At 39.8% G+C, this 72,089-nt stretch overlaps 3 protein-coding genes across 3 annotated transcripts in view; all 3 read left to right on the top strand.

Annotated features, from left to right (window-relative positions):
• The first annotated feature begins 20,632 nt into the window (after positions 1-20,632).
• Positions 20,633-36,437, top strand: dldh (dihydrolipoamide dehydrogenase). The gene is made up of 14 exons (XM_023268700.3): positions 20,633-20,778; positions 22,135-22,210; positions 23,176-23,255; positions 23,337-23,405; positions 24,465-24,534; positions 25,463-25,563; positions 25,662-25,805; positions 27,037-27,138; positions 27,341-27,531; positions 27,665-27,835; positions 28,569-28,758; positions 30,789-30,926; positions 32,213-32,302; positions 36,181-36,437. The coding sequence occupies exons 1-14, from the start codon at positions 20,740-20,742 to the stop codon at positions 36,244-36,246; spliced, it is 1,527 nt and encodes a 508-aa protein (XP_023124468.1). The 5' UTR covers positions 20,633-20,739; the 3' UTR covers positions 36,247-36,437.
• A 5,744-nt stretch (positions 36,438-42,181) lies between these two features.
• syt8 (synaptotagmin VIII) lies at positions 42,182-61,591 on the top strand. Its single transcript, XM_023268707.3, has 9 exons — positions 42,182-42,331; positions 51,290-51,498; positions 52,689-52,861; positions 54,759-54,854; positions 55,997-56,164; positions 56,568-56,735; positions 57,971-58,088; positions 58,715-58,848; positions 61,001-61,591. The coding sequence occupies exons 2-9, from the start codon at positions 51,303-51,305 to the stop codon at positions 61,256-61,258; spliced, it is 1,311 nt and encodes a 436-aa protein (XP_023124475.2). The 5' UTR covers positions 42,182-42,331; positions 51,290-51,302; the 3' UTR covers positions 61,259-61,591.
• Positions 61,592-67,435: 5,844 nt separating this feature from the next.
• LOC111567528 (uncharacterized) overlaps positions 67,436-72,089 on the top strand; it is a 7,703-nt gene continuing 3,049 nt past the window's right edge. Inside the window, exons 1-4 of the mRNA XM_023268708.3 lie at positions 67,436-68,281; positions 68,383-68,463; positions 69,690-69,874; positions 70,328-72,089. The exon at positions 70,328-72,089 is cut by the window's right edge and continues 3,049 nt beyond it. Coding sequence (XP_023124476.1) covers positions 68,194-68,281; positions 68,383-68,463; positions 69,690-69,874; positions 70,328-71,209 — 1,236 coding nt within the window. The 5' untranslated portion in view covers positions 67,436-68,193 and the 3' untranslated portion in view covers positions 71,210-72,089. The remainder of the gene's footprint in view (positions 68,282-68,382; positions 68,464-69,689; positions 69,875-70,327) is intronic.

The raw sequence follows: 72,089 nt of genomic DNA, 5'->3' as shown, positions 1-72,089 counted from the left end.
TGGAGTTCACCTTTAATGTCTTTAGAGGTTGTTTTGGGCTCTTTTGTTATCATTCATATTATCCGTCTCTTCCATTTGTCATCAGTTTTCCTCCTGCGGCCACGAAAGAAAGAAAGGAGGGCTGAGGAAGGTAAGGGGCATTCAGGTGGGGGCAGATGCCGACACCAAGGAGGGGGCCCTAACAGAGAAGATGCTGGAGCCGCTGTGGAACTACAGAGGGAGAACAAGCTGGCACCAAAGTGGAGAAAAACCCCATGGTTCATGTGATTGTCAGCAGGCATCTGATGTAGTGTTCATTTGTAGTCATAGTTACAGTGAGGCCATGACACTATCTCACAATGAGATAGAAATCTTCAACAAATCTGTTGATCCAGACTATAAGCTGCACCACTGCTAAAATCTAATCACTTGGTCCTTGTGTCATTTCTGACCTTCTCTGAAAATTTCATCCAAATCCATTAGTCCATTTTTGAGTAATGTTGCTAACAGACAGACAGACAGACAAGCCAACGCTGATTGTCACATAACTCCGCCGCATTCCTTGGTGGAATAAGAAATGCTTAAGAAATGCACTACTGCCTCATGTTCGATTTATGAAACTACATTTCCCAAAAGTATTAGGAAATTAGCAAGCGTTGAGGAAAAATTTAAATTTATAGTTGCAAGGCATTGTTAACATTTATGTTTTCAGTAACAACCAATAAGCTTGAGACCCACAGCCAAGCTAGAGAAGAACTTTAAGGTTATAGTAAATCTCTAAAACATGCTACAGTGAAATGGTCCACAAAACTGACACAAATGTGAATTAAAACTTGTTGACCAAAAAATGTGTTTATTCCAATAAAATCTAATAGAGCTAAGTACTAACGAAACATAAACTATAAAAGCTGATAGATGCTTAATTAAGGAAGTGTCTGGGTGACAAATTTAGAGTTTAAATAAGCTATCTGTGACATCCATATGGATATGCTCTCTCTTTTAATTCTGCATGTTTACTCTCTGCCAGTCCTTGTTGATTTAGGTGATGGGAACCGGCCGCTTTGCTTTCCCTCCATCTTTGATGTTTCGTCACCATTGTTGCAATGGCTCTGAATTCAACTGGCTGGGTGGGTCGGCTGGTTGGTTGGCAGCCGTTGAACCTTTTCGAAGATTAACTGTTATTACCGCCGTCTTTGTGCATCCAGGCTGCTCTCTGCATACCAGCGGCAAAACAAAAGGCTTCTCTCCAGCCTCTCCAGTGGAGGAGGCTTCAGAAAACAGGTCTGATTCGCTTTTATCTGCAGACTGACAAGAGTATAAGAGCACTAAATGGTCTCTCAACTGACAACAAGTTCCTTTTTCGGAAAGAAGAGGTCCGATATGCTCTGTATTAGCCTGGACCACCACACACACACACAGACAATGGAAAAACTTTCTATTTTGGGACAGACAAGGTCACAGATCACCTCAATAAAGAGGCAAGAATGTGTTGAGGCACTTCTGTGTTCACTCCGACTACACGATCTCTAACTCCTCTTGTACAGTCTCCAGCAGCACTAATGAGCTTTGCATTCAGCCGTTCATTCATGCAATCCAGCTTGCATTTGAAACACATGGGGAGTTACATGCTGCCAACACACATCACCTCTGACCCCTGCTGCACTCCACAACGCATTGTCATGAATGTTGGGTTTAATCTGTTTGTGCTGGAGGAGAAAAAACTGCAGCAGCTTGAAGTTATGTGAAAAAGTTGTTCTTACTCTGCCAAGTAATGCAGTTATGTGACAAGCAGCGTGCGTTTGTCCGTCTGTCTGTCTGTCTGTTAGCAACATTACTCAAAAATGGACTAACGGACTTGGATGAAATTTTCAGAGAAGGTCAGAAATGACACAAGGACCAAGTGATTAGATTTTAGCAGTGGTGCAGCTTATAGTCAGGATCGACAGATTTGTTGAAGATTTCTATCTCATTGTGAGATAGTGTCATGGCCTCACTGTAACTATGACTACAAATGAACACTACATCAGATGCCTGCTGACAATCACATGAACCATGGGGTTTTTCTCCACTTTGGTGCCAGCTTGTTCTCCCTCTGTAGTTCCACAGCGGCTCCAGCATCTTCTCTGTTAGGGCCCCCTCCTTGGTCTCGGCATCTGCCCCCACCTGAACGCCCCTTACCTTCCTCTTCCCTCCTTTCTTTCTTTCTCCCTCTTTTCTCACTATTATCTTCTTCCCTGTCTCGCTCCTCACCACTCTGCTCGGCCATTCGCCGACCCTAAACTTAACCCTGGACCCTCCTCCCAGGAAAGCCTGGACCTCGGTCGCTCAGTCTGACCCGGACCACTGGTATTCCTCCCTCATGAAGAGGACATGCTTCTCCCCTCTGGCTCTCCCCTCTGGCAGCCGCCGCTCTCTGCCGCTTCGCCAGCTGCACCAGACATGCGTCGTTCACCGGTCCCTCGAAGCCTGCCTCCCCCCTCCCTCCTCGTAGTGAGTTCAGCCTTCGATTAGTTTTAGTTTCAGTTTCCTAATTTCCCTAGCCTGGCTTTAATTATCCTTTATTGGCTTAAGTGTTTATACATAGTTTATTTAGTTCTAGATTTTCCACACCTGCTTTATTTGCATTTAGTATTTTGTTTTAATAAAACTTGTTTCAATCGTGAGCAGACTCAACCTGCTCTGAGTGTTCTCCTTTGGGTTCACAACCGGCATCCTTGACATTCTCCAGTGGATCAGCTGAGTATCTCTGCCTCAAGTGCTTTTGTGATTCCTACTTGCCTGACATCTCTGCTCTCCTGTGAAGATCCTCTTGTGTGCCTCGCTGCCGTACCTTCTATAAATCTCACCTGTGCTCCAGCATTACACATGCACAGCCTTCACCTTTTCCTTGGTCACTCCTCAATGTCCTCCAGCCGTCCACCTGAAAGTCAGCCAGCCTGCAGCTCAGACACTTTTTGTTATAATAAACAACAGTTTTCTCACCACACTCCTTAATGTCTGCATCTGGGTCCAAACACCAAAAACTAAACCTTACAAAAATAAGGCTAGATTAGGTGGAACAGCCTATGTCTATTTTGAAGCCAGTGCCTAACTAAACTGCTAATGGACTGAGGCCCATGGATCTCTTCTTTGGATGAGCAAGATGAGTTGCGGCTGCACAGTGGCGTGGTCAGCCCTTTTGCCTTGCAGTTAGAAGATCTCCGGTTCGCGTCCCGGCCTTCCCGGGATCTTTCTGCATGGAGTTTGCATGTTATCCCTGTGCATGTGTGGCTTTTCTCTGGGTAGCTAGGTTTTCCCACAGTCCAAAAATATGCTGAGGTTAACTGATTATTCTAAGTTGCCCATAGGTGTGAATGTGAGCGGGATTGTTTGTCAGTATATGTAGCCGTGCAACAGACTGGCGACCTGTCCAGAGTATCCCCTGCCTTCGCTCCAAGTCAGCTGGGATAGGATCCAGCCCCCCCTGTGACCCTAATGAGGATCAAACGGTGTATAGATAATGGATGGAAGATGAATCGCCAACTCATTGAACTCAGCAATTTATCCTATGAACCAAGTGCAAAACATGTTACTGGGATGGTACTGCATTTTTGCTATGCTTTGTAGCATGTCTTTCTGTTGTAGGTAACTGCTGCCACTTTAGATTACTGTTTTTAATGAGTGTTGCTTTTTCCTGTGAACTCTGCTGTGGTTTTCTTATCCAATTCAAGCCATCCTTTCAACCAGTCAGTACTTGATGTGCACATAGCATCACCCAGCGGCAGCATGCTGTTGAAGAACTCCACATAAGCGCATCTCTATAGCCTCTGAACTGTTTGAATTCCCATAAACCTTCCTCCATTCAGCACAGGCAGAGAGCTATAGCCATCCACCAACACGAGTCCTCACTCCACTACCTTCTCTAGTCTAGTGTCTACCACTCCTAAGCTAGTCTCTTGCTCCCTCTATGCCAGTGACTAGTTTTTCTAGCCCAATAAGTAGAGAATTGGAGGGCATTGCACTTACACTACTGTTCAAAAGTTTGGGGTCACTTAGAAATGTCCTTATTTTTGAAAGAAAAGCAGTTTTTTTCAATGAAGATAACATTAAATTCATCAGAAATGCAGTCTAGACATTGTTAATGTAGTAAATGACTATTCTAGCTGGAAACGGCAGATTTTTAATGGAATATCTCCATAGGGGTACAGAGGAACATTTCCAGCAACCATCACTCCTGTGTTCTAATGCTACTTTGTGTTAGCTAATGGTGTTGAAAGGCTAATTGATGATTAGAAAAACCTTGTGCATTTATGTTAGCACATGAATAAAATTGTACACTTTGGGCACTCAGATAGCTCAGCTGGTTGAGTAGGCGACCCATCAACAGGGCTTACAGTCCCTGACGCAGTGCCTTGGGTGTGACTCCCACTCCCAGCCCTTTGCTGTAGGTCTTTCTCCATTCTTCTACCTTTCTTTCCTGTCTGCCTCTCAACTTAAACTGTCAAATAAAGCAAAAAAATAGCTTTAAAAAAACTATGAGTTTTCATGCAGAACTTGAAATTGTCTGGGGGATCTCAAACTTTTGAACAGTGGTGTATATAGAGATGTTTTTTTTTTTACTATTGAGTCTAACCTTGTGGATATAAATATGATGAATTTCTGAAATTCTTTTCAAAAGCATGGTGGCAACATAATCCTCTGTGCTGCAATAAGCAATCTTGGAGAAATTCACTGTCATGCAGTTCTGGTACCATACAACACCCAGCATTTGTTGACTTTCCTAGATGGACTTGGTGAGGGTCTACTGACGCAGGTGCAGCAAGGCATTTGGCAAGAATACACGGTTTTTGTTGTTGTCTGGGACAATGTTAGTTTTCATAGAGGACTATTGATTTGGGAATGGTTCAATATGAACCCTCAAGTTATTGTGTTTTTTCTGCCACCATATTCTCCCTTTCTGAATCCTATAGAAGAATTCTTCTCTACATGGAGGTGGAAGGTATATGAGTGGCAGCCATACTATGGGAAAATCTCTTGCAGTCAATGGTTTTGGCATGTGATGACGTTTCTGTTGATGCATGTCAGGGCTGGATCAGACACAGGAGGTCTTTCTTTCCACGGTGCCTGGCCAGAGAAAACATAGCTTGTGATGTTGATGAGGTCCTGTGGTCTGACCAGGCTGAAAGAATTGATGCAGACATGGTGTAAATATCTGCATACTGTACTGTGTACAATACAGTGCTGTATTTTTTGTCGAGCATTATTTTTATTTTGAAATGTACAGTCATCAGGCACTGCAATGGCCCCCTCTGATTCATTTATAGGATGCATTTGCGTTTAAGTTGTCATTTTTGAGGACTATCATTTTTTATACTTCTTGTGAAAACACAGTGAGAGAAGAGTGTTTGTATTTTGCAGTGCAGTGTCCTACCTTTGCTTCATGTGTCTTAATTTTGAAAACAAAGTTAAAATTTTGACAATAAAGTGCGCCTTTGACAGAAGTGTGCAGTGCTTTGGGAATTGTGTTCAAATAACGAAAAAAGTGTGCAGTGTGTTGGGAAATGTGTGCTATTTTTCAGGAATAGTGTCTTATCAATTGAGAAAAACTGTAATAAATAATGTAATCACAGTTTTTAAGTACTTTACAATTGCCAGTAACTTGTAATTGGACACGTGCAGTTTTCCTCTTGACCAGCAGGAGGTGACTCTGCGATTCCTCAGAGTGACAGATTCCCCTGCAAACAAGGCAAAACAGAATGATATTTCAAAGCAGTTGTTGGCTTTTTCTGAATAAGTCTTCCCACTGGTACGAAAGTAGCCGTTTGCAGCCACGTCTGAGCACAACAGAGCCACCTGACAGAGCAGCCAGCCAACAGAAATTCAACTCAATGCCTTCAGAAAGCTGCTTTATGTGTGTTCTGCCTGCAACCGAGAGGAGAGAGGAGAAAGGCCCTAAAGAAAAAGAGTCTGCAAAGTGCAACTCCGAGCCACAACTCTGAGTTTCCTAGCAACATGCTCTGCAAGATGAAACGGAAAGTTTCACCAAACTCCCTCAATCTGCTTTTTTCATTTTTTTTTTAAATCACTGCTGTTTTATTGTCTTTTTTCCTGAATTCTGAGTGTTTTTATTGTTGCACAGATTCCTGTTTGTCCATAATCCCTTGAAACTTACATCTAACCAAATTTTCCCCTCAATGAATTTTCAGCAGCAGCATTTGGAGTAGAATTTGCATGTGTTGCTGCCTGAGACCTGTTGAATGTTAAACATCACAGCTCCCCCATTCTCCCCTCCAAAGAAAAAAATCCAAGACAAAAGCATGAATGCATAATTAATATAGTGAAGCTGCATTTTTAATTGTTTCTGGTCTTCAAAGTTGCTCAGCTGCATTGTCTCTTGGTTCGGGCCGGCTGCTTCCGATGGCAGAGCTTCATTCAGGTCTTTTTAGGGCCCGAGGACTGCAGAAGCACCGGCAGACAACGGCTCCAAGCTCGCCTCTTTTCTCAGGGTGTCTGCCCGCACAATGGACTTCCTTAGCCTGCACACAAAAGAGGCTGGCGCTTGAAAAAACACCCAAATTCAATGGCATTCCTCTCTACAATGCACTCTGAGAATATGTGTCTCTCCCTCTTTCCCTCTCTCTCTTTTCTTTCAGCAGTAGGTGATGTATTAGTATGATGTGTGAGGATCAGGAAATTATTTATTCTTGCATCAAACTAAAGCGAGAAACACGAGAATAGACACAATTAAACATCAACAAGTCTGACACTGTGCAACCATACTTCTAATGCTACATCTCTGTATACAGACACACAACTTCACAGCTGTTAATTCATCAGCTTTTAAACGTCTTCAGTGATTCTAGCTTTGTCAAATGGCAATTTTCGCTAATTAGTACTGAACACAAAGTATAGCTGAGTTGTGCAGGTTTGGTCATACAAGAAAGATCAAGTGATTCTGTTCACTCAATAGTTTTGAGATATTTTAATGAAAACTACAAATGTCGGCTACGATGTGTGAGGAAAAAGCACAAGATCGCTAACATCGTAACACTTGTTATCTGAGAATGATGAATGTCTGTGCAAAATGTTTTGACAGTCCAGCTGTTGTGACATTTCCAAACAAAAGTGGTGGACATGACAGACCGACTGACTGATCGATTGATATACATTACCAGTCAACAGTTAGGACACACTTTTTCATTTAATGGTTTTTTATTTATTTTCATGACTATTTACATTGTAGATTCTCACTAAAGGCATAAAAACTATGTATGAACACATATGAATTATGTAGTCAACAAGAAAAGTGTGAAATAAATCAAAATTTGTTTTATATTTTAGATTCTTCAAAATAGCCACTCTTTGCTTTGATTACCGCTTTGCACACTCGTAGCATTCCCTGGATGAGCTTCATGAGGTAGCAACCTGAAATGCTTTTCACTTCACAGGTGTGCCTTGTCAAGGCTAATTTGTGGAAGTTTTTGCCTTCTTAATGGGGTTGGGACCATCAGTTGTGCAGAAGTCTGGTAGGTACACAGTTGACAGCCCTATTTGACAATTGTTAGAATCCATATTATGGCAAGAATCGATCAGCTAAGTAAAGAGAAAGGACAGTCCATCATTACTTTAAACTCCACACAGAGTTCTAGTAACAGACACATCTCTACATCAACTGTTCAGAAGAGACTGCGTCAATCAGACCTTTATGATCAAATAGCTGCTAAGAAACTGCTGCTAAGGGCACACTGTGAAAAGTGCACTTTTCACAGTTTGGCTGGTGTGTTACTCAGGTATGCAAGCTTTGTTTGTATAGTTCAAAATCTACATCAGTCCACTGCACAGTGAAGTTGGTCAGACACACTGGATTGACATATGGGTCTTAATATGAGTGGTCACGCTAAAGACCAAAATGCTCTGCAACAGACTGTTAAGGTACATCATACCTTCAGTAAGGCAATTTCTTTGATGTGCTGACACCTAGGATTCGCATACACTGGCTACAGTACAGTTAAATGTTGATGATTCTCCTTTGCAGACTTGAGCGCAGACAAATATATAAAATGCAAAAATAAGTCATTGAAAAGTATTCTCCTCTTTAGAGTTATCTGTTTCAATACAGGTGCCTCCAGCTAGTTCTAGACGTCAAGTGAAATGGAAAAATCATCTGAGTGTAGTGAATGTGTCTCAGTTAATGGGAATTGGTGTTTTTTTTAAAGGACATATTATGAGTAAAAATAAACAATCACTGCCATTTATTTGTGTTTCCACCTTGAAACTACAGTCTACCAATGACAGTCCAAAAAGCGCAAATTCAGACTTACAGGATTTATTCTGTAACAGGGAGGGTACAGGGTGGAGCTTTCTATACAATTATTCTACTTTAGAATGGGTTACTATTGTGTAGTGTAGAGTAGTTTGACAGTATGTGAGCAGTGTCATAGATAAGCTGGTGTGCTCGAACTGCAGTGAGTGGAGAGGACTGGGAGGAGAGAGAGGCAGCAAGTAACTAGAGGAAGCAATGATGTTGAGCTAGATCAAACCATTTTTGGGAAGGAAGGACTTATGTTCATGGAAAACCAATTCTAAATATGCAACTCTGATACATACACCAAGATGAATGACTAGGGCTTAAATCAATTACTGGAGAGGGACTGAAAAGTGGAGATTTGAAGGTTTATAGGATGCTTTGATTCCTGTGTGTGGATGATGATTGACTGCTGTGAGTTGGATTTTAGGTGCTCCTTAAAAAAGAAGCAGCTCAAATTAGCCCGTGTGAAAACCAGGCAATGGTTCTAGTGAGCTAGCAGAAGGGCAACACTCTGCACTTTTACTTGGACCATTTGGGCTCCAAACAGAAAAGGGTCATTCCAGAATTGGAGGACATTTTACGACAATGTTATAAAACCTTCAACGCACACTCGCCGTGATGATTGTCAGATGACATCTCAGTGACTAAAATATCTTATCTGCTGTGCGCAGAGAAGCAGTGGATTAAGAGCCACAGGTTAGCGGGGTTCGCTTAGCCATTGTTGGGGTGCACATTGAGCCCTGCTGGCACTCTGGCTGCCAGCTTACCACCCCGAGGCTGCTGGGAGCCACAAAGGGCCACAACCGATGGCGAGTTGAGCCGAGTGATCGTCACCAATACCCACAGCCTAATCCTTCTGCTGCATGCATCTGTGCCGGTCCTGTTTCAAAAGCCAGACCCCCCCTTTTCCCCCTAAAATCCCCCTTCCTCCCCATCATACGCCACTTCTTTCTTTTTCTCTGTGTTATTCTGCAGCAGGAGAAAGGACAGCCTTTTGTAGTGTCCCATAGTGTCACAGAGACACAAGACCTGAGGCTGCCAGTCATCAAATAGAAGCTCTCTCTGGGCCTTTCATAGTGCTCACTTTACTCATGTCGACTCAGGGAAAGAGGGGGAAACTCTTATTTTAGCACGAGAAAAGGCTCCAGACGGGACACGAGGGCCGGCTCTTCACATCAGACACAATTGACTTTGAAAGCCAACGTTTTCTCTGAGAGTAGTAGGGAGTGTTTGCTGGGATGTTGGCATTGTGTTTTAATTGAATTTGACTGTCAGCAGGTCTTAAAGGAGGCCAAACAAGCTGTGTTTCAACACATCTTAGATCCTGCTGAAGTACACCAGGGACAAACATGAAAAAGGTCAAATGGCTTTTCCATGCTGCTGCAGTTAAATATCAAACATAGATTATACAGGAAAGCAAATCAATTATTTTAACAGCAATAAAAAAAGTAAGTATATTTTTTATCATTATAGACAAATTCCATGAAAATATCTTCACCAAAATCCATCTTGAAGAAACAAACAAATAAAGTTACATATATGCAGTCCCTCCAGAATTTCGCAGGCATTTTTCAAGATTGTTGTGGCCAAAAATGTCTGAATTTGTGGCAGCTTTTCTAAAAAATTGTGATGTAAGTTGCAATGTTTTAAGCTAATTTGTTGCGATGAAATTGCGGGAGACAGTGACAGTTGCTAAAAAGTTGCATTTTTTCAGCTTTTAGAACATGTTACGACATTGTAATTGACAATATTTATTCCGAAATTAATTCTTTAATGCTCCAATCCATTTACACAAAGATTGGCATATCATCGTGGGAAATTAGCAGCAGCCAGATACTGGTTTAACATGAAGCGCTTGGTAGATTTAAGGCACAAAATGATAATTTACTATGGAATGAATCACATTTGGACATATCTGTCAGTGGCTTAGAAATTTAATTTCACTTCCTGGCACACGTATTCACACGCTCATGGCTTGTCATGTCAGTTAACAAGAAAAGCTCTCAGAGACCGCAGGACTCCGCCAAGACTGTTCATTACCTGACCCTGCGCTGAACACAGGCGTGTATTATGGATGTGTACATACCGAATCGCGTGACGTAAATATGTAGCGGGCGGTAGGAATTGATGGAACTCACAAACACTCCCACAATTTAATCAGTTGTTCCTTGTATCATTTCCGATACATCCACAGCTGTGGATTTGTAGTAGGATTGCAATGATGTGATCGTCAGCAGGCCGCTGAGGTAGCGTTCACATGTTGCCATGGTTACCGTGCTGCTATCAGACGCAGTGCCGCTATCTCAATGGGAAATCCTTAGCAAATCTGTGGATCCAGACTATAAGCCGCATCACTGCCAAAATCTAATCACTTGGTCCTTGTGTCATTTCTGACCTTCCCTGAAAATTTCATCCAAATCCCTTAGTCCGTTGTTGAGTAATGTTGCTAACAGAGGAATGATTCATGCCGATTGTCACATAACTCCACCGTGTTTCTTGGCGGAGAAATTAATCTAACTTCCCTTCATTCTTTCAGTGCTCCAACAGATCTGGATGCAACAGTTTCCATCATGGTGATTTGTCTGGTCTGTGGTCCGCTCATTTCAGCTGTTCTCCTGATATGTTTCATGGTAGAAAAGTGTTTATAAAGCGATGATTTTTTTTTTGTGTTCCACCACAATATTGCATCGGTGTAAAACAGTTTACTTCCACTTTGGTGAAAAACATCAGGGAATTAATTGTTTTTCACGATCTGTAGCAGTAATTTTTTTTGGGATGACTGCTATGATTGGTGGAACTCATGGGAGGCTGGCCAAAATTGCAGAAAGTTGCGGTGATTGGACAAAATAGCAAGGTCGCGCAGAATTCGTGGAGATTGGTTGAATTCACGTGAATTTGTGCGATCGCAACGTCGCAAATTCCTGGAGGGACTGTATATGGTTACTGAACACATTTATGTCTTATCGGATACAAAGCCAATCTAAACTAGAGAAAACACAGATTTATAAAACTGAATTTAGCCTGCTCTTAAGAAAAATAAAGATTTTAAGTATGTGTAAACATGTCAGATAATAATAATAACAAAAACAATAATAATAATAACAAGTATAGTATAGCATAGCATAGCATAGCATAGCATAGCATAGCATAGCATAGCATAGTATAGTATAGTATACTATATTATAGTATAGTATTCACTACTGTTTGAAAGTTTGACCTTTGAGTATTCATGTTCACCAATTAGGCCTGTCACAGTTACTATGTAAATACCCAAATGCAATTATTTGAGGGGACTGCAATAATGTTTCATAAAACAAGCAATTTATTATAGTAGTTAAGACATACATTATCATACACTACCATTCAAAAGTTTGGGGTCACCCAGACAATTTCATGTTTTCCATGAAAACTCACACTTTTATTCATGTGCTAACATAATTGCACAAGGGTTTTCTAATCATCAATTAGCCTTTGAACACCATTAGCTAACACAATGTACCATTAGAACACAGGAGTGATGGTTGCTGGAAATGTTCCTCTGTACCCCTATGGAGATATTCCATTAAAAATCAGCCGTTTCTAGCTAGAATAGTCATTTACTACATTAACAATGTCTACACTGTATTTCTGACTAATTTAATGTCATTTTCATTGAAAAAAAACAGCTTTTCTTTCAAAAATAAGGACATTTCTAAGTGACCCCAAACTTTTGAATAGTAGTGCATATAATAGTCAGAACAAGACTAAATAAGAAAAGACAAGGCAAGATTAGTTAAAACTAAATCACGCTAAAATGGAATTTTAGAGAATTTGTGGCAGCTGATAATGTCCTCTGGTGGAATTTATCACAAACTGCAGCCATGTGAAGACATATCCCATGAAGTATCTGTCTTTACATCCATCCATCCATTATCTATACACCGCTTAATCCTCACTAGGGTCGCGGGGGGGCTGGAGTCTATCCCAGCTGACTCGGGCGAAGGCAGGGGACACCCTAGACAGGTCACCAGTCTGTCGCAGGGCTACATATATAGACAAACAAGCACTCTCACATTCACACCTACGGGCAATTTAGAGTAATCAATTAACCTCAGCATATTTTTGGACTGTGGGAGGAAGCCGGAGTACCCGGAGAAAACCCACGCATGCACAGGGAGAACATGCAAACTCCATGCAGAAAGATCCCTGGAAAGCCGGGACGCGAACCAGGGACCTTCTTGCTGCAAGGCAAAAGTGCTAACCACTAGGCCACTGTGCAGCCCTCTGTCTTTACAATTTTTACAAATTCATGTTGAAGTTATTCCCAATGGATGAATGTATTTTGAGGACAGGTCCCGAGTGAGTGTATTTTTTCTGCGCTATCTTTAAACAGCAGTAGCTCATGTTCATTTTCATTAACTAAATATGTGTGCACTCAAATTTTTATGCAAATCTGCATATAATTACAGAAGTTGGGGGTGGGGGGGTGGGGGCAAAGTTGATAAGTAAATTTTACAGATACTTTGTAATTGTGTTCAGGTGTATGCCAAACACCCCGGAACCTATCTGATCCAACCAATTTAATTTGGTGCTAAATACATAAATATAGCAAGTTTTACATGGCACTGCACAGTGCCTTGGTGGTTAGCACTTTCGCCTTGCAGTTGAAAGATCCCCGGTTCGCATCCCAACTTTCCCAGGATTGTTCTGCATGGAGTTTGCATGTTCTCCTTGTGTATGTGTGTCCTTTCTCCAGGTACTCTGGTTTCCTCCCAGAGTCCAAAAACATGCTGAGGTTAATTGATAACTCTAAACTGTCTTTAGGTGTGAGTGTGATTGTTTGTCTCTATGTGTAGCCCTGTGATAGACTGGTGACCTGTCCAGGGTGTCCCCTGCTTTCACCCTGAGTCAGCTGGGATAGACTCCAGCCCCCCACGACCCTAATAAAGATTAAGCGGTGTATACGTAATGGATGGATATTCCTCAGGATTCTCTTCTCATGCTTTTCATAATGTAGTTTTTTGCCATTTTGTTAGCAGTGGTTTTCATCTTGGAAACTGTCTGTAGAGACTGACTTCATGCAGTTTTCTTCATCAGTTTCCACAAATAGACTTGTGCTATGACAGAAGCACCTAATTTCTCTCTCCCAAAAACGAACTCTGTCCCCAACCTCAGCTTACTTTTAACTACTTTGTGGTACTCTCTCTCTCTCTCAGTGGCAGCGGTTTCTGTAAATATTGTGTGTTTCTCATTAGTGTGATTAGCGCTTGCTCAAAGATAAATAGCTACATTCAGATGCAGGATTATGACAATTTTTGTTGTGATTTTTTTAAAAATTATATTTATTGTCTAGGCAGCCAAAGTAAATGTTTGGAATGAAGGTCACCATGTGTGAATCTATACCAGTTTGAAGTCAGGAGGTAATTCTTAATCTAAGCTTGATTTTATTCAACAAATAACCAAAGGTATATAATTACAGTTTAGATTTTTTCATAGTGTTGTCCCCAGAATGGAGGTATGTCTGCTGCCAGCTGTTGGCTGACAGTTTGTGTGCTAGATCTGTCTGCATGTGTTCACTGATCCAGTCAGTACACTGTGTGGACACAACTTCTGTAAGAGCTGCATCAGTAAAGACTGGGGAAATAATGTTCCCTATCAGTGTCCCATGTGCATAAAAGTTACATGCGTCAGACCTGAGCTGCAGGTCAACATTTTTATACCTGATGTGTCTGCTCAGTTCAGATTGTTAGCTCAACAGAAAGTCAGCAACAGATCAGAAAGGAGCGGTTTCCAAATCAGAAGATGTTCCCTGTGACGTCTGCAATGAAACTGAAGGCCCTAAAGTCCTGCCTGCTGTGTCTGGTTTCATACTGCGTGACTCACAGTGCAAAAACTGCAGAGAACATTATATACACAAGATGAATTTTTCAAGAATACTATATACAAGAGGAGGAGGTTGTAACAGTTATTGCACATAAGTCAGTGGAATGTGTATGTAAAAAAAAGTGCATTATCCTGTTTTCCCAACCCCAGCCCCAGCCCCTCATCCCCACTCTCACCCCACCCATTGAGGCAGATGGCAGATTTACCTGAGCCTGATTCTGTCTGATGTTTTTTTTTCCAGGTCTTTACCTCACTATGTGCAGTGCTATGGGATACTATATATTGGTAAGTGGCACTATAGAAATAAAATTGAATTATATTGATTTATAAAGCCTCATCTGACAATGTAAGGCCTGAAGAGACAACCTGGAAAACAGCATGTGTAGAAAAACTGCAAAGCTATTCTGTAATGCTGACCAGTTGTAAGTCTGCATTATCTGCTTTATTTCAGACCACAAGACTCCCAATGTTGTTGCTCTGAAAGATGATTATGAGAAATCGAAGGGTGAGGTGGACCAGAACAAAGACTGAATTTCAGCCCCCAAATCCTTTCATCCAACCGTCCATTATCTATACACCGCTTAATCCTCATTAAGGTCGTGGGGGGGCTGGAGCCTATCCCAGCTGATCAAGGTGGAGGCAGGGGACACCCTGGACAGGTCACCAGTCTATCACAGTGCTACATATACAAATAAACAATCACACTCACATTCACACCTACAGACAATGTAGAATCACCAGTTAACCTCAGCATGTTTTTGGACAGTGGGAGGAAGCCAGAGAACCTGGAGAAAACCCATGCATGCACAGGGAGAACATGCAAACTTCATGCAGGAAGATCCCAGGCCCAGGCCAGGACATGAACCAGGGATCTTCTAGCCTCAAGGCAACAGTGCTAACCACCAAGCCACTGTGCAGCCCCCCAAATCCTTTCAATTCAAATTTATATATATAGCACCAAATTCTCAACATATGCCATCAAAGCATTTCATGTCGTAAGGAGAAAATCTGACAAAATATACACAGAGAAACCCCAAAAAAGCCAAAGATTCTTTTGGATTCACTTTAAGCAAACACTTGGCAGAAAAACAAATCCCATTTAACAGGAAAAACACAAAATAAATCAAAGAAAGAACCAGGCTAAGGGAGGGCCACCATCTGCCTTGACCAGTTGGGGTGAGAGCAAAGAGGAGAGAAAAGGATAGCAGAGAGAAAACAATGTACAAGAAAACAATAAACACTTTGGAGGGCCTTACATATCAAACCCATCCAGTCTAAAGAGAAAAAACAGGTTAATGAAGAGAACAATTGTAGATGTGTCTTATCAAAGCTGGATTGCTCATCAGGAAGATTTAACTTTCAGATTTGGCTTACATGGTGATTTACACATGTGGATAAAATTGTTGGTACCCCTCGGTTAATGAAAGAAAAACCCACAATGGTCACAGAAATAATTTGAATCTGACAAAAATAATAATAAATAAAAATTCTATGAAAATTAACCAATGAAAATCAGACATTGCTGCTGAACCGTGGTTCAACAGAATTATTTTAAAAAATAAACTCATGAAACAGGCCTGGACTAAAATAATGGTACCCCTAGAAAAGACTGAAAATAATGTGACCATAGGGACATGTTCAATCAAGGTGTGTCCTCTAATTAGCATCACAGGTGTCTACAAACTTGTAATCGGTCAGTCGGCCTATTTATAGGGTTACAAGTAGTCACTGTGCTGTTTGGTGACATGGTGTGTACCACAGTAGACATGGACCAGAGGAAGCGAAGGAGAGAGTTGTCTCAGGAGATAAGAAATAAAATTATAGACCAGCATGTTAAAGGTAAAGACTATAAGACCATCTCCAAGCAGCTTGAAGTTCCTGTGACTACAGTTGCACATATTATTCAGAAATTTAAGATCCATAGGACTGTAGCCAACCTCCCTGGACGTGGCCACAGGAGGAAAATTGATGACAAATGGAAGAGACGGATAATACAAATGGTAACAAAAGAGCCCAAAACAACCTCTAAAGACATTAAAGGTGAACTCCAAGGTCAAGGTACATCAGTGTCAGATCGCACCATCCGTCGTTGTTTGAGCCAAAGTGGACTTCATGGGACACGACCAAGGAGGACACCATTGTTGAAAACTAATCATAAAAAAGCCAGACTGGAATTTGCCAAACTGCATGTTGACAAGCCACAAAGCTTCTGGGAGAATGTCTTATGGACAGATGAGACAAAACTGGAACTTTTTGGCACATCAGCTCTATGTTCACAGACACAAAAATGAAGCATATCAAGAAAAGAACACTGTCCCTGCTGTGAAACATGGAGGAGGTTCTGTTATGTTCTGGGGCTGCTTTGCTGCATCTGGCACAGGGTGTCTTGAATCTGTGCAGGGTACAATGAAATCTCATGACTATCAAGGTATTCTAGAGAGAAATGTGCTGCCCAGTGTCAGAAAGCTTGATCTCAGTCACAGGTCATGGGTCTTGCAACAGGATAATGACCCAAAACACACACAGCTAAAAACAGCCAAGAATGGCTAAGAGGAAAACATTGGACTATTCTGAAGTGGCCTTCTATGAGCCCTGATCTAAATCCTATTGAACATCTGTGGAAGGAGCTGAAACATGCCATCTGTAGAAGGCACCGTTCAAACCTGAGACAACTGGAGCAGTCTGCTCATGAGGAGTGGAAACAAATACCTGCTGAGAGGTGTAGAAGTCTCATTGACAGTTACAGAAATGGTTTGATTGCAGTGATTGCCTCAAAAGGTTGTGCAACAAAAAATTAAGTTAAGCGTACGATCATTTTTGTCCAGGCCTGTTTCATGAGTTTATTTTTTAAAATAATTCTGTTAAATCATGGTTCAAAAGCAATGTCTGATTTTCATTGGTTAATTTTCATAGAATTTTTTATTTATAATTACTTTTGTCAGATTCAAATTATTTCTGTGACCATTGTGGGTTTTTCTTTCATTAATCGAGGGGTACCAACAGTTTTGTCCACGTGTGTACATGGGCTTTATAGATGACAACAAGGTCCACTCTGAAATTAGACTGAACCAAAACAGTGGTCATTAAACTGTGTGTCTGAAGTGTCAATGTAGGTATATTATTTCTGCTGACCCATCACTGTCTGTCTCCGAAGTCAAAGCCTGAGAAGGTGGGGCTGTAAGTAGATTTATAATGTTCAAGTCTAATCTCCAACTTTGCTGACTGACCCTTGACTCAGAACCTCTACCAGTTCCTCAGTCCCTGTTTGAATAATGGTGCTCATACCCACACCCTTGATTTGATCACAAGTAGCAGCATCATTATGATGAAAAGAAATGGCAGTGGCATATAATGTGGTATTACAGAATACATTTTTTTCTAATGTTTAATTCTTGATCTGATCTAATCTAGTATATTTTATTTTAAGAAATACAACTTCTGACTACAACACCAATATTGCAAACTGTGGTAACAAGGAGAGACTTCTGAAAATCATTTTATGAATCCAACAGCAATTTGATATATGTTATTAAGTTTCTTGAAAAGCAAATGGAACAATTATGGATGGTTTCACCTCAGTTTTAGTGTGTGTTGGAGTTACTAGTTGTTGTAGTTATGTAGATGTTTAGAAATATGGTTTGTGTGAACTTCTTAACTTACTTGCATGCTCTATTGATGTAGTTACCTTACTCTGTGCGCAGGTCATATCTCCCTGTTGAACTACTCTCATACCTGCTTTTTGGTGTGTCCTTTTCAGTAAACATTCAACCGCATCCCCTAAAGCTAAGTCTGCTTAGCTTTAGATGAGGTTTTTAATTTACTTTTGTTTCAAAGTGCGTTTGAAACTAATAAGCAAAATGTAATTATGCCATCTGGTGGAGTTTATCACAAACTGCAGAACATGTTCTGCATAAATAACTGTCAAATGCAGTTAAAACTTTAAAAATAATGTGGAACAAGAAAAGCACTCACAGAGCGCAGTACTCTGCCAAGACTGTTCACTCCTTGACCTTGTGCTGAACACGGGCGTGTGTTATGCATGTGTACATTTATGTACCAATACCAAATTGCCTGACCTAAATATGTAGGGGGTGGCGGGAATTGATGGGACTGGGAAACACCACCACAATTGAATTAATTGTACTTTATATAATTTCCGATAAGTCGGCAGCAGTGGATTTGTAGTAGGATTGCAATCATGTGATCGTCAGCAGGCAGCTGAGGTTGCGGTCAAGGCCCTAGTTTCAACTGTAACTATGTTGTCATGGTTACAGTGACAAATCCTTAACAAATCCTTGGATTCACAAGACGCATCACTGCCAAAGTCTAATGAGGTGGTCCTTGTGTCATTTCTGACCTTCCCTGAAAATTTCATCCTAATCCATTGGTCCGTTTTTGGGTAATGTAAGTAACAGACGGATTCATGTACATCAATCGTCACATAACTCCACCGCATTCCTTGGTGGAATAATTATGTAGTAAACAAAGAAAGTGTGAAATAAGTCAAAACATGTTTTATATTTTAGATTCTTCAAAATAGACACTCTTTGCTTTGATTACTGCTTTGCACACTCTTGGTCTTCTCTCTGTGAGCTTCATGAGGTAGTCACCTGAAATGGTTTTCACTTCACAGATGTGCCTTGTCAAAGTTCATTTGTGGACTTTTTTGTCTTCTTAATGAGTTTGGGATCATCAGTTGTGTTGTGCAGAAATCAGGTTGGTACATAGCTGATAGCCCTATTGGACAACTGTTAGAATCCATATTATGGCAAGAACCAATCAGCTAAGTCAAGAAAACTACAGTCCATTATTGCTTTAAGAACTGAAGGTCAGTCAGTCCTGAAACTTGCAAAAATTTGGGATGTAACCCCAAGTGCAGTTGCAAAAACCATCAAGCAGTACAGCGAAACTGACTCACATGAGGACCGCCCCAGGAAAGGAAGACCAAGAGTCACCTCTGCTGCTGAGGATAAGTTCATCCTAGTCACCAGCCTCAGAAATTGCAAGTTAACAGCATCTCAGATTAGAGCCCAGATAAATACCACACAGACTTCTAGTAGCAGTCACATCTCTACATCAACTGTTCAGAGGAGACTGTGCCAATCAGGCCTTTATGGTCAAATAGTTGCTAAGAAACCACTAATAAAATAAGATCAACTCTTTTCATCCTGAAGGAAATTGTTTTGAGTACAATACAATAAACAAATACAGCAAAACAAAGGTTAGTGGAATATATACAATTACACAGGGGTTAGTGGTAAAATAGAAATAACAAAGAATACAAAGTACAAAATTCAAAGTGTCTAAGAGTGTTTGTGTGAAGTGTCTTAAGTGTGTAAAATGTCTAGAAAAAAGTAAAAATAAAAGATAAAAATATATTTTAAAAAAATCTGATAACAAGTACAAAATGTAGACTAATAACAATAAACAGATTAACAGAAAATGATCTGAAAGTAAGAGTAAACAGATGTATTGCACTAGAATATTGCACTTGAACAATGATAATATAGATTGTGAGTCTACTGGGAAAGAATCCGATGACATTGCACATAGCAATAAGTCTGTTGATTATGTGTCCAACAATGTATCCAACAAGGTATCCTAAGGAAAAGCAACAAGCAGAAGAGATTTGTTTGGGCCAAGAAACACAAGGAATGGACATTAGATCAGTGGAAATCTGTGCTTTGGTCTGATGAGTCCAAATTTGAGATCTTTGCTTCCACCCACCGTGTCTTTTGCAACGCAGAAAAGGTGAACGGATGGTCTCTACATGCATGGTTCTCACCGTGAAGCATGGAGGAGGAGGTCTGATGGTGTGGGAGTGCTTTGCTGGTGACACTGTTGGGGATTTATTCAAAATTGAAGGCACACTGAACCAGGATGTCTACCACAGCATCATGCCGTGACATGCCATGCCATGCCATCCAGTTTGTGTTTAGTTGAACCATCATTTATTTTTCAATGGGACAATGACCCCAGACACACATCCAGGCTGTACAAGGACTATTTGACCAAGAGGGAGAGTGATTGAGTACTGCGTCAGATGACCTGGCCTCCACAGTCACCTGACCTAAACCCAATCCATATGGCTTGGCATGAGATGGACTGCAGACTGAAGGCAAAAGAGCCAACAAATGCTCAGCATCTCTGGGAACTCCTTCAACACTGCTCGAAAACCACTACAGGTGACTATGAAGCTCATTGACAAAATGCCAATATTGTGCAAAGCAGCAATCATAGCAAATGGTGGCTATTTTGAAGAATCTAAAATATAAAACATGTTTTGACTTATTTCACACTTTCTTGTTGACTACATAATTTCATGTGTTCATTCATAATTTGGATGCCTTCAATGAGAATCTACAATGTAAATAGTCATGAAAATAAAGAAAAAACATTAAATAATAAGGTGTGTCCAAATTTTTGACTGGTAGCGTGTATTTGGTTGGTTATGATGTCAATGCTGTGCTTGCTGACAGCTTTCAACGTCATATAGAAGCGACGTCCAGGCGTTGTTTTCGAAATTGGTACTGCGCCTGCGCAACGATAGGAGTCCTTGGCTGGTCGGCCTGCTGTAGGTTACAGAACCTGTGTGAGGGGACACAGACAAAATGCAGAGCTGGACACAGTTATACCGCTCTCTGGCCACGGTAAGGATTGTTGTTATTAACCCACTACGCTGCATGTGTTGTCGTGACCGGTTTCACACTGGTCGTACTCACTGTTGATACTGCACATAACAACTACTTCCGACCAGCGGTAAGGGCCTGGTTAGCAAGTTAGCTAACAGCTCCAGCCCACTGGAGTCGTATGGAAAGACTGTAACTCCAGCCTACTTTGGAAAAGCTAGTTGTCCAGAGTCGTTGTGGTTATTATCAACAAAGTACGTCGCTTAATGTCTATTTAATATGTTTGCAAGCTACATACGTTTCTGTTGTTAATTCGGCATTTGGATTTTTACGAAAATGGTCCACGTTTTAAATATGAGAACTTGTTCTGTTGCGGTGTTTTCAAGGGAAACACATTATGGAAGAGACATCGCCAGCTAATTCGCACTCCAAACAAATTCTTAAATGTTTGGGGATATGTGATATTTGTATTCTGCTAAGGTGAAAGGGGTGTAAATAACTAATGCAAAATGGAAAATACATTTATTTGACTCTAAAGTTGACTGGTCTTCTTCTACATGTCTTGTTAGCACGCTAAGCTAGGTTGCAGCGGTTACCCAACTTTTAAGATAGTTAATGTCAGAAGCGCAGCAATTAATGGCTTGTCTCATAGTTCAATCAGCTGAACAGCCTAAGTGTTACCCGCTTCCGATAAGATACATGTTTCGTTGCTTAAACTCATTTATTCGCTAACTGATCAACTGTCGTGTCAAGGTTTAACAAGAAGTGCACCATCCGTGCGATGCAAATCATTTTTCGGCAGATTATTATTTTTTTTGCACGACACTGGAAAGGTTACAGACCTGGTGGTTTGATGTCCATTACTGACTGATAAGTTGGTCCCAGCTGACATCTGCTCACAAAACCCCAACATGTCCAAGAGGCTGTGACCCTTTCAAAGAAATGTTTTTGTGCATGTACAAATCAGACAGGAAAGGGGAAAATACTCATTTCAGTTGGCACTGTAAATATTGTTTCATTATACAGATCTGACATTTTCCTGACATGCTGACTGTGTTATAGCAAAACCTTTCACTGTGGTTTTTACCCCATGTTTTGATGAGAAGCTGTACAAGGAAACTGCAGCAAAGAAAATGCTCAAATCAAATAGCAAGGTTTACCAGGGAAACACAGTAAACAGATACTTATGACAGTAGGAGAGGAGTTGATTTAATTTCTTTGACTTCTTATGTTTAATGTTTTTGTTTGAATTGATTGCATCATGCAAAATTTCACCCCACCCCTTCCTTGAAGGGTGTTGTGACTCTGTGTTGGCTCATTTTGTATTGAACTGCCTAGTTGTTTTATATGTTTTATTCTGTGTGGTTTACTTCACAGCGGAGCCACCATCTCCCCTGCAAACTGCATGGAGCCACAGCTCTGTCTGTCAGAACCTACGCTGATAAAGCCGCAAGTAAGATAACTATGTCTTATCAGTCTTCATTATTAACATGTTCTCTTATGCCCTTTAGCCATATGTTGGAACTCTTTGTTCCGATTTGTGGTTGTAACCAATTCCACATCATGTATAGCTTTTTATTAGGTACAAACAATGGTCAGTTGTTTTACAGTGTATCATATATAGATGGTCTGCCTTTCTATACTAAAGGAAACACTTCTTTTCTTATATCATATTATTTACAGGAGTTATAGAAAATTTAATTCTTTAATCTAAATCAATGAGTCCAATCTAAATGTATTGCTGAAATCATCTAAACGAAAAGATAGCAACAACAACAACGGGCAACTTCATGTTTTCCATGGAAACTCACACTTTTATTCATGTGATAACATAATTGCACAAGGGTTTTCTAATCATCAATTAGGCTTTCAACACCATTAGCTAACACAATGTAGCATTAGAACACAGGAGTGATGGTTGCTGGAAATGTTCCTCTGTACCCCTATGGAGATATTCCATTAAAAATCAGCTGTTTCCAGCTAGAATAGTCATTTACCAGATTAACAGTGTCTAGACTGTATTTCTGATTCATGTAATGTTATCTTCACTGGAAAAAATGTCTTTTCTTTCAAAAATAAGGACATTTCTAAGTAACTCCAAACTTTTGAACGTTAGTGTAACTTTTTTCCCCCAAGGTTAAACTATTTCTAACACTACGGAATAGTCAGTGAAAAAAGTTGAATAGCTAAGTGTAGTCTTGGACCATTAAATGTATCATTAATAGCTGCTCCCAGTGACTGTTTCTTCACAGTAAAAGCTATATTTACACAATAGGCCTTTATTTAACACGTTGTCCACTGAGTTCAACAGACTTCTGATTCAAAACTTAAACAGACTCTTAATGTGTAATTAAACTTACCTTGTATCTGTGCTCTGTCATGAAGCTGTGGTAAAAGTTGCTGTGTTCCTCTCTGCAGTTGATGCAGATGTCACAGTGGTGGGCTCCGGTCCAGGCGGCTACGTTGCTGCCATCAAAGCTGCACAGCTCGGCTTCAAGGTAAGTCGCTTTCCTTGCACCAATGTAGATGTTACTTTCATTTAATTACATTTTATTTGATACACACATTTCCTTTGACAGACGGTGTGTGTGGAGAAAAATGCCACACTGGGTGGGACTTGTCTCAATGTTGGCTGCATCCCCTCAAAGGTAACAAACTAGTTTTGGGCCTGATCAGAATGTTTTCTTGTAGTTGGATCAATGCAGTTACAAGCGCTGTGAACTCACCACTGGTACGCTGATTACTTTGGGGAAGCTCATGCTATAACAACACCCCCTTACAATTGTTTCTTAGTTAGTTCTCATTGTTCCAGACAGTTTGTTAAACAAAGAAAAATCACAGTAATATGAAGAATCTATCATAAACTTGGAAATTCATTTGAAAAAAACAAAGCAAAAAGTAAAAAGATGTGAATATACTTCCACAAATCTGCTTACAAATAGAGAAAAGGGAACTTGGAAACTGAGCCAGCTTAGAATCAAGACATTGTTGAGTTGTGTGCCACAGTGATTTAGTGATAGTTGTTTGCACATGCATGGGTACATCACAAGCTAGAGAGCTAATGGCTAAATCTACATACTGTTAGTTTCATCACTTTGACAAATTGTAAATGAATCCAGACTAAAAATGTGGCTAAGGAAAAAACAGTTGTACTTACCTGTATCTGACATACAGTATTGCTCTGGCAATGATAATTTCTTTCACTCATCTTATAGGTTTCCATTTATGCCCCTTTGTATGCATCATTTGGCAAAAACATTTTCGACTTCTCCAGGATTGCATTAAATTCATCTGATGAAATACTGTAGAGAACATTATTTAGCAACCAGCCAACCAATATAATGCACACTGTGTGTGTGTGTGTGTGCGTGTGTATATAAATATGTATATATATATATATATATATATATATATATATATATATATATATATATATATATATATATATATATATATATATATATATATATATAAATATAAAAATCTTACATATAAGGGTATATATAAGGATTTTTTTTTATATATATATATATATATATATATATATATGTATGTATGTATGTATGTATGTATGTATGTATGTATGTATGTATGTATGTATGTATGTATGTATGTATGTATGTATGTATGTAAATAAAAGAAAACCTTGTTGTACTTGTGTCAGAATAGCTCTCCCAGCTGAGTTAATGGATGTTTTGTGTCTGCAGGCTCTGCTGAACAACTCCTACTTGTACCACATGGCTCATGGCAAAGACTTTGAAAGCAGAGGCATCGAAAGTAAGCGGCTCGGCTGAATTTTAAAGGGACATTTTAAGGATTTTATGCAGCTCATTGAGTTGGTTCAGATTGAGAGTTGAAGAGGAATGTGTGTGGCTCAGTTCAGTGTCTTTACATCATCTATTAAATGGCAGGAAAGGGTAAAAAGTCACAGTTCTGGGGTGCCCAGGTAGCTGAACTGGTTGAGTGGGCGACCCATAAACAGGGCCTGTAGTCCCTGACACAGTGGCCTGGGTTTGATTCAAGCTCACGGCCCTTTGCTGCAGGCCCTTTTGTCTAGAAAGTGATAAGTGCACAATGAGCCTCCACAACAGTCAAAGACGATCCCAATTGCAGTGGTGGACTATGTGAAGTTCAAGTGCTGAGCGCTCACATTTAGGCCACTCACATCACCAGTGCAAAATGGCAGCGCCCTTTTCCACTATATTTTGGCTTCGCTTTGGTATAGTGGAGAGAGTGATGACATGTGGGCCATCTTTATAGACAGTCTATGCTTTCTATTCTCCTGTTTATATCTGCATAAGTATCCCTTACAACAGTGGAAGTAAGTAGGTGTTAATTTGCAATTTCTCTTGATGACATTCTCAAAACTTGGTGAAAAAGTGCACTGCATTCGGATAGGAACTAAGCTGTGTATGCTCTTAAAAAAACTCAACAACAAAAAGAGCTGTTTTACACACAGAGATTGTTTATTAACGTTTAAGAGTGGAAGTGCATTGTACTGAGCATGAATTTGTTTCATTAGTGACCTGTCCTTGGTTTTTGCCCACAGTCGTGCCTTTTTCACTGACTTTACAAACATAGCTTGGCTTGGTATGTGGAAGAGACAACACTGAACTTTAGTATCTGAGTAGTTGTGTTTACAGCATTTCAACAAACGCAGGTGCCCTTCAGGATAAAGATGCTGATGGAAGTGTGTCTCTGTCAGTTTCAGGCCTCTCGTTGAACCTGGAAAAGATGATGGCTCAGAAGAGTGGGGCAGTCAAAGCTCTGACCGGAGGAATCGCACATCTATTTAAACAGAACAAAGTCAGGCTCCTTTCTCTTTCTTAATGTCTGTTTACACATGTTACTGACAATCAAAAGCACGGGCAGGTGGTTTTACAGTGTGACATCACTCCCCTCAGGTGACCCATGTCAACGGTTTTGGGAGGGTGACTGGTAAGAACCAGGTGACTGCTACAACAACCGATGGTGGTGAACAGGTCATCAACACAAAGAACATCCTCATCGCCACTGGCTCCGAGGTCACACCCTTTCCTGGTATTCAGGTACAACTCCATTTGTGTCCAGTCACTACTTTCATTTCACAGATTTTTTGTTTGCAAAAAATATGGAGGTCTTTAACATAATAGAAAACAAATATAAATACTAAAATAAACAGGTGATTGATCTATTCATTGCTGTTTATTGCTGCTAATGCTTTGCTCCTTAGACAAAACAGTGACTAACACTCTGTAGTAGTGTTTCATCCGAGGAAGCAGGATTCCTGGGGATCCACTTTGAACCTGCTTCCTGGGAAATGTAATATCAAGAAACCAGGAAAGAGTACTTGAGAAAACTAAATGAGCTGATCCCAAATTGTTTGCTTTAATGCTTTTGTTTTTGTACAGTGAAAAATTGTCAGATACTGGTTTCACAAGGGGCTGCACAGTGGCGTAGTGGTTAGCACTTTCGCCTTGCAGCGAGAAGATCCCTGGTTCGCGTCCCGGCTTTCCCGGGATCTTTCTGCATGGAGTTTGCATGTTCTCCCTGTGCATGCGTGGGTTCTCTCCGGGTACTCCGGCTTCCTCCCACAGTCCAAAAATATGCTGAGGTTAATTGATTATTCTAAATTGCCCGTAGGTGTGAATGTGTGAGTGATTGTTTGTCTATATATGTAGCCCTGCGACAGACTGGCGACCTGTCTAGGGTGTCCCCTGCCTTCGCCCGAGTCAGCTGGGATAGGCTCCAGCACCCCCCCGCGACCCTAGTGAGGATTAAGCGGTGTATAGATAATGGATGGATGGATGGTTTCACAAGGCTTTTCTCAGCAGACATATCATAGGCGATAAACTTGACAATTTGTATTCTTGCTCACAGCTAGAGCAAAGTTCAGGCTGCAAGCAGAATTTATGTTCATTTATGTTCCTTAGTAATTATTTATCCACCAAATAATACACTAAATCAGCCAGGTTGGGAAGTGTAGGCTTATTCGTATTTGTTCATGTTGCTCTTACCAATACCTAAAACCTTGAAAAATAAACCAATTTCACAGGATGTCTGGCACAGAGCACTTCTGGTCTTTGGACAATTCTCTACTCTGCACAGCAGAGAGCTGCTTTGAAGTCAAACGTTAATTTTGGTTCCATCAATACAAACTGCTCCTTTCACACTTAAACCTGTTCATGTAAAAATATTGATTAGTGCAAAATCTATAAATATCCAATTTTGAACAGGCTGCTCCAACATGTTAGTCTGAATATTTTGTGTGTTGATTTTTTTGTTTGTTTGTTTCATTAGATCGATGAGGAGACAGTTGTGTCATCGACAGGAGCTCTTTCCCTGAAGAAAGTACCAGAGGAGTTGATTGTGATTGGAGCTGGAGTCATTGGAGTGGAGCTAGTAAGCATCACTTTATCACTTTAGTCTGAATCACGCAGAAACACATTAAAATGCTGGTTATTTTCTAACTGTGTGGTCGGGACTGATAAGCCATGAGTCCCCCCGATCATCAGAGCACCAACATTTCCTGCCTCTCCTTATCTCTGGGAAAGTCAGATTGCATTTGTCATTTGTGATTTGTGTTTGTCCTCCTGTCCTGCAGGGCTCAGTGTGGCAGCGTCTGGGCTCCAAGGTCACAGCGGTGGAGTTCCTCGGTCATGTGGGTGGCATGGGCATTGACATGGAGGTCTCCAAGAACTTCCAGCGCATTCTGCAGAAACAGGGCCTCAAGTTCAAGCTCAGTACGAAAGTCATGGGAGCCACAAAGAGGCCTGATGGCAAGATTGATGTGGCGTGAGTAAAGCAACCCTAGAGCATCAGGTTGTTCTATGTAGATACTAGAATCTGAAGCAAGTCTAGAATATTAAAATGCGAGTGAAGTGTGTGCCCTGTTTGGTAAACAGCCAAGTTGTGTTTTGTGGTTCAGAGTGGAGGCAGCAGCTGGAGGGAAGAATGAGACTCTGACATGTGACGTGCTGCTGGTCTGCATTGGCAGACGACCTTTCACCCAGAACCTCGGCCTCGAATCTGTTGGCATTGAGCTGGACAACAGGGGTCGCATCCCTGTCAACAACCGCTTCCAGACCAAAGTGCCGAGGTACCATCTAGCTCAGGCTGTCTAATGTAATCTAAGAGTCATTTGTAAGAGGCACAGTGACCTGTTAGTATCTGGGAAACTAAATACTAAAAGCCTTTTACAGTTTATTAATATAGCGCGTCCTCCTTCCTTTATTTTAACAATGTATGCTTACAGATAGAGGAGCTCATCATTACAGCGCAGCCTCTACTGAACTATTGAAGCCAGTTAGAATATTGGTCAGCACTATTTAATAAGAATCCCTTAAATTCACAAGAATTTTTATCAAAGTATGTGAAAATTATTGCGCACAGCACATAAACTTACACTACCATTCAAAAGTTTGGGGTCACCCAGACAATTTCATGTGTCCATGAAAACTCACACTTTTATTCATGTGCTAACATAATTGCACAAGGGTTTTCTAATCATTAATTAGTCTTTCAACACCATTAGCTAACACAATGAGTGATGGTTGCTGGAAATGTTCCTCTGTACCCCTATGTAGATATTCCATTAAAAATCAGCCGTTTCCAGCTAGAATAGTCATTTACCACATTAACAATGTCTATGCTGTATTCCTGATTCATTTAATGTTATCTTTACTGGAAAAAAAATGCTTTTCTTTCAAAAATAAGGACATTTCTATGTGACCCCAAACTTTTGAACCGTGGTGTAAATGTAACATGAGCGTCACTTACAACACAAATACGACAAGTCTATAATATGAATATACTTCTCCCTGTTCCTTTAGTATTTATGCAATCGGTGACGTAGTCGCTGGACCGATGTTGGCCCACAAGGCTGAAGACGAGGGCATCATCTGTGTGGAGGGTATGGCTGGTGGTGCCGTGCACATCGACTACAACTGTGTTCCCTCCGTCATCTACACACACCCCGAGGTGGCCTGGGTGGGCAAGACAGAGGAGCAACTCAAAGAGGAGGTGAGAGTCAGGCGGTGTCTACTAAAAGCTTAGGTTCTGAAGCATTTTTTAATTTAAAACTGCAGTAACTATTTTTTAATTTATTAGCCTCTTGGCAGCAGCAGATGTGGTGACATATCAAGCACTTATGGAACAACACTAGCACTCATTTGAAGTTCTGTTTTGTCCACTAAATGAATCGAAGTACAATATTGAATTTCTTTTTGCTCAAATTTTGATCTAATCCAGCTCCTGAGGGGAATATCTGGCTCTTTAGGTTCAAGAGATTCAGGATTGAAGAACTTTGTCATATACATAACAGAAACACAGTGGTTACCCTGAGTATTGAAATTCTTATTTTCCGAGTTCCCTTCACACAACTGAAATAATCAATAAAATTAAATTAAATAGAATATTATAAAAATAAGATAAAATAAAAATAGTTAAAAAAAATAAATTCTTTGTGCAAATGTTAGCATCTTGTGCAATACTGTCATGTGAACAAGCATCGATATGTGCAAATGTTGATACGTGCAAAGGCAGGAGATATGTGAAACATATAGCTATTTATAGACATTGCAGGTGAGTCAGTGATTTAGTAGCCTGATGGTCTATGGATAGAAACTGTTTTGCTTTATGCTGATGTGCTCCATTATTTTCTCCAGCTTCTCTGACGGCTTTTTACAGCTTTTAGTCTGAAAACAGCTGCCCAAAAACAGCACTGTGAGAGTGAAGCAAAACGAGAACATTGTGGCCTAACAACTAAACAATCATCTGAACCTCAGTGGGAAATGGAAAGGTGCAGGGAGCTGCAGGTTAAACTGAAAAGTTGTCGCCTAATCAACAATGATGCAAAAGTTCCTGCTTTTACTGCATTTTGTGCATTTAACAGCCAGTGTGAAATAAACATGATCTCGAAATGAGTTGTACCGATTTGGTAGTGCAGGAAAAGGTACTCATACCTCAAAGCTACTGCAAAAGTAACCATATAAAAAAATGTACTCCATCATAAGGAAAAGTCCAACAGTTCTACTTAATATACTGTTTGACAGTTAGATCTGAACAGATTATGTTTTAAATACTGCTGATGACAATCCATCTTCTGTATATATTAAATATGAACCTACAAAGTACTGAATGTAGTAAAAAACGAATGTGGTGAAATAAAGAGTGCATCATTTGCATAGAGTAGAAGTACAGTGCAGTTTGATCGTAATTAGACTTATGGACATCACCCAAGTGAAAGTATATATATTTGCTACTACTTAAGAACACTAACACAAGATACATTACTGTTCAAAAGTTTGGGGTCACCCAGACAATTTCATGTTTGAATGAAAACTCACACTTTTATTCATGTGCTAACATAATTGCACGAAGTTTTTCTAATCAGTTAGCCTTTCAACACCATTAGCTAGCAAAATGTACCATTAGAACACAGGAGTGATGGTTGCTGAAAATGGGCCTCTGTACCCCTTTGTAGATATTCCAATAAAAATCAGCTGTTTCCAGCTAGTATAGTCTTTTACCACATTAACAATGTCCAGACTGTATTTTTGATTCGTTCAATGTTATCTTCATCAAAAGGGTTAGGGTGAGGGTTAGATAAATGTTTTTTATAGTGAAACGCAACGACTTCAGAATGTCAATATGTTGTTAACAGTGTCAACCACATGGTGGCAGCACTTCTCCACATTTTAAATCACCACAAGGTCATGTCAAAGAATCACTGCTATTGTTGAGCTGACAAACATACAGAAGTTAGCCTGGAAGACATTTCAAAGTTTTCTCTACTCCTAGCCATGGTTGTGCTGTTTCCATCGAGTTGCAGAACTTTATATGGCAATTAAAGATAAGGAACAATGCAGCAGGAGTTTAAAAAAAATGCTTGAGGTTTAGAGGTTTAAAAATGAGAAATTAGCAGCATTTGAAGCTTCCTGACCCTGTGAGGATGACGAATATTGCAGCATAACCAGTATGTAGTCTCAGTGTTGTTTTCAGTGCTAAAAGCCCAGTAGTGTTTGTCTCAGTCTTCCCCCTCTCTTCCTCAGGGTGTCCCTTACAAAGTTGGCAAGTTCCCCTTCGCAGCCAACAGTCGAGCCAAAACCAATGCTGACACTGACGGCATGGTGAAGATCCTCAGCCACAAGGAGACAGACAGGATGATGGGAGCTCACATCCTCGGATCAGTAAGAGCTTCGTACTAAACGCAGACTGCATGTAACTGACTAACCAAAGCTGTGAGCACCAGCAGCTGTCATCTTCAGTCGTGCTGAAGATGACAGCTGTTGGAAGACTATGAAAAGCTGGCTGATAAATCAGTGAAAGCTGCCACCAAGTTATTCTTCAGTTATCGGGTGTTTTTTCCAGTCTTGCTGCCAAACTTAAAGGTTTGTGGGGCCACTGTTTGGAAGATGTACGTAGTAATGCACCAAGTGTAATTAAAGTTACGGTGCCACAAGTGTTTGTGTTTGACACCCAAACTGGCCAGAGAATCTTTTAAAAAAGTGCCCATATCATTGAACATTTCAAGATGGTATCTATCACTCTTCTTGTTCTCCTGCAGTTAACTGCATTGTCATTTTATTTTTACTTTAAACAAATGCAATTGGAAAAACTAGAAAATCATCAGGGCGCAGTAGTATGCCAAGGCTGCTCAGTCGTATGATTTCCGACGGATGAAATCTTTATTAAATTGGTGGTCCGCAGTGGGTGATTTGTAATAGGATCGTAATGTAATCATGTGATCGTCAGCAGGCAGCTGACGTAGTGTTCACTTGTAGTCATAGTCATAGTAACAGTGATGGCGTGCCGTAGTGTCGCAATGATACAGAAATCTTTAACAAATCCGTGGATCCAGACTATAAGCCGCATCACTGCCAAAATCTAATAACTTGGTCAAGTTGTGTCATTTCTGACCTTTCCTGAAGATTTCATCCATTCCGTTCCTCCTTTTTGGAGTAATGTTGCTAACAGAAAGACAGACAGACGTACAGACAAACCAATGGCAATCGTCACATAACTCCGCCGAAGCGCTGCCTCTTTGGCAGAGTAATAAACACTAAAAAACAAAACATCATACAAAGTAGAAAGAAATTTGTTTGTTAGTTTGCCACAAACCCTATCAATAGTCACTATACAGGAACCTCTTTTGACCACAGTGATTAGTGACTGTTGCACTTTTACTGCAGAATTAAAAATACAGTACATGTTCATTGTGGCACTCTTCAGGATTGAGTGTATTTTTACATTTGCAGTATAAAAAGCACAGTCTCGTCACATTAGTGTCCAATGTGGTTGTAATGCTACTTGCGAAATTACAAGTCTGAAAGGCAATGTGCATATTTTTAGTTCCCTACCACCATTTAGTTTAACATGGTGTCCTGATGGTGTCCCCGCAAAAATATCACTGTCACAGACACATTAGTGTTTTCAATATTAAAATGCCTTATTCAAAAGAGAATTTTCCCTGCAGGGAGCCGGAGAGATGATCAATGAAGCTGCTTTGGCCATGGAGTACGGAGCGTCATGCGAGGATGTCGCCCGGGTCTGCCATGCCCATCCTGTAAGTCCTGATCCCACACAAACCACACAAGTTCATCACATCAGGGCATAGCTGAAAGGCTGGGAAATGATAAGATACATATTCTTTGGTTTTGTGGGATCAGCATTTGTGCATGAATATCAATATGTACAAAATACTTTCAATGTGACATCTCAAGTGCAACACACTGTACCAGCCATGCATGATTTTATGCCCATGGTACACACCAGAAGTCACACAGACTGAGGTAAAGGTAGAGCAGATCTGGGGAGCTAATGTCATGTCAACTTTCTGCGTATATGGACAGCTGATGTGATTTAACACCAGACCATACACCAAACTTCTGACAGCTTTCCAATAAAATGATCATTAATTAAATTTACATTAGGTCAACTACAGAAAGGAGCAGAATGAACAGAATGCAGAGTCGCGACCGGTGTTCAAAATTTTCCAAACCAGGTTCTTGTTCTAAGAATGTACTTTACAGACTTGTTTTGAAGAAACCCAGAAGACTGATGTGCAGGAGCTGTTACTGCTTTTACTCTTTTCAAATTTAGCATGATTACTCAGTAAATGGGCCTCTCAGAACAGACCCTTGTGTGTTATCAAACTACCGGTAGGTGTGAAATACATTATTATCATTGCTGCATAATCTTCCAAATATTTTCTTTTTTTTTTTAAGTTATTTTTTGGCCTTTTTTCGGCTTTATTTAGGCACAGTGAGAGAGAGACAGGAAACAGGGGAAAAGAGTTGGGGAAGACATGCAGCAAAGGGCCAGGAGCGGGAATCGAACCCGGGTCGCTGCGTCGGGGACCAGCCCCTGTACGTGGGTCGCCCGCTTAACACGTTGAGCTATATGGGCGTCCTTCCAAATATTTTCCTGATTAACTATATGGGGGCGCGATACAGAATGACTGGTAGGTGTGGAAGACAGAGACAGTCTGAGAATTGTCTCCATGTCCAAAAAGTGAAAATACAATGCAATTGATACTTTTCTGTATGTAACATGTTGAAACCAGCTTTCTTCTCTGGATAATTGAAAAGTGGCAGCACCATGTACTACCATGCCTCCACTACTTTTCACATCACCTTGCCTTTCTAAAACTGATTTATGGCTGCAGCTAGTGCTGGGCGATATGGAAAAAAATCATACATCACGATATGGATTATTTTATATCACGATAACGATATATATGACGATATACCACAACAAAGTATGTTTTCAGTTATTCTCTGAAAAGTTTGACAAAAATTTCATTGCTTACTTTTCTCCAGGAAACTTTAACCTGTTGCCAGGGCTGGATCTGAATATTCGATCCCCATGGTGGTATGCGGATATTTATTTTGAGATCCGAATATTCGCCCTCTCCTACATCCACCCCCACCCCCCGTCGGGCGTTACGAACCGAGCCGAAAATTCGGCTCTTTCCTCCACGGACCGAACCGAATATTCAAGTCATTCCTTCATCCGTCCGTCAAATTCCAAACCCCCCCGGACGTTAAGGAGGGGACCGAATATCCGGAGCCCAGAAACTGCTATTCGGGCCAGCCCTACCTGAGTACTCACTCATGAGTTAAGTAACGTAAAGCACGTCGCAAACCCGCGTGAGAATCAAAGAACGTAAAGCAGCGTCATGTCGCAAAAACCACAAGACGGAGTTTCTTTGCGAAAAATCTCTTTTTTAGTCTACTTTATTTTCACGTATATAAACTTTGAGTATGCATCGTGACAAGAAAACACTAATACAATCATCGCAGGCTATTTAATGATAAATTTGCTGTAATAATTGATAAAATTAGGTTAGAAATGATAGAAGAGAAATGGCACGATAGACACTTTTCTATCGTTCTCACGATATGTATCGTCATATCGCCCAGCACTAGCTGCAGGTATCGATTATTTTAGTAATTGAGTATTCTATCAATTATTCTGGTGATTAACTGAGTCATCGAATTGCATTCTTGGCATGCAGCATCAAAATGGAAGTGAGCACGATGTGCAACTGAAATAACCTTCCTGGCTGAACATGGGTGGACATCTGCGGTGTATTGTACATATATAGTATAGTACACTGATACTGTACATGTATAGAACAGGGATATTCACCTGAAACTCAAAGCCATAGGAACCCCACATGTATTTAGTTGGTGATGCAGAAATCCCATAAATATGTTTTTATGCTTGGTCCGTTTAAACTGCTGGTACTGCAGCTGATAGAACACAAATAAGAAAACAGATTAGCTTATTAGTATTTATTACAGAGAACATTCAGTCAGTAACAGTAGTTTCACTTTGATTTGGCCACAAATTAAAGGGATTTCCTTCATTATGAGACAGTGTCAGACCTACGTGAACTTCAGTACATTATCGTGTTTGAATATATGAAGTCTGGTAGTTTTATTGTGCAGCTGTCTGTTAGAAATAATCAGCTGCATTGATTGGTAAGATAAATACATTATGCACATTTAACAGTTTTATACCAGCTCTCCTGTCTTACATCATTTCCAGTCGCAACGCTTTTTACCGTCATGAATTTTTATGTTCTTCATTGTTCTCCTTTAAAACATCCTGTTGACTCAAGCAGCTCCAAACAGTCAGTTCATTTTATGTGGAAAACGAGTCAAATGATGCTTTAAACGCTCCTATTTGTGTGGACGAGTTTAAAGCTGCGATCCCCTTATTCCATTGGTAGATTGGCAATGTATTCCTATCTTCTTTTTTTTTTCGAGCCAGACGTGGGCACCGCATGCTGCTATTCCGGCAAGGTGTCTGAATGCTGACACAAAACATACAGTTGTCCACTAGATGTGTTTTTCCCACATGTAAATGCGCTGCATCTGAAAATTGCATGCATGGTGGGCAGTCACTAGCGGGCCACAGCTGCACTTGAGCTTCAGCCGACTACTACATGGTCACGTGACTGAGCTTTCAGCTTGACAGTCCGGCAGATGCGTCGGATAAACATAGTGGCTGTAAACTTTCTCTTTTATTTCAAAAACACTTGAGGGAAAAGTATTTCTGAAAGCATTTGAGGTGAGAAATAAGCTGTGCTCTAGCTGAATCTGTCCTTGTTTTAGTTCACCGACGGCTAGTTTAGATGACCGTTTAGACCGCGGACTGGTTGGGCACTCCTGCCGTAAACGATAGAAGAGCTGTGCTGGTTAAAATAGAAGCGTCCCATCAAAATTAAGGACCTGGTTTGTATCGAATGAAGTCTGGGTCCAACCTCGGACTGTGGTCCGTCATTTCGCAACCTGGGGTCTGGCTTGTAGTTGATAAAACGAGGGCTTGATTCAGAGAATTTTTCTTCGAAGAGTTTCAGTACTCGAATCACTCGAGGAATCGTTTCAGCCCTACCAGTTAGTGACCTGGGGTCTAGTATGTAGTGGATTAAACAAAGCATGGTTTCAGAGAATTTTGCCTCGAGGAATTTTAGTAATCGAATTACCCCAATAACTGGAGGAATCGTTTCAGCCCTAAACTGATTCTTTTTTCCATTTTCTACTCTGTTGTCAGTGTGAGGAGAATTTTGGATGTGATCTGAATGTCAGAAAATGGAGAAAAATGCATGTCATAATTTTCTAAAGCCTCAAACCACAAAATATTTACTTTACTATCAAATAAGATTTAAAAAAAATGTTTTTTACTTGGGAAAGTAAATAATAAACTGCTACTTAATTTACTGATTATGACCATCAAACTGATTTAATTGATTTTAAAATTCAGCATTTATTCAACTGTAAATCCACCACCATTTGTCAACCTTTTCTGTGTTGCTCAAATTTGTAAATTACAGTTTTCTTCTAACTCTGAAGGAACGGTCATGTAAAATCAGTGAAACTGAAACTACACTTTTCTTTAACCACCTTGTGTTTGTCTTTCTTATTCTTCCTGCAGACAGTGTCGGAGGCTTTCAGAGAAGCTAACCTCGCTGCCTCCTTTGGCAAAGCTATCAACTTCTAATCTGCCAGCCGCTGTCGCACCTTCAGCAGACGTAGCAGTGGAGAAGCACAAAGCTGTGTGTCTGCGTCAACACATGCATCAGTTTCCCCCATTGAGCTCCTCTGTATACATCCAACCTGTACCACATTTAGTTCTGATGTTATTTAAATGTTCTCCATAAAATAATAAAAGGGGGTTTGGGTGGTAACTAAGCACTGACTGCAGTCAGTTTATTTGTTTTCCACACATAGTTTGACAGATCCCAGAAGAGAATATAATGCACTTATTTTAAGTATATAAAGGTATAAATATTACTTTGGCAGGGTGCCTGTGGTTTCTCTTGGAAGGGAAGAAGGACATCTTTTTGTCTTTTGGTTTTTTACAGTGTGAAATAATTCAACTGAACAATAATATGGGTAATCAGAGCAGGAAACTGGAGCTGCTTGTGCTTTCACATTGTTAGACTTTAAGGGTCAAAGCCGCACTAAAAATTGCACTTTGTGGGTCAAACCACTTGAACCATGTCAAACTTCTTTCCCTGCTGCAGTCAGTGTCACCACTGCAGGTGTGCTGCCCCTGGCTGAATATATGTTCTCAGTTATTTTCAAGTTACAAGTTCAACTGTATTGTGCAAAATCAGATTTACAACATGCATGAGTTTTTCTCTACACAGAGAACAGCTGTTTTCCATCTACCTGGTATTGATAGACCCACATTAGTTCATTTGTGGCGATCGGTTGGTAGTTTCCTGCTCTTATTGCTTCACTGTGATTGACTGCGGCCTGTTCTTGCTTATCTCACCATCTAAACCAATAAATGCAGTAAAGTAAGACTACAATGTGTAACTTTACATGTTTAGCTTTTAGTGAAGGCCTCAGTCTACTTCAGACCAACAGGCTGTTGATCCACATTGCACCACATCTAAAGGTAAAAGCCTTTCTGTCTGCCTTTAGTGTTCACACTGGGATGTCCCTTGTCACAGATTTTCCCTCTCTATGCAAACATTAATGTTCAAGTACACAAAACGGTTTAAATAATAATAGTACAGATTTTGAGAGCCTATCCTAGGAGACATCCACGGGATTGCTCTTAGTTGATGTAAAAAAAAAGCAAAAGCATTGGTGTTAACGTAAGCGCTGTGGGTGTTTGGGTGCATAAAGGAATCAGTCAGGACACGTTCTGATCTGAGAACTTTTAGTGAGCTCTTCACGCAACACATCCAAGTCCCCTCTAGCCCCCGGCTGATGCTCTCTTCTTCTCTGCTACCTCAACAGCGCCCTCTAGCCTCACTACCATTTCTGTAAACCCACACTGAACATGTGCAACCAACAGCACAAACATAGTAAAGAATAAATATGTCTCCAACATTACAATATTTATGTTGACCGCATTCTGACATATTAATTACATATTCATTTTCATTCTTACATTAATAAAAACTGGGCTAGAGAGAAATAATGATGGTATCATGCTAGCAATGCTGACAGCTAACAGTCATCTGTGTTTTCAGCCTTTCTACCTACAGCTTTAGCTATAGCAAATCTACTATATGAACGACAGAAAACATACAATACCTCAGGCTGGTTGTACTGCTACAGTACTCAAACAACGAAACAGCACATGGAGCATATACCAGAGATAATAAAATCACAAAATTGATTTATCAGAGCCACAGGTGCACACAACATTCTTTCAATTGTATGTTTTTACTTACTTTACAGCCAAGGCTCTGAAGGGAAAATATATTTGAAATTTGTCAACAGCACAAATTACTCCACTCAGTTCTGGCTATGAATTATCAGTGAGTTTTATACATCAATGTGAACTTTGCTTTTTCTTTGTAATATTAGGGTTGGTTCCTGAATGATTTTGAACATGACTGGGCCTTAATCTTGACAGATTGGCCATCACCGCTCTACATGGTTCCTAGGGTTGCTGTGCTACAAGTAGGGATGGGCATCATTAAGATTTTAACAGTATTACTACATGTACTGATGCTGTTATAGGCCAGGTAGTTGAACAGTATTCTTATCGGTACTTTTAGATTGTTTATGTTTGTTTTGTTTTTTAAAGAGAAAAAAAAGACAGAATAAAGATTCCTTATTTTTTTCATACATACTGTATAAGAATTAAAATGTATATAGACATTAATGTTGTGTTGATGGGAATGATCAGAGCACGGGACAGTGTCACAAGTTTTACTCAAAAAATATTATGCAGAGTTTCATTAAACTGTCCGGCATTAGATCAGAATAAAAAGTTGCACTTTGAACAGATATTTGGTAAATGTCAGTACATTGTGCTGATGAAACCTCTTTGACTCATTACTTTTGAGTCTAAACTTAATACAGGACTTCGACAGTCTTTTTTATTGTGTGATTTTAATAGTTTAGTGAAGAAAACGACTGAAGCATTTCTTCTACCACTAACGCCAACATTCAGAGAAACTGTGAATAAATAATAAATTATTAATTCATATAATTCTGTTCTCTGAAAGTGAAATTGAAATTCTGAACGACAGTTCAGATGATGCTCTGAATTTAAGACCGAATTGATGAACTCAGCCACAGTTAAACAAATGGCTGGAGAATGCTTACTTTTAATCAGTAGCCCATGTTCATATAGTTTAGTTAACTCTGTTCAGGTTGCTAGCAGACATACCATACTTGATTAGTGAGGGAAGAACTACGCGCTCAGCAGTCAAACGTTTCTCCATCTGTCTGTGATGAACTTTAACTGAATGTTTCCACAGTTTGATAGTCTTATCTGACCTGCAAACTGACTTGTTATTTTTGTGAATATTTTTTGCATCAGTTGTAGTGAAATTTAATCGGACTACGGGATGTTCCTCACCTGTGTGTTGCTGTAGGAGCTGCAGATGACTGACAGAGGAACGCTGCCTCTCAGGCAACTGGTGTGCTGTCTGTCAGCACTATAACCACAGACAGACATAACACTGTTTTGGATTTGTAAAGCAAATGTGCGTCATAGACACATAAACATGAGACACATGTCTTACAGTGATGAGACAGAATGTGAAACACAATTATCTTACTTTCTAAAGTACTGTTAGCAGATCTGTTATCGTTTGACCATATCGATCCTCTGGAATTTAAAAATTTCATCCCGGGTTGGTTTTGTACTGGGGCTTGGTGCCCATCCCTAGGATAGAGGGAGCAGAATAACCTTTTGTCTGGACCAATCATAAAAATCTAGAATACATCCAAACTGCCAAGAGACTCAATGATCAACAAGCTCAGTGGGTATTATTATTTTTTGGAAGATTCAACTTTCCCCTTACCTACTGCCCTGGATCTCACAACACTAAACCTGATGCCTTATCTTGACTGTTCTGAGTAGAAGAATCCTCTAGGGAACCTCAGTCCATCCTTCACCAAACCAGTTTTCTTTCCTCCTTCACCTGGGAAATAGAGTCACAAGTCCACCAGGCCCAGACCTGCCAAACCCACTAAAGAAATGGTCCTTCAACCTCCCTGTTTGTTTCCAACTCCGTCCAATTCCAGGTCCTCCAGTGGGCTCATTCCTCCTGCCTGACTTGCCATCCTGGAATCTTTGCACACTGAATGTCCTTCGGCAATGGTTTTAGTGACCCACTATGGAAGAGGCCACCCAAGAGTTCATTGCTGCCTGCTCCGTTTGTGCAAATCTTGTACTAGCCCAGTTTTGGTCGCCTGCAGCCTTTATATTTTCGTCATGCCCTCATATATGATGACAATAAAGTTATTCTATTCTATTCTATTCTATTCTATTCTATTCTATTCTATTCTATTCTATTCTATTCTATTCTATTCTATTCTATTCTATTCTATTCTATTCTATTCTATTCTATTTAACCATTCCAAACCCATGGTGCCATATCACCTTGGATTTTGTCACCGGCCAACCGTCCTCTAACAGGAATATTACTATTCTCGCCATTTTTGATTGTTTTTCCGAACACGCTCACTTCATTGTTCTCCCCACGTTACCTGCTGCCAAGGAACTGTCTGACATCATGATCAACCAATCTGTGGCGTCTCCATCGATGTAGTCTCTGTCTGAGGACCACAATTCATATCTACTGGAAGGCCTTCTGCATGGCTCTCAGAGCCAAAGTCAGCCTGTCATTCGGTTTTCATCTGCGGTCCAATGCCCAGACAGAGTGGGTTTTTGGGTTTTTTGGGTTTTTGCAGATGTAACCTTTTAGCTACACTGCTTAAGTACATAACCATAGTTGCTACATCCTGCTAGTTTTAGGGAGTGACAGTTTTGAGGAGATAGGGATGATATTTCACAGCCACAGATCACAAAGATATGCAAGAATGAACCCATGCTAGTCCTCAACCCACCCCTCCCATTTTCCTTTGTCCTCCTTTCCTTCTTTAAAAGTTCTGTGCACTTTCTTATTTTTGTCACTTGCCTTCTGCAGACATTAATGCTCTGTTGGACTGCTTGACCTTTCTTGCAAGAAGTAAACCACTAATGAACAAACTCTGCTGTTGAAGACAATCTTTATTATTTCAGAAGTTAGTGCTCCACTGGACCAAAGCATCTTTGCAACACACAGTCAACTGTCATCTCTCTCATGCTCCAGTCTATTGGACAAAAGGTGTGGCTACAGGCCAAGAACCTGCCACTTACGGTGGAGTCAAAGAAGCTTGCTCCTTCCTTTATTAGTCCCTTTGAAACTGAATGCATCATCAATCCTCGTGCTGTGTTTCAAACTGCCCTCATCGGTGCGCATCCATCCGACCTTCCACGTCTCCCAAATCAAGCCTGTGCATGACAGTCCTCTGTCATGCACCGTCTGCTGGATGTGCGCCGCCTTGGATGTGGATTACAGTATCTCAGGGATTGTGAAGGTTATGGGCCTGAAGAAAGGAGCTGGATTCCCCGGTGTCAAATCCTTGACCTGTACCTCATCAGAGAGTTCAACTGCCGACACTTAGACCAACTCAATTCTGCACCAGGTGGCGCCTATAGAGGTGGAGTACTATCATACTATCATGTCCTCCACCTGCACTTCTGCTTAGCTGGTAGTTCTCCATCCTTTTTCCCCTTGTCCCGCCTAATCAGAGTAAGTGCCTGTTTCTCGTTGCTTTTAGCGACGTAGTTTCCTGTGCTGTCTGCACTGCATGCTATTGATAGCCACGCCTTTCGTGTGCATTTTGCCCCTTCCTGTGTATCCCACTGTGTGCGTATTTGTTACTTTGCAACCTCCCATGCCCGTCAACCTTCCTTTCTTCAGGTTCTCCGCCTTCCTCCCACAGTCTAAAGACAGACATGCTTAGGTTAAGTTATGTAGTAAATTGGCAGCAGCTGTGAATGTGAGTGTACTTGGTTGTCTGTCTCCCCTGTGGCCCTATGATGGACTGGTGACCTGTCCAGGGTGAATATGCTTCTTGCTCAGCTGGGATAGGCTCCAGCTCCCCTGCCACCCTTTACAAAATAAGCAGGTGTGGAAAATGGAAGAATGGTTCCCTTAGACAATATATACAGTGTGCTAATATATGTGTTCACTGGTAAAAAGTTACAGATCACCAAAGTTACATTTTATCTAAAGGAGAATGTGAATGTCCAGGCCAAATTTCAGAGCCATCCATCCTATAGCTGTGGAGACATTTTGTTCAACACCACACAATCATGTGAATCCAGCAAGATATTTCCATCTGGACCAAAGTGGTGGACCAGGTGACAGTATCATCCATGGTTGCAACACTGATAACAAAATTGGATCAAATGGTAGAAAACACAAGATAACATCTTCAAATATCTACATCCCAATTAGAAGTGTTGTTTATTCCACTGAGAAGGATCAGCACTCAGACTTGGTTGTTGTTGTTTCAGTAGCTGTTGCTCTGTTACATGTATTTAAATATGCGGCATTTCAGTAACTCCACCTCTGTTTGAACACTGACTGCATCGCTAACTGTGTGTGCTCAGCAGGTGTGGTGGCTGCTGCAGGTGCAAGTCAACACACTTGAAGAGTTGAAGATGACCGACTGAAGTTAAGCTGGGCGCGTTTAACAGTCAACTGAACAAAAGGAGAAGACATGAAATTTAAATAGAAGACAGCTTCTGGACAGAAATTCATCGTTACACTCAGGTACTGTTGTTGTTTTCGTGTTTGATCTGTCTTGCATGGTTGTGTGTCTGTCACTGTTTAGTAATGTCACACTGACAGACACTGATGATGTGAGAATTGCACAGTGCAGTAAAGATCTGTGACTAATGTTCCAGTTTTACAGTTTGGACATAAAAACTGGCTATGCTAGTTTGAACTACAGCCATGTGAGCTCGTGATTTGTTTAAGGTCCAGTTCCAGACAACTTAACATGTAAACATTTTCACTGGTGACCATCAGCCAACTTCATTTCCTTCTTTCATTTCTCGTTCCTTCTCTGTCCCCCCTTGTTCTTCTCTGGTTTGTTTTAGTCATACTTCTGTCAGTTCTTTACTGGAAATGATTATTTCAGTCTTATATTATTTCTTTGTTTTTTTTGTTTCCTTTATCTGCTCTTTTATGTTTCTCCTTGTTTTCAATTTAACTGCATCTTCCCATCTTCTGTTTTTGTTACTGTTTTTCTTTTTTCCTGATCAAACCTACCGATTTAGTTGTCTCTTTGCTTACATTAACAAGAAATTGATCAAGCAGCTACAGCTGATCCAGAACGCTGCTGCCAGTCTTAACTAACACCAGGAAACTGAACCATATTACAAATCACTACACTGATCAAAGGACAGAGTTCAAAATCTTACTCCTGGACTAAAAAGTACTTAATGGTCTTGCACCAAAATACGTCCTGGACTTATTAGCTCCATATGAAGCATCCAGAGCCCTCAGGTCATCAGGGACAGGTTTAATGTATGTTCCCAGAATCAGAACCAAGAATAATGAAGCAGCATTCAGCTATTACGCTCCTCACCTGTGGAACAAATTTCGTGAACACCTGAGGTCTGCTCAAACTGTCAGCTGTTTTAAATCAGGCCATATTGTTTACTACAGCTTTCTCTCAGATGCTCAATCTGTTTTCTTGACTTTTAATGGACTTTTATGATCTTAATATCTAATTTTATGTTTTATATCTATGATTTTAATGTATGTCTACCTTTAAATATTTTTTCTGAATGTATTTCTTTGCCATTGTAAAGCACCTTGAATTGTCTAGTGTATGAATTGTACTATACAAATAATCCTGCCTTGCCTTCCATTGTTTTTTCTACCCCCCCTTTCATTTTGACCCTCCACTCTTTTTTCTACAACACTTCTTTGTCTCTTCCACTCTTTTTCTTTTTTATCTTTTCTTTTTGCTTCCTTTATTTCTTCCACTTTTCCTTCTTTTGACTTTCAATCGTTTTTTATCCTCTCTTATCTTTTTCTGTTCTTTCTTCTACACTTCTCTCTTTTCTCTATTCTTCTACTCTTCTTTCTTTCTTCTTTTTTTGTCTTTTGGCCATTTTTCTTAGCTCCGTTGTTCACAAATATTTCTATGCCTCTGCGCTGGGCTTATATAGGTTTGCTGTCCAACACTAACAATAAACTAGCACAGCTAACATCATCATATACCCATTATGAAAGAAAGCATTTACAAACCTCCAGTAATCGCAAATGCAAAGAAGTGTGTCTTATCTACAGTGCTCTTACTATAAATCTACAAATGTTTTATTGGATGTTTTTCACAGTACAGATCAGTTAATCACTCATGTTTTTCAACCATATTTACTGTCTGTGATGATGAAACACTTAAACTTGTCCACAATTACAATTTACTGCCTTGACAACAAGCAAAATGCCTCTTACATCATTGAAATGAAAAAAAGTAATTAAGTAATTTTTGTCCCATCTGTCTACACTGAGTAACCCTTAATGACAGAATGAAAACCTGTTTGAGATTTTTCAAATGTATTTCAAATCAAGCAGTCAAATCTCATTTACAGGAGTCTTTAAACCATTTGCTGTGGCACTCATTGTCAGGTGTATCCTGTTTGCATTAGTTTTCCTTGTGATGTTTGTTGAACCTTTTTGGAGTCCACCTATATAAAACTGAAAGGACTGGACCATATGCTGTATATGGAATAAAGCATGGCGGTGGCAGCATCATGCCATGGGGCTGTTTCTAAACCTTTGTGTCGTCTAAACATTCTGTACACTCTTTTTGTCCTAAGGGTCAAAAATGACCCGTCTCCACTGAGCCTCTAAAATACAGCAGCTTAATTGAATTTTCAACCCAAAATCTATTTTGCATGAAGAAACAACCTGCCATGCATCACACACTGTGAATGTCTGGGTTTTTCTCTCTTCAGAGGACAGAAAGACTGTATTTAATCAGTAGACACCACTGTTACATCTCACATATTATAACTTTTCTTTACTAAAGTAGAGATTTATAATTACTATTATTGCTGCTAAAAGTACTGCATAGGTCTACATCATTTGTTTAGCAAGAGATAGTACTTGTATATCCTAAGAAATTCCCAGAAATGTGCAGAAAGTAGCTTGAAATGCATTTTTTTGAAGGGAAACAACAGTGCATATGAAAGCTGACGTTTTTCTGAGATCAATCAGTACCACACATAATCTCAATTTCTTATTGTGTGTTTTAGTCCACTGCGACTGTGATTTTTAACTGCCAGGTCAAAAATGACCCTGAGAAAATCTTTGTACCCTGGGGGTGTACAGTCTTGATGAAAATATAAACAATGTTTCCCTTTTTCTGATGTTGGGATCACTTTAGGAAAAGTCATCGAATTTCAAGCTGACAAAAAAGGTTATGTAGGGGTTTTTCTTTGCTGTTAAACATTGTGGCTGGGTCATTTTTGACCCTAAGACAACACGAGGGTTAATGGCAGAGAAAGTGGGACTGGTTAAAAGTGAAAAGGACCCTCCAGAGTGCAACAATCTAAGACAGCAGCAATGATTCACCTTTCAGCATGACAGTGACAAAACAGCGTGGACAACACTGCAGTGTCCTCAGGACAGGTAACTGTCCTTCAGTGATCTATGGGTCAGACAGCTGTCTGTTCTGCTGTTGCAATCTACGGAAGTCAAGACAGCCAACATCATACACACTGGTCCTTTTGTGGTCAAGGACAAATGTCTACTATGCCATGTCTCTCAGCTGAGTCAGCAAGAATTTAGAACTATAATTACTTAATCTGATTCGCTGAGCATCTTATCAGACATGAGTGTCTGATAACATAAATTCTGGATGACTTTGGCAGCATTCATCATTTTTGCCACTAGTTTTTCTGATTCATTTCAACAGAGCAGGAAGTGCACTTGCCACTGACCACTTTTACAGTTTAAGTTGATAAATGAAAAAGAGCGTAGCCTCCTGTTAAAGCAGGCTTTAACAGGAAGCTACACTGGGGTTTCCCACTGATTACAGTGAAAACACTGGCTATAGATCGAGGGAGGAGACATTTCCTGTCTTTGATCAAACAGTTTCTGGATTGTTTTTAGGAAAAGTCTGGTCCAATCTCCCTGTTAGACGTCACTTCCTTCCTTTTCAGTCATTATCCAATACAAATGCCTCTTATTCTGAGTGATACAGATCAGAAACACTCCAGTCTTAGCCAGTCGTCTGGTTAGAGCAAGTAGGGATGTCGAAATTTCTGTAAAACCCTGCAAAAGTGAGTAAAATATTTCACTTCCAGCTTTAATCTGTGGGACACTTATTTTTTTTGATTTAGTCATACCTTTTTGTTTGTACACCAGTAGGACTAACAGATGTTTAGTATTTATGAAGTACTGTAGTTAACTGTCACACAAATACTAATCCCTGAGAGCTTGATCTGTCACTTCAGTAGTTTTTTAAGTGAAATGGTGTGCAGATGTGAACAAAATAGCAGGGACAAATGAAGGCAACAGAAAGAAGAAACACAGAGAAAAGCTAGCCTGACTGGGCTGTCCAGCAAGTTAGCAATTGGCTAGCCACCTACAGCACTTCATCAAATGAACCTGCTGGTAGTTACTACTTTTTCCTGTTGTTTGTCATGGACAAATGAATGTCACACAAGTTCAAAAGGTTTAACTAGAGAGGCATTGTAGTAAATACAGGATCCAGTGCTGTTGTGATTTGATTAGGTATTGGTACACAGTTAAGTTGTGGCTTGATTAACAATTTTACGAAACCACTGTTAATACAGTGGAAAGTCTGTATACATTAGTCGACTATAACTGTCCTCATTATAAAATGTAAGACTGACTTCATGAAAAGCTGCTAAAGTAAATACATTAAAATTAATAGTGTAATTAAGCCATATTGGTAGATAAATGTATTGCAACCCAACTTTAAACCTCCAACACTGATGGACAGCACTCATAGTTGAGATATATAGCCACAAAAAAGGACTTTGAATACATTTGAAGCTATTCTAATATATTAATATAACCTTCCAAAATTGAAAGAAATACTTGAAGGTGGAAGATGGACTATTTTCTTGCATGTCGCTCATTGCATGATTTGACACTGTGAGTCCATTAAGATACCATCCATTATCCATACACCGCTTAATCCTTATTAGGGTCACGGGGAGCTGGAGTCTACACCCTGGACAGGTCCCCAGTCTATCACAGGACTACACATGGAGACCAACAATCACACTCACATTCACACCTACGGACAATTTAGAGTTACCAGTTAACCTCAGCATGTTTTTGGACTGGGCCTGCACAGTGGCGTGGTGGTTAGCACTTTTGCCTTGCAGCTAGAAGATCCCTGGTTCATGTCCTAGCCTTCCTGGGATCTATGCATCCATGGAGATGCATGGAATTTGCATGTTCTCCCTGTGCATTTATGGGTTCTCTCTGGGTACTCTGGCTTCCCCAAATGGTCCAACTAAAAGTCAGCTTTCTAACTCTCTGCAGCATTATTTTTGACAATTCGTGTGAGTCCCCAAAATTTACTGGACTGGAGTACTCCTTTAAAACTGCCTGTCAAAGCCACGGTATGGAATCTATACATTGTATGCATTATACAAGTTAATAGTAGATTATGATTGGGTTAATGTTAAAATCATGAAGTGTGTGTGTGTGTGTGTGTGTGTGTTGTTTCTAGGCCTGGTGACTAATGGATCCCTCTGGTGGGTAACACAGAAACAGTGGTGGTGCATTGTGAGGAGTGCTGTTATCAGCGTGGTAATCAGACATTGGGTTAATGTGCTGCTGCTGTTTATTCATGGTGGAGACCTGCAAGAGGAATTCCACTCAGTCATGTCAGTAGAGTTTTTATACGTCAGCGTTGCTGGGAAACTTCCAAACTCAAGCTTGGAAATTTTCACCATCAAAAAATTGAATGACAACAAATGGTTATGTGGCTTTTTTTAAAGATAATTTTTGGCCTTTTTCACCTTTGTTGGTAAGACAGCAGTGAGAGAGAGACAGGGAAGTGGGGAGAAGAATGGGGGAAGGACATGCAGCAGGGGGCCATGAGCTGGATTTGAGCTCATGACCACCGTGTCAGGGACGATAGCCTGTGTTTATGGGTTGCCTGCACAACCTGTTGAGCTACCAGGTCGCCCCGCTTATATGGCTTTTATGCTGATATTTTTCGCTTTCTTTTTTTTTTTTTTACCTTCTTATGAAGGCATGACCATTCAACTACTAGAGGGATCTAGAAACTTTACTCTCTAAAGAGCCATATTTGAGCATAAAGTAAAAAAAAAAAAAAAATCTGTCAGATGCCGTGACAAAAAAAAAAAAATCTAAATCTTTTAAATGCAGGTAGCATTTTTAGACTAATTTTGCCAGTTTTCACCACTAATAGGCCTAAAGAGCATGTGTTCATTTATGCATTTATGGACATAAATGAACCACAAGGTGGCTCTGGTAAACAATGTATGTTTACATTGACATCTTTGCACAGTAATGCAACCTGTGCATTTCTGAAACTATAGAACTGCAATAAAGAACACTTATTCTTTTTGTAATATTTATTAGAGATGTTAATTTCAACAAAACACACAACTGACTGTAATGGAGACTGACATGAGTAGATTTACTAAAAACAGTGCAGTATGTATGAAAAAGTATAGTATACAATTACATTTTAAACAAGAAAAGCACTCTGAGAGTGCAATACTCCACCAAGGCTGCTCAGTCACTGTATGATTTTGGACTGATGAAATCTTTAAAACATTCGTGGTCTGGAGCGGTTGATTTGTAGAAGGATCATAATCATGTGATCATCAGCAAGCAGCTGACGTAGTGTTCACTTGTCATAGTTACGCCATGCTGCTATCTTGCAATGATACAGAAATCTTAAACAAATCCGTGGATCCAGACTATAAACCACATCACTGCCAAAATCTAATCACCTGGTCCTTGTGTCATTTCTGACCATCCCTCAAAATTTCATCCAAATCCATTAATCCGTTTTTGAGTAATGTTGCTAACAGGCAAACAGAGAACAGCTGGAAACAGCTGATTTTTAATGGAATATCTACATAGGGGTACAGAGGAACATTTCCAGCAACCATCACTCCTGTGTTCTAATGGTACATTGTGTTAGTTAATGGTGTTGAAAGGCCAATTAATGATTGGAAAACCCTTGTGCAATTATGTTAGCACATGAATGAAAGTGTGAGTTTTCGTGGAAAAAATGAAATTCTCTGGGTGACCCCAAACTTTTGAGCGGTAGTGTGTATTGTGATCAACATATACTGCATTGGAGTCTTGAATGTATGCATGCAGAGTGTGAACATATCTGTATGAAGCATAAAGTTTAAGATAATATCATTAAACAAATCCATCAGGTTAAGCACCAGATCAGACTGACCTCCGACACATTAATCTCTGATGACTCAGCGATAAACTAAGGGACTATCACTTTCCAACACTAGAGTTCTTTGACAACAACCCACCTCATCACGCTGCAGAGTCATCACTTCAACCCCCAAATTAACCAGATTAACCCTCAAAGATTACTCTTCTAATAAATTAGTTATTTTCCAACCAAAATAACCATAAACCTCCTTTACTGCGTGGAACTACATGATGACAGGACCAGAAAGCTTGTATAACGATAATGTATGCAAAAATAACAATCAATAACATATAGCATTCTCACCATTTTGAGGGGCTTTCTGTTTCTGAAAGCCACTGAGGATCTTGTCTATATCAGGGCTGTGAGATGTAACTTTGATCTTTGTAAAGGTCTGCTGGTTCCATCTGTAAGGTGGGAGTCATGTTTTGACTTTATGTAGTTAATTCTTCAGGATATTTTTTAGTGTCACTCAGTGTGTTGTTTTGAACATGAATAACCTTCTGAGGAATGTAGTGTTTGAGTTCAGCAGTCCATGTTTTAAATTTGCATACTCATACATTTTTCTTGATTATATTGGCCAATCCTGTTGAGTGGTGAAATTTTTAACAGGGACAGGTAAACATAGATGGGTGTGACAAGGACAGAGAGTGTAGTTTTTACAGGTAAAAACTCCTCAAGTCTTGCTACTAATGCAATTTGCGTTCCAATCATCGCATGTTGTAAATAGTCTAAGTGGAGTGTGATTGTGTTCTTTTCTGAATTCTCTCAAAGAAAGGAGGTGAGAAGGCAATGCTTCTTGTCAATTTGTGTTTGAATGCTCAAACAGGGCTGGGCTTCCCTTTCCCTGGAAACGCTTATTTGCCATGTTTTGGTGACTTGTCATGACCCTGCTTTCTACAGCAGTTCCGAAGTCGCTTTCTCTCCTTCATCCCTGGATACACGAGTTTCAACTAATGCTGTGTGCTTGTTCTGGAAATGTCCTTGCTTATTACATAATTGGTTGTTAGCTGACTTCTCTCACTGTTAAACTTCACATTTTTCTCTGAGACTTTTTTGGGAAACACTCACTCAAGCCACTGCAACTGACCCCAGCAAACAAGGTGTCAAGCTATTGTGTTGACATGACACACACTATAGTTGATAAATTGTTGAAACATTTGGTTTTATTTGGCTACATATCTACAGTTTGATAATGCAAATATTGATTAAAGCCTACAACAATGATGTCAAATGTTAAAAATAGGGCTGCAACTTTCAAGCCTTAATTGTGATTTATTAATTACAGAAAAAATAACGTGTTAAAAAAATAACGCATTTAATTGCACCTTTCTCCGTTCACTAATTTGTGGCACACCAGTAACACTGATGAACAATCCAGCCCAGTAGGTGGTGGTAATGCACCTAAAGTCAATTTATTTGAACTGAAAAACTTTGCTTGTTGTGTCAAATATTGCTATTTGACAATAATGCGATTAATCGTGATTCATTAATTACAAAGCCTCTAATTAATTAGATAATTTTTTAATCGCATCCCACCACTAGTTAAAAATAACTGTTTTTAATTCTCATTGTTTTTTTCAAAAAATGCCATAGAGAGTCACTGGAGAGGGTGGCATGCAGTATTTTCACCATGTTAGTTCCATTCACCCATCCATCCACCCCAACCTCCCTGTTATTAGAGACTATAGCTGTATAATTGGATCATCTCCCTTCCTACTTTGCTTGTCATAAATACTATATCTAATAGAAGACTTTGCCACTTTAACGTGAACATACTGCATGCTGTCGTCTGCTGAAGTGACTGAGTCAGTCTAACACACCCACTATAGATTTTTTAACAATAAAAAATAACCAATTGTTTCAGCCGAAAGTCTCTATATAACCTTGCTTGAGGTACACTACTGTTCAAAAGTTTGGAGTCACTTAGAAATGTCCTTCTTTTTGAAAGAAAAGCAGTTTTTTTCAAGGAAGATATTATTAAATAAATCAGAAATAGTCTAGACATTGTCATGTGGTAAATGAAACAGCAGATTTTTAATGGAATATCTACATAGAGGTACAGAGGCCCATTTCCAGCAACCATCACTCCTGTGTTCTAATGGTACATTGTGTTAGCTAATGGTGTTGAAAGGCTAATTGATGATTAGAAAACCCTTGTGCAATTATGTTAGCACATGAATAAAAGTGTAAGTTGCCCAGGTGACCCCAAACTTTTGCATGGTAATGTAAGCTGTTACAGGAGGTAATACCTCCAATTATTACTAGACGATAACCTGAAAATGTTTTCACATCCCTAGCTTCCACAAGTTCATGCTCCTCATCATGTCTCCCATCCATCAACCGCCAAATTCTTCTCAGCCATTATTCTTCATGGAACTTGATGCAAAAAACTTCACTGTCACTGATCACTCCACCACCACCATCACCTTCACTACCTCTGCCAGCACTAATACCACTGTCAGCCCAGCTGCTAACTTCTTCAACGACTTGCTTAACAAGATCCCATGTAAGTTACTGAACAGTTGCTTCACCTAAACAATCTTCCATCCACACCAGCCCATTTTTCTTCTTGTTGGAATCATTCCTCTTGTTCGACTGATAGATCTGTTTCCAAGCTTCAAAGGTACAAGTTCAAATTCAATTCCTCTGATATTTATCAATGTAAATCAAACTATTTCAACGAATGTATTGATGGCAAAGAGATGGACAGTGGAGTTAAGGATTTTAGGAGAATAAAGCAAGTTTTATCTGTGAACTCAGCACAAGCTTGAGATTATGTGGATATCTCTGAAGAATGTTCAAGGCAGACAGCCTTGATATAGCTTAAAACAACAGATACATAAAAGACTGTCATCTGCATAGAGCTGCAAAGTCAGAGAGACAGCTGGTTGCAGATGTGTTTTCTCCAATCTGTATTCCTTTTTTGTTTTTTCTCCTTAAACAGTATCATTAATGTTTCTGAGCACAAAAAACTTTTCCTGTTACAGTGATGATGCTATAGCTTCATGTTACAGCTACCAGTTTTAATAATATTAGCTTACTACCTGTGAACTTCTATTTTACTCATCAATTTGGCACCATGCCAAACTGCACCCATGAACCTCAGCGTCTGTAGTGAGGAAGAAGAAGCCAGTTGGAGGCCTAATTTTAAAGTGAAATGATTGTGTTTTCTAGTTACCATCATTTTTAGATGGCACCCATTATTAACAGCTCAGAATTTTGAGCTTAATGATTGAATGTTTCTTACTGAGATGCATTTCTGGAGTAGCAGTTAACATCCGAATAATATTCTTAAGCACACAATTGTACATCTTTAGGATTTTAAATTAAAGAAACGGACAATCAATAATTATTTTTATCTGAATCAAGGCAATTTCATTCTGATCCAAGCTGTGCTTCAAATATTTTCAATGAGAACAATTCACAGAAATTGTACTTTCAGAACTGTATGAAATAACTCCTTCCATTTTGAAAATCTCTAAAAATGGATATTACATGTTTTTATTGCAAAGATAAATTTGACCCATCACAAACCTCTGTTCTATTCCTAAGTCATTCCAAGGGGGACTGGTTTGAGGCAATCAGTACAGATCACTTGTGTTTTATCAGACAACTACGCAGGAAGCCAGATTTATATGCGCATAACACAATAAATATCATACCAGACTAACCGTCACCTTGTCTTGTCTGCCACAGTGCCTCGATGGGCGCTCTACACCATCTTTGTGGCTGGTGGTCTTCTGATTCTGCTTTGCTGTCTGTGTATCTGCATCAAGTGCTGCTGCAAAGGCAAGAAGAAGAAGCAGCAGAAGAAAAAGGATGAGCAGATCAATCTGAAGGGGATGGATGGAAAAACAACCACAGCGCTAGTGAGTGACAGAACACTGTGAATCTGATTCTGAGGTATATTATGTAAAGCACACCAGGGATTTTGCTGGGTTAGTGTTTAGGATAGTCAGTTGTGAAGGCAGCTGTCAACTCGTCAAAATCAGTTACTTGTAGAATTTGTACTTATTTGAACTGTGGTTTACAGCCCTTCACATTAGCAAAGCAAATTTCTGTCAGCTGAGACACTTGTTGTCTCAGCTCTGACCCTGTCACTCTCCACAAGGATAACCAGCTCTGAAAAGCAGTGTTTGAGAAGTGACAGATGATAAACTATCAAAACAAAATGCTGAATTCAATTTCTTGCTGATGTCAGGAGTCAACATTGTGGGTGTACTTTAATTGCTATTTTGGTACTCTGTCAAGAAACGCGGCGGAGTTATGTGATGATCAGCGTTAGTCTGTCTGTCTGTCTGTCTGTTAGCAACATTATCCATCAGAAATGATAAAAGGAATGTGCAGTGCAGGGTACTGTGCTCTCTGAGTGCTTTTCTACTTATTTTCCCTAGGAACATGGTGGTTATGTAACGATCAGCGTTAGTTTGTCTGTCTGTCTGTCTGTTAGCAACATTACTCAACAACTAACGGATTTGGATGAAATTTTCAGGGAAGGTCAGAAATGACACAAGGACCAAATGATTAGATTTTCAGTGATCCGGCTTATAGTCTGGATCCACAGATTTGTTAAAGATTTCTGTATCATTGCAAGATAGCGGCCATGGGGTCACTACAACTACGACAACAAGTGAACACTACGTCAGCTGCCTGCTGACAATCACATGATTGCGATCCTACTACAAATCCACCAGGACTTATCCGTCGGAAATGATACAAGGAACAATTGATTAAATTGTGGGAGTGTTTCCGAGTCCCATCAATTCCCGCCGCACGCTACATATTTTGGTCACGCAATTTGGTATCCGTACATAACGTACACATGCATGACATGCCTGTGCTCAGCGCAAGGTCATTTTGTTCGTGGGTACATCTATTTCTAATGGCCACATTTGATGTTGCCGTGAGTTCTGATCATCAGTAACTAATAAACAAATGATGCATTTCTTTTTTTTTTTTAAAAAATGCTGCATTTCTGACAATGCCATATGGGGGAATGAGCAGCTTTGGCGGAGTACTGCACTCTCTGAGAGCTTTTCTAGTTATATTTGACTGCATTAGATTTATTAGACAGATGCAACAGATTGAGTCATTTTTTAGACCTGAATCTGCCCTGAGGTGTAACCAATTGTAAGTTACATAAAGTTGCCTAGTTTAGTCCAGTCCCTCCCAACCTTAAGATTAAGTCTGTTCAAAATGTCACAAGATAAATCTGAGGGATTGTGAGAGGGTTTGAGAGACAAAAGGAAAAAAGTTCTAATACATGTTTATATTCAGGTTTGGACTTTTTCCTATTCCTTTTTGCATAAAACACTGAATAATTTTACCTGTGTACGGTTAGTGACATGGCAAAAAAATAAAAAATAAAAAAAAAACTGAGAGGATAAATGTCTTTCTACAACTAAACAGGAATAGGGGTCCTGAACTTGACAAATTTTTTTTGGAAGAGTCTAATTTTTATTTTCTTTCTTTATTTTGTATTTTAATCTCATGTTTTCTAATCTGTAATCTGAAAAGTAACTAGAATCTGCAGCTGCTAATAGATGTAGTATGACATTATGACATTTTACTCTATGTTGTTTTGGTCCCAGATTGATGTGATCTTTCACTGGATTCATAGTGTGAAGCTATGTATTGTTCTGTGTTTAAAGTTTAAAGGATTCGTGAAACTCTGATTCTGCTTATCGCCGTCTAAAACGGCTTGGACTGGTGTCCTTGTCTGCATGAATGATCTGAGCTAATGTGCTTCTTGTACTCCTCTGGCAGGTTCAGCCAGATGTGGGGGATGTTGACTATGGTTCGACCAAAAAGCGGAGAGGAAAGCTGCTCTACTCACTGGATTACAATGTAGCTCTTTCTGAGGTGAGAAAATTAATGACCAATCGTTCATATTTGCAATTTTTTTAACCACTGATGTAGTAGTGCACCTCTGTAACATTCAATCAATCAAGTGCCATGCCATTTATCATAGGCAATCATTTAACTCCATCTGATCTGATCTTTTGCTTTCTGAATTGTGACTGTTGCCTATTCCATGTGTAGCCATGATGTCAGCCCGTCTATCATTGTCATTCTCTGTCTGCCTCGGTCTCTCTTCCCATTCATTCTTCCAGGTGTGACAATATATTTCAGTGTCTCTTTCCTTATGATGTGTCCAAAAATATTGATTTCCTTTTCCTAATTTTGTTCAGTAGCGTATAATTTGTATATAGTAATTCTAAAACGTCTTCATTGCTTATTCTGTCTGTATAAGATATGCGTAGCAGGCGTCTGTAAAACCACATCTCTGCTGCCGTGATTTTGTTTGGCATTTTATTATTAATGTTTCAGAATTCACATCTGTACATCAAAACTGGTAGGATGTAGCAGCTGTGAGTCCTCATACGGATGCTAATTGCTATTTTCTTGTCAGTGTATTTTTCATTTTTTCATTTATGCTGTTCTTGCATTCATTGCTACTCTACATGTGATATCTGTTTCACACCTCCCATCTGATGTCATCCATGAATCGAGATATTTGAAATGATGAACCTGCTTCAGTATTTCTTGGTCAAATTCTTTATTACAGGTTGTGATGACATTTTTCTTTGAAATTACCATTACTTGTGTTTTCTTTTTGTTTATAGATGTGTGTTTATATGTGGTCTGCAAATTTTCTTCACTGTTTGCTATCAGTACTGTGTCATCTGCATAACGTATATTATTTATGTTATAACCTCCAATGGATACTCCCGGTAAGCCTTGTATTTTCCTCATGTTGTTCTTTGTAACATTGCAAAACTCATAATGCAATTTTTAAAAAGCATCAACATCATCGCAGAAACACAGATATGGTCTTAATTACTGGATTCATTCTTCTTCTTGGTCTAAACCTGTCACCTCCATTACCCATGCTGCATTACTCACAGTGCAACTGGAAACACTCTTTCATATGCAGAATCAGTGGAGTTCCCCTTTTATACAGAGTGTTGCTGGAAGTCAGTACCTGTCTGTATTCTTTACAGCTCACAGTGGGAATCAAACAAGCCAACAGCCTGAAGGCCATGGACATAGGAGGAAGCTCAGACCCGTACGTCAAAGTGTACATCTGCCCCGACAAGTCCAAAACCTGTGAGACCAAAGTGTTCAAAAACACACTGAACCCTGTCTACAACGAGCAATTCACCTTCCAGGTAGGGAGGAGTTAGATGAACCCTTACTTATATGCCAGTGGCAAAGATAATCAATAATTTTATGAATCCCAAAGGAAATTTTGCTTGTAAAGACTTTTGGTCTGAAGTCTTAAAGAAACAACCTGCACTGTTTTTTTTTTTCATCAGTAGCTTTGTTATTATGTGTAAACATAAGATGGTAGATACAAAAATCAGTTTCGATATTCTGTTTAAAATAAATCTTTTTTTTATCAATACACATTTAAGATAAAAGACTTTTAGCATTAAATAATATTTAACCTGGTGCTGAAGGTTGTTATTCAGCAATCACAACTTTCCACTGTTTATTGACTTGCTCTTGAACCTAAAGTTCCCCAAATTGAAAAGATGATTGTGTTTCCAACCTGAGTGATCTGTTACCCAGCTGTCCAAGTCGACCCTCCTGAAGTCGGTAGTGGTGATGAAGGTGTTTGATTTCAACCGATTCTCCAAACACGAAATCATCGGTGAGCTCAGGGTGCAGCTCTGCAATGTCGATTGGAACCACGTCATTGAGGAGTGGCAGGACCTGGCTGAGCCCGCCAAGTTTGAGGTTTCTTTTTCTCTTCTCATTTCTGTGTATGAGAGTCTGAAATGTGAGTGCATTTCATGATGGTAGTGTCGGCATATAGGAAAGAGTGAATTTTAACATTAGTAGCCCAGTGTCTTTTTTCTTTAATTTACAGAATGAACAAGGCGATATGCTAGTTCCTTTACAGCCTCTGCATTCCAGCATATCTTGCCAAAAACAAAAAATCCAACCACCAAACACAGGACTGGGTTCTATCAGTTGAAATTTATGTTCTTTTTTTGGAATAACCTTTACCAATGTCAAATATTAAAATCAACAATTTACATTTATACATAAGTAAATTCTCTTTGGTAAGATTTTAGACCACTTAACTTGTCACACACTTTGTGATGTAGATATTCATACAAATTTTAAATTAACTAATTTCCTCCTGTCAATCTACTTCTAAAAACCTATACTGATAAAATAAATAGTTGCATATTTATTCATTTAAAAACAAAAACTGAAATTTCATATTTACTAAAGTACTCAAATCAGTTATTCAATACTTTGTAGAAATCTCTTTGGCAGCAGTTACAGCTTTGAGTTTTCTTGGATAAGTCTCTACAAGCTCTGGGCAGTTTATCATATTCTTTCTGAGATATCCTCTCAGGCGTTGTCACACTAGGCGCAAAGCATCTATGAACTACCATTTTCATGTTTCTCCACAGAAGTTCTGTGTGGTTTATGTTTGGGATTTGACTAAGGCACTCAGCCACTCCTGAAGTTATTCCACCATTCCACAGGTGGCTGCATTCTGGAGTAGGTTTTCCTTCAGGACCTCTGCATTTGTGGTTCCAAACTTCCATTATCTATACACCACTTAATCCTCACTATGGTCATGTGGAAGCCTATCCCAGCTGACTTAGGGCAAAGGGAGGGGACACCCTGGAGAGGTCACCAGTTTATCATAGGGCTACATATAGAGACAAACTATCACACTCACATTCATACCTACTGACAGTTTTAGAGTTAGCAGTTAACCTCAGCATGTTATTGCATGCACAGGGAGAACATTGAAAACTCCATGCAGAAAGATCCCAGACCAGACCGGGACCCGAACTGGGGATCTTCTAGCTGCAAGGCGAAAGTGCTAACCACCAAGCCACTGTGCAGCTCCTGTTCCAAACACCCAAATAAAATTCAGTTTGCCACTGATGGACACCAGTCATGTTTCTGAATCACAAAAGTTTAAGTGTCACATTTATGTGCTGCAGGAAGAAAACCTGGGGGAGATCTGCTTCTCTCTGCGCTACGTTCCCACTGCCAGCAAACTGACTGTGGTGATCTTGGAGGCCAAAAACTTGAAGGGCATGGATGTTGGAGGAAGTTCAGGTCAGCCTGAGACAGAATGTCATATCAAAAATACTAACTTCTTAAAAGATTTCCCATTGATTAGCTTAGGGTTCTTATATGTCTGCTAATTCAGAACACGTGTATACGTGTATAAAGGTGGCTTGACTGAGGTTTAAGAGCTACAAAACCCCAAATTAATGACTGTAGTAATTACTTCTACAGATACTGTACTGTAATTTTGGAAGGTGTAAAGAAAACCTCATTCCAGATTAGTTAGCTTTTAATAGGACAGTTTCTTTCTTCAGTTTTGATTGAATTTAGCAGCTTGCTGCTTAATGTGATATAACAAGTTCAGTGCTTAAACTGATTGATCAACATAAATTGCTCAAATAGAGAAAACAGGAGGAATTTTTGTGTTGTGTGTTTTGTTTGATTATCTGAACAATTTAGTTCATTATAATAACATAATAATATATTATATTATGACCGATTTTAATCCTCCTGCAGGAAAATATTTTTTAATATATTATTTGTTCATTTTGGGAAAAATTCACCTTGATTTCCAAGGATGAATTTTATACCAGAATTAGACATGGGCATTAAAAAGCTGTGAGGAAGCATATTTACTGGTCTCTGAGTGATTTTCTTCTGTTTGGTGTTTGTAGATCCATATGTGAAGGTGCAGCTGGCTCTAGACAAGAGGAAGTGGAAGAAAAGGAAGACGTCCATAAAAAGGAAGACACTGAACCCTTATTATAATGAATCCTTCACCTTTGATGTGACATTTGAACAAATCCAGGTAAGTGTGACCACAAAAAAAAGAGGAGCCTGACTTTTCAGGCTTATACTGATAACAACATTTCAGGAAAACAAAACAAACAAACAAACAAAAAATAACGACAATATATTGTGGATTGATTATGTTCATTTTGTCGTCTTTTTATATCAGATTAGCATTGTCGGTAAAAAAAGAAATGCAAATCTGAAACAATATATTGTCTATTTTTTTTTTTTTATTCTACATAAGCACATCAACATTTCTTTCATAAACATCTTTACACCTCTAACCATAGACCATATTGGGCATAAATAGTATTAAAATGTGTGTCTTATTTTGTGTCTTATTTTGTGAAGGGATCCATATCCATGATGACTTATTCCCTAAAAGTGTTATCATTAATTTTATGCAATACACACTACCAGTCAAAAGTTTGGACACACCTTCTCAATTAATGGTTTATCTTTATTTTCATGACTATTTACATTATAGATTCTCACTGAAGGCATCAAAACTATGAATGAACACATATGGAATTATGTAGTAAACAAAAAAGTGTGAAATAGGTCAAAACATGTTTTATATTTTAGATTCTTCAAAGTAGCCACTCTTTGCTTTGATTACTGCTTTGCACACTCTTGTCATTCTCTCCATGAGCTTCATGAGGTAGTCACCTGAAATGGTTTTCCAACAGTCTTGAAGGACTTCCCAGAAATGCTGAGCACTTGTTGGCCCTTTTGCCTTCACTCTGTGGTCCATCTCATCCCAAACCATCTGGATTGGGTTTAGGTCAGGTGACTGTGGAGGCCAGGTCATCTGATGCAGCACTCCATCACTCTCCTTGGTCAAATAGCCTTTACACAGCCTGGAGGTGTGTTTGGGCTCATTGTCCTGCTGAAAAATAAATGATGGTCCAACTAAATTCAAACCAGATGGGATGGCATGTTGCTGCAGGATGCTGTGGTAGCCATGCTGTTTCGGTGCTCCTTCAGTTTTGAATAAATCACCTAGAGTGTCGCCAGCAAAGCACTCCCACACCATCACACCTCCTCCTCCATGCTTCACGATCGGAACCATGCATATAGAGACCATCTGTTCACCTTTTCTGCGCCGCAGAAGACATGGCAGGCGGAACCAGAGATCTCAAATTTGGACTCACCACACCAAAGCACAGATTTCCACTGGTCTAATATCCATTCCTTGTGTTTCCTGACCCAAACAAATGTCTTGTGCTTGTTTCTTTTCCTTAGTAGTGGTTTCTTAGCAGCAACTTGACCATGAAAGCCTGATTGGCGCAATCTCCTCTGAACAGTTGATGTACAGATGTGACTGCTACTAGAAGTCCGTGTGGCATTTATGCGGGCTCTAATCTGAGCTGCTGTTAACTTGTGATTTCCAAGGCTGGTGACTCGGATGAACTTATCTTCAGCAGCAGAGGTGACTCTTGGTTTTTCCTTCCTGAGGCAGTGTTCTTGTGAGCCAGTCTGGTCGTAGCACTTAATGGTTTTTGCGACTGCACTTGGAGATACATTTAAAGTTTTTGCAGTTTTTCGGACTGACTGACCTTCAGTTCTTAAAGTGGTGATGGACTGTCATTTCTCTTTACTTAGCTGATTGGTTCTTGCAAAATATGGATTCTAACAGTTGTCAAACAGGGCTGTCAACTGTGTACCAACCTGACATCTGCACAACACAATGGATTGTCCCAGCCCCATTAAGAAGACAAGAAATTCCACAAATTAACCTTGACAAGGCACACCTGTGAAGTGAAAACCATTTCAGGTGACTACCTCATGAAGCTCATCAAGAGAATGCCAAGAGTGTACAAAGCAGTAATCAAAGCAAAGGGTGGCTACTTTGAGGAATCTAAAATATAAAACATGTTTTGACTAATTTCACTTTTTTGTTTACAACATAATTCCATATGTGTTCATTCATAGTTCTGATGCCTCCAGTGAGAATCTATAATGTAAATAGTCATGAAAATGAAAATAAAGAAAAACCATTAAATGAGAAGGTGTGTCCAAACTTTTGACTGGTAGTATAACTTACCGTAAATGTTACAAAGCCTGCAAAAAGCGTTTTCCCTTAAAATTTGCTGTTTTAGGTACCTGTTTCAAAATAGTATTTTAATGTAAATTAGAGTGAAAACCTGTGTTCCTGTCAACTTCAGAGGATCAACCTTGTCATCTCTGTGTGGGACCATGACGACATAAGCAGGAACGATGCTTTAGGAAAGATTTTTCTGGGTTGCGACGCTACAGGGAACCAACTGAGGCACTGGGCTGACATGTTGTCCAACCCGCGGCGGCCGGTTGCTCAGTGGCACAACCTGCTGTCGGCTGAGCAGGTCAACTCTACCTTGACTCTGAAAAAGAAGATCCCAATCCCCAGCAAACTGGTCGAAAACACACGGTGGAGTTCAAAATGAAAACATTTCAGATACACATAACTAATGGGAATTTTAAATATCATTTAAAGATCACGTCTGTGGAAATTTAAAAAAAATAATCTGTCTGATTACATTGTGTTACATATTAAGATTTACAATTGTATTTTCATATGAAATCATAAAATGATGAATTATATTTTACATATATGAGCACTTCTTTCTTCCTGTATGAACACATTATCTCTCAGATGTCTCAATCACATTTTTAAGATTTCAATCTGTAATAAACATGTTGTCTAATGTAATCACACCAAAATTGAAATTTATTTTGGTCTGCAATCAGTAATAGACAATAATTAAGAAATTAAAGGAGGGGGGCAATAAAAAAACGCAACATAAACATTTCTGTAGTGTAGTGTACCTATCAAAGATGGATGTGGTCGAATTACTCATGTCAGCAATCAGGAGCGTATCTAGCCCTAACCATGACAGCTGCTGCAGCTGATGTGATGCCACTGCAACACGGTGTCTAGTGTTGTTAATGTTTTTTTCCTGTTATTAATAAGTTCCATGAAAAGGCTGAAACCAAGCAAGATTTTTGCTCATCTTTGCAGCTTTTTGGGAACCAGAAATGAGATATGCACTACCGTCAAAAGGTTTGGGGTCACTTAGAAATGTCCTTATTTTTGAAAGAAAAGCTTTTTTTTCCCATGAAGATAACATTAAATTAATAAGAAACACAGTCCCAACATTATTAATGTGTTAAATGACTATTCTAGCTGGAAACGCCTGATTTTAAATGGAATGTCTACATAGGCGTACAGGGGCCCATTTCCAGCAACCATCACTCCTGTATTCTAATGATACATGATGTTAGCTAATCGTGATGAAAGGCTAATGATTGATGATTGGAAAATCCTTGTGCAATTATGTTAGCACATGAAAAGTGTGAGTTTTCATGGAAAATATGAAATTGTCTAGGTGAGCCCAAACTTTTGAACGGTAGTGTATCAAGCTTCAACAATCACACTCTAGTTGTCCCTTCCTTAGATTTGTTTTCAAGAAATATTATAGAACTTTGTCAGATGAAACTTCTAAGATTTGGCCCATGAAACCAACATCTTTTCTACTTTAAAATGTGAGGTGATTCAGCTAATATTCAGAAAAAAGTTAAGATTAAGTAGAGTGTCTTAAAAAATTGGCTTATTATTTGCTACAGAGCTGAAATTCTTTGGTCATGAAAGCTGGAAACACAAATATTCCTGGACAACAACCTTTGGAGAGGAGGGCACCCTTCCTAATCATGTTCTGATGAGGTTCCTGAAAGCACCAGCAGCAGACTGAAGTTGTGACAACAGCACTAAGACAGAGCTTAGTTCTTCCCCTGACAGATGAAGGAAGAAGGGAGTGCAATTAAGCTGTTCAGCAGATGGCTCTTCCTGCTGCTTCAGATCTCCAGAGGCCATCTTCATTAAACAGTCCCTGAGCTCTCCTAGCACAAACCAGGATGGGTTTGATTTTTACTCTCTCAGCACCTGATGCTGAAATATAAAGCCATTTTAGCTGAAAGGGGACCTCCACAAGCATTTCATCACACTTTATTTCAGTTGGAGGTCAAAAAACATGTTTTTTGTGTTGTGTGAATGTAGCATCACAATGTGTTGCAATGAAGGTGCTGCCATGTGTGACGTTATAGACTGGGATTAGCTAATTGCTAAAGAAAATTGGAGATAGTCAACATTATAAAATCAGTGAATAAAACAAAGTGTTATTCATGCATCTAAATGAAATATAAATAAAATGATGAATCATAAAATCGAGGGTTAAGAAACGGAGTCCGAGATGTCCAAAAGTTAACAGCAGGAGCTTTCCTCTTGCACAACCAACTACACCACATGACTTGACAGTGATGAGCTGAAGAGCTTGAAGAGTCTCTTTTAAATGCAAATGTCCCACCCACCCAATGGCAGCACGACACAACCTCCGATCCACACTCACACAACGCTTCATATCACACAAGATCCTCTCTTCACTTTGTCACCTCGCAGCCCTTCCAAGAAAATGCTGCTTGCTCATTTTTACATCAGAGCAGAGGAGACTACAGATTCAAACTGAATAAATGGGATTGTTTATACCTGTTCTGTGAAATGCTTTGTAGAATCTGTCTAATCTAATGTACACTGTATAACCAAGCAAATAGGCCATGACAAAAATATTGAAAGGCACAAAAATACCAACAAAAGAGTATTTCTTTACCACCAGAAAACATGGAATGTGTTAATCACTGACATCAGTGGTGTAACTAGATAGATAGATAGATAGATAGATAGATAGATAGATAGATAGATAGATAGATAGATAGATAGATAGATAGATAGATAGATAGATAGATAGATAGATAGATAGATAGATAGATAGATAGATACATAGATAGATAGATAGACAGACAGACAGACAGACAGACAGACAGATGCTTTTCTTTGTCATTGTGTAAATCCAACAAAATTTATGTACAATGTCGAGCAATCAGCAGCAGTTCAATTAATAATTATTCCGCCAAGGAATGCGGTGGAGTTATGTGACGATTAACGTACGTTTGTCCTTCTGTTAATCTGTGAATCTGTCTGTGTGCAACATTACTCAAAAACTGACAAATGGATTTGGATGAAATTTTCAGGGAAAGTCAGAAATGGCACAAGGACCAAGTGAATAGATTTTGGCAGTGATGTGGCTTATAGTCTGGATCCTCAGATTTGTTAAAGATTTCAGTATCATTGCGTGACAGCGGCACGGCGTCACTGTAACTATGACTGATGCTACGTCAGTTGCCTGCCGATGATCACATGATTACGTTACGATCCTACTACAAATCAACCACTGCAGACCACCAATTTCTGAAAGACTTCATCTGTCTGAAATCAGACAACAACTGAGCAGCCTTGGCAGATTACTGCGCTCTCTGAGTGCTTTTCTTACTACTTCTGAGAACCCGTCTCATGTCAGTAAAGCTGTCATTATAATAGAAAGGGATATAAAAAATGTTTATACAGTATGTCAAATTATCTGTCCAGGTTATCAAAGAGTAAAAGTGAAAATCAAGGTTTTGCTGTAGTGTACTGATGACTGTCTCAAATCTCAGATTCAGACTTCCAGGATTTCATATGTAACTAACATAAGGAAACAATCCTTTCAACTTCTTCAGAATCCAATCACTTGGTCCTTGTGTCATTTCTGACCTTCCTTGAAAATTTCATCCAAATCTGTTAATCCGTTTTTGAGTAATGTTGCTGAACAGTCAGACAGACAGACAAACCAAAGCTGATCACCACATAATTCTGCTGTGTTCCTTGGTGGAGTAAATATATCAGTAGACCTTCTGCTTCCTCCATGTTAGCAGATAGGTTGTGAGAAAAACAAAAGACATCTGACAACAGTGCAGTAAAAATAATAACTTTAAAGTGACAATAATTTGAGGTAATAGGCTAATAATGTAATCTAATAAGAGTTTAGGAACCAGAGAAGCTGAGTGTTTCCTGATCACTGTAAGTCACATTATGGCAGACGTGGTCTTCATTGTCAGGCTTATCTCCTGTGAATTTCCCTGCCTGCTTATTGACAAAGGCAGCTACATACACTCACTTCATTATGGAGAGCAGTGACATCAGCAGATCGGTGTGTTACCAGGAAACCTGGAGAGATGCCTGGCCATCCAATTAAAATACAAGAAGCAGAAGAAGAGAAGGAAAAACAGGCTCCAGATCAGTTTAAACACATTTGTTTTGAGACAGAGCTGCCGCTGGTGCTTCAGTCAGTCTGCTGACACACTGAGAAACAACAGCTTCACACACACGGTGAGTAGATTCCTTACACTGATGGTGTGATGCTTCAGAACTGTAACTTCATTTTTAGACATCATTTGCTAATATTGTAGATTTTAGGAATCATTTAGATTACTAATATGAATGTGTGCTGTCATCATCTCTGATTTTTCTATTAGACATTTTTTTATTTAGCTAAGGCAGGTCCAGTAACACTGCTGAGTTCAAAATTCTTTGCGAAGGGAACAAACAATAAACAGCTGTGTGGTACACAGCATTTTATTTACAAACTGATGGTTATTAAATCAGCCCAAAGTTTTGATTTGCTTCTTTGTAGATTATTAATAATGTATAAACATGCACAGGGTAGAAATTAATTGTTTTGTTATTATTGCTACTTTTCTATCATTTAATGCAGCAGACTTTTAATCAGTTTGAGCTTTTTAATTCTTCATTAAAACCAATTAATCTGCTGCTTTAACACTGAAACCTCCGTGAAACTCCTACTTTGTGGAATGAGTGGTGTATTTTTCAGTATCTGCTTGTTTGGTTGTAAGGATAGGATTTATCTTTCAATCTTTGAACATAACACACACATGTAAGTTGTCCTGGACAAAAGTTTTTTTTCTGACATTTACGTAAAAAAAAACAAACAAACAAAAAAAAACACTTGAATGGCTCGAAATAGCAAAAGTAAAAGCTTAGACTAAATTAAAAATCTAATAAATCACATTGCTTCCTGGTGCACTATTTCTGTATGGGCCCAGATGATCAGTTGTATAATTTATTGCAACACATTAAACAATGATCATGATGCACAGCTGGGTGTTTGATTATTAATATTGTTGTGGTATCGAGTCTTTTTAAGATAATCTGGCAAAAAGGAAAAAAAAGAATAAATAGTTGCTTTTCAGGACTTGCTGAATATTCCATTTGATCATTACAAAGAAATGATTATCTCTGTCAAAAAAGATTTAATTTACTGCATAGTTTTAAGCATTGTAAAAATGGCGTCATCCATTGTGAAGGCACCAAAGTTTTGGGCCCTGCTATTACCAGGCGAGCTCTGCTAAATACGTTTTTATACAAATGTGCTTTTATAAGTCATATCCTACCATTTTGTATTTATTCATTTAATTTTATCACTCTTAATATCATATTTTCTTCAGCAATGTGATCTTGTAAGCTTGTTCCCTGTTTTATCTGTTATTATATGTGGGTCATTCCAGAGTTGGAGGACATTTGGGCTTCAAAATTTTTGAAAAATAAACCTTCTCTTTTACAATTTTCTGCTACACGTTCATCAATAATAGGTAATAAACTATCAAAGGCTTTATTGGCTCAGCTTACACATCAATGACACAATTTTTAATACATGTTTTATTTGTTGTTTGCTAATCCTATACTCTAATCACAACAACATGGTTGCTAATCCATGCTAATGTTAGCTTTTTCTCAGGAATAGAAGCTATTACTGCTGACCCAGCGGACAAATTGACTGATGGAAAAAGGAAAGAAACGGAAAAAGAATTTGTCTTATCCTGACAATGTGTGGTTTGGTGAGACATTCAATCAAGGCTGACAATGTTATGAAAATATGAAAAATAGAAGAGAGGACATAGCTTTGCTCTACCCATTCTTTGGAAAACAGTTTGATGATGTTAATCCCAGCATATCATGTGATTTGCTGTTTTCTTCTTCTTCTACCAGCTAAAAAGGTTATGCTAACAGGGTTGTTGTGGGACACATGTTCCATGCATGATTATTGTTATTTAAAATGTTATTGATTAAAAAACGTTCCCACAATTACCAGACACATCAATGAAAAGATTATACCAGAAAAAGGAGATTTACATTTTAACTATTTTATCTGAGACAGAATTTGGTCACCAGCGGGGTGGGACAAGGGAAAATGGCATTTTAGGGGGAACTCCAGGCTTATTTGGTATTTTTAAAAAATATTTTCAAACATTCTTCTCTCCTAGATTTTTCTTTTTTTTTTTTTTGATTTGGTCTCAGGACAAGTACATTTACACAACTGCAAGTTTTAGTATTTTGTACATGTATTATTTGAAGTTTGATGGGTGGGACGTAAAATGTCCTCCAATTCTGGAATGACGCATGTGTACAATTTGCCTTAGACTCCAAAGATGTATATAAAAACATAAAAAGACAAAATCATATTGTTGCATTATTACAGATGCGAACTGAGCTTGTTAAAAATAATTACCTTTTCCCCGGATTGAATTCTCTGTCAAACTGACTCAATCCGCCCACCTGGGTGAAGCTGCAGCAGTAATCAAACACACAGTAGTAAACGGGATGTGTCCCGTATTTTGCCTTGCAGGAAGTTTATACATCACTTAGTTGCTTGACGCTCGTTGAGGTTTTCAAACATTATCTGTTTCATTGCAATCGCATACAGTCTTGTTCAACGGTTGCAGATGGCTGTTAAGTACAACATCTCCTGTCAGACTGCGTTCAGGGCAGAACTTACACAGATTAGCAGCCGCATTCGAGTCCGCGCGGCAGGGGGTCGGGCTCGCGCCCACGGTGGTGATGCTGCTGGCTGTCGGTGCTAGTTGGGAACCAGCCAGTTAGTCAGTGGCTCCAAATAAATTACCACATTTGTGGTGTTTGACACTGACGTTCGTCCGTGTAGCGGAGCAACTGACAAACGCAATATATCGCTGTAATTGTTGCTGATGCTAATGAGCTGCAGCGGCCGTACGAGCATTAAACAGCGGATACTTATTCTAACTAACGGCGGTTAGCTTGCTATCGTTCAAGCTAACATCCTGAATTTTAGAGACGACGGTAGTGAACTACTTCAGTCATCATGTTGCTCCGGCCCTCTGCTGTGAATACTTTAGTTTGTTGCAGCCTTGCATAACCGCTGGAAATTACTGACGACCATAGCCTCCACCAGCTCAACAACATTATTCACACACAGTGAGCCAGCTGGCTGGTTGGCTAACTCTTAGTTAGCACACCGTTAGCAGCTAACTTAGCCAGTGATGCTAGCAGCAGAGACAGTGTACAACGCGAACAGCTGAAGTCATGTCTGTCAGATGGAGCTGAAGTGTTGCTCGGCTTGCAAAAGATGACGGGCCACATGAGCTGGGGTTATGTGCCTTTGTCAGCAGGAAGCGGAACATGGACGCCGTAGAAGAGTGGAAGAAAGACCCGAGTGCACACAAACTTCTGAATGAAAAGGTGCTTTGCAAGCAGAATGGAAAGATCGGTAAGACTGGTGCTTTTAAATGTCATCTCCAAACTAAATGGTCACATTTGAGCCACCTGTGTGGGTTTTCAGTTTACTTCAAGGTGACCTCTCATCTACAGGTATAGTGAGAACTCTTCACAGCCTGTTGAAAACCCAGAAAACTCTGCAGATTCAATCCATCACCCGCTCAGAATGTGCTGGTAGGTGATATCCTCCACAGACAAAACTGTAATTTCCACCTGAAACTGCGGTTTTTGTTGTTGTTGTTTTTTATAATCATGGTGAAAATGCTTCTTAATCTGACAGTTTAGATGGATATGTTTAGGTGTTGCAAAAAAAAGGATACTGCCAATAATTGAGACCACCTGTAAATGGAGGCCTAATTATGACAGTATTTGAATGGCAACGGGGCATATTGGAATAGTTCCTCCTTATACCATTCATGTGTTTTATTCTAGTCATAAAACTAAGAATTTTTGTTTTCTCAAAGTTATCCCTATCATTCTCTAAAAAAACACTTTATTATCATTACTAATCTTGAGCGACCACAGCAGATTCATGCTTTGGGTATATAACTACTGACTGGTAGATCCTGACTGACACTGGATTTTTGGGACTGATGCTGATCATATGGGATAAAGAAAAATGCAATATCAATATATTGGTCAATATTCTTTATGTATACATGGATCAGCCATGTTCTGCTGAGAAACCTTGGATCCTGTCATTCGTGTGTACATCACTTTGACATGTAACACCAATTTAAACATTCTTGCAGATGTATGACCCAACCTGAATCTGGAAGGGTGCGCTAAAAAAACAAACCAAACCAAAAAAAACCTCACGTTATTTTAGTGTGACTTTCAGACGTTTGATGTGTCTGTCTTTGATTATAGATGGATTAACACTGGCTTTTTAAGTTGTCATCAATTTGAGTAACGTTATGTTTTCTCATGTCTCCTCTGATCTGTGTGTGCGATGGAACTAAAACACAGACTCTCTCTCACTCACACGCACACGTGGTGAAAACAGAAAAGAGGAGAAACCATTGCGACTTTACATGGCAACAAATTGCACAGATTAGGTATATTTCCGTGACTAAATTGCCATTTCTAAACACTATGAAAGTACTGTAAACAATGGAATTTGTTTGAGCTCTTCTGGACAAACTGTGCTGACACCATTTGTAAACTGCTGTTGAAAAAGGTTTTCATATCAGCACATATCGGACGATATACTATATATGCCATTATTGATATATCTGTGATAGGCCCATAATGACTGATTTAAAATAGCCATTCTGATTAGTGTAACACACACTTTTTTAGCTGTTAGTAGTGAATAATACTCACGTATCGTCCAGATATAACAAATTCTTCTGTTATTTAGCTTTTGATGTCAGACACGTTCTCCTGTGTTGTCTCAGGTTCCTGTCCAAATCTAATGATGAGTAGGAGTGAGCACGCCGATGTAAGGCCCGTCCCCGTGGCCCTCACCCCCCAGCTCCCACCCAGAGCCCACCGACCCCTCTGTGTGTCTGTTTCCTCCGACAGCAGTGGACGCTTCAAGGCTCTGGAGACGCAGGAGTGGAAGAACAACCTCAAAGCCCAGGTATGTCCACAAACACTCAGACATCTGCACTGTCCTTGGCAAAAGTCAGGAGTAAACCTGAAAAAACACTGTGCCATGTTAACTCACAAGAAATTCCTCTTGATTACTGAGCCACTTTACTGTCCAGAAGCTACCAGAGTGAAGCGTTAAGGCAGTCATATTGATAGGGTCATAAAGACTACATTTCCATTTCCATGGGCTTACTTCTGTAAGGGGACTTGTTTATTGTTATTTTCTGGTGATTTATTTTGATCTTATTTCAAGCAAAAACTGATTGCCAATCATAGATTTCAATAATTCTTAGCTTCTGGCTTTCAAAACCATACCATGCGCCATACTCAAATTCACACGACAGGTTGACAGCTCAACTGCTCAACTGCTCGGGTCATGAAATCCTTAGGTCTGGATAGTGCTTTGTTGGATACATGTCAGATGTATGTCTGTCTGTTGCAGATGGAACAGGCACACAGTGCAGGAGCTGCCAGCAGCACAGGTTCTCTGGAGCGAGCGTCCCTCTTCTGCGCCTCTGCTTCAACTACAGCATCCAGCTCTGGTCTGTCCAGCCCGGTGGAGATTCTCAACAAGAGCAAATCCTCCAGCCGCTTCTCTCTCTTCTCTCCTCCCTGGAACAGCAGCTCTGAGTCCGACTCAAATCCTCCGTCCCGGTCTGGCTCCAAGAAGCTGCGTAACTACAGTCGGAGAGCTGCCACAGGGCCGGCCGGAGCCAGGGGCCCTGATACGCCCGAGTTCAAGCCCAGCGGCCCGGAGCACTTCCAGTATTCCGAACCTGTCATCTCTAAGGTGACAGACTACATCTATGTTGGGAATCTGAATGCAGCGTACAATGGGCGTACGCTGTGCCGCAACAACATCGACAGTATCATCGACATGAGTAGTGTTCCGGGTGAACCGGGCCCCACTCTCAGCCTCATACCCTGCACCTGCTCCCGTGGTGCCCGGCACAGCTGGTCCCGCCTCAAAGTGGACATTGGAGATGTGCCAGATGCTCTGGGTGATGGCCCGGCACTGAAGCAGCGCTGCTTTGAGGACATCAACGAATGCATCAATGCCTCCACTGAGAAGAGAAAGCGTGTCCTGGTCCACTGTCGGGATGGTTTCTCTCTGGCACCGACATGTATCATCCAGTATCTAATGGTGAAGCAAAACATGAGGCTGATTGCTGCCTATGAGCTACTGAGAGCCAAGTACCCGGTCAACATCAGAGAATGCCACCAAAATGTGCTGGTGAGCCTGGAGACAGCGCTACGGCCTGGTGGCAATGTCGACCCAGAATGCTTCAAACAGGCCATTTCACGTAAAGTGGCATGGACTTGACTCACTTTTCCAATATTTGTGGTTGCTGCTCAAGGCTTTCTTTGTTCCTCCCATGGTATTGAAAATTTTCCTGAAGACAACCAAGGGCAGCTGTACCTCTCCCTGTAGACTGGACAACTGGATATTATTGTCACCACTTAAGTTCAATGGTTGTAAATTTATAAATTTGATGTATTTCCTCCCCAGACTTGTAAATGTGATCTGGCTGTAATTTCCCCTCCATCCTCACTGATCTTATTCACAATAGAATTCAATTTCATTGTATAATAATTTAATAGTGTTTGCTGTATAGTGATACAGTCCTGCTTCAGTTCTGTGCCATGCTGTTGTGTTGGTGTTCTATATCAGGGGAATTTCTTAATGGGTGATCTCAGGAGATTATTGATGTCATACCAGTACAGGGTGGGAAATTCGTCATTGCATTAGTCTGCGGCCTCGTTCACATTTGGAACAAATGCGTCTTGGAGAACTGTGTGTAGAGCACATGGAGTTAGCACTATGTTGAAGAGTAGTAATGGTGACGGTGGCCACTGTTGGTTTAGATTATATCCCAAACTAATGTATGATACCCATTGTGTGCTGATTATCTACATGCAGTCAGTGCGGTATAGAATTGACAGTTGGGTGATTATGTCTTGATGCACAAATATACTGCTGCAGGTATGGAATTGCCTTTCAGGCTTAAGAAAAGTTTAAGCATATAAATTCTGAACAAAGGTAACTTTTTAGAAATCAAGCATGACATCTCGAAGTGTGCTCCAGTTGTTGGAATCCTCCCACACAGAACATTAGAGTCTCTGTAGGATGATTTTATCTGCCTCATTGCTGGTATCCTGGTCACTGCCGGCCGCTGACTTCATGACATTACCTAACTCTCAAA

Source organism: Amphiprion ocellaris, chromosome 3 (genome assembly GCF_022539595.1).
Source record: "Amphiprion ocellaris isolate individual 3 ecotype Okinawa chromosome 3, ASM2253959v1, whole genome shotgun sequence".
Classification (NCBI taxonomy): domain Eukaryota; kingdom Metazoa; phylum Chordata; class Actinopteri; family Pomacentridae; genus Amphiprion; species Amphiprion ocellaris.
The sequence above is the reverse complement of the archived record's forward strand: the minus strand, read 5'-3'. Positions and strand labels throughout refer to the sequence as shown.

Coding starts and splice junctions, on each gene's coding strand:
- dldh (XM_023268700.3), top strand. CDS start 20,740: ATGCAGAGCTGGACACAGTTATACCGCTCTCTGGCCACG. Junction 22,211..23,175: donor CTACGCTGATAAAGCCGCAA/GTAAGATAACTA, acceptor TCCTCTCTGCAG/TTGATGCAGATGTCACAGTG. Junction 27,532..27,664: donor GATGGCAAGATTGATGTGGC/GTGAGTAAAGCA, acceptor TTTGTGGTTCAG/AGTGGAGGCAGCAGCTGGAG.
- syt8 (XM_023268707.3), top strand. CDS start 51,303: ATGCTCCTCATCATGTCTCCCATCCATCAACCGCCAAATTCTTCTCAG. Junction 51,499..52,688: donor CTTGCTTAACAAGATCCCAT/GTAAGTTACTGA, acceptor TGTCTGCCACAG/TGCCTCGATGGGCGCTCTAC. Junction 58,849..61,000: donor TGACATTTGAACAAATCCAG/GTAAGTGTGACC, acceptor TGTCAACTTCAG/AGGATCAACCTTGTCATCTC.